The following is a 72,089-nucleotide window of genomic DNA, read 5'->3' as shown; positions in this document are numbered from 1 at the left end:
CTTGACGATCTACGTCAAGGCTCTATGATAAAACATAAACATGTCTAATAATTATGCATAGTCAAATTCATTAGGTTAGCGTTTAGCAAACAATTTATATCTGAGTTCATTTTACGGAAAGCCCCGGGCGGAGTAAACCCGAACGCAATCCCTATCTAACCGATGGAAACCTATCTAAGGTATAACCAACGACACTCCCTCAGTGGCATGCGGGATCCTTATGGCTAACCCCGTTTCCTCTAGTGGAAACCCTCTGAGCCAACCTAGTGTGAACCACAAGGGACACGACACCTACATCATTATTAAAGTCTTGGTCTATAAATGCATGAGTATTAAGTCTATACATTCTATCTCTTTTACCTCGGATCCTTAAACGATCCCACTAAAGGTAAACTATATGCCTGCTTAACTTTCTATGTGAATAGATATCTAATCGACTCACGTCTAGTCATGCTTGCATGACCGTTCTAATTCCTATGCGAAGAGAATACTCTATATCACTTCGCGTCTTATCAAGCATAATGCTCAAGCGTAGCATTCTATTTCTTTACAAGCTATTCTAGTTCTTGACAAGCTATGTCAAGGCTCTACTTTCATCCCTTTCTTAGTTCATTTCTACCCGAGTATTCGGCCAAAACTCTCTATGCCACTCTTGCCATATATGCTAAGATTACCATGATTTTCATTTCAAGAATCATTTGATGTTATGTGCATTGCTTAGATATAAAGTTGTAAAACGATGAAAGAAAAGCTTCGAAATGCACCACCGGCCCTAAAATGGGCCAACCATCCAAAAAGTAGGCCAAAACAGAGAATTTCGCTATTAGCTAACTTTTCTGGGCAGGTTCTGGAAATTTTGCTAATAGCGAAATTTGAGCTAATAGCGACTTTCTTCAGGGTAACTTCGCTGATAGCGAAATTATTTCGCTAATAGCGAATTTCTTCGGGTCTGTGGTACAGATTTTGCAATTTTGACCCAAAACTCGTCAATTTCGATCCTGCAATGCACCATAATCATCCAACAACTTATAGAGACATTAATAAACATATTTCATGGCAATCTAACACATAATCTACAAGATTTGGCAAAAAGGGGCATTAGAGTTCTAAACCCTCCATAACTTAAATTCATAAATTCTAACATGAATTAACACAACCCAAGGGTGGAAAACTATCTATAGAACTCACCATAACATGTTTATTGCAATTTTTCAAGCATCAAACCTTAGCTTGTGATTCATTCTTGATCCTTAGCTTTCAAACCAAACCATGCTTTAATCCTTTCTTTCATGTGTTTCTTGCTTGCTAAGCTACCATAATCCATGCTTGATCATGATTAGGAGGAAGTTTGGACGATTTGGAGAAGGGAGGAGGGCGCAAGCTAGAGAGAAGGATGAGAGAACTCTCTCTCAAAACCTAGAGAGAGAAAGTGAAATGGAAATGAGGGTAAAATGGCCTTTGTGGCCTTTTATAGCCCTTGCGGCTTTATCGCGTCTAACCCAGCACTGATACTCAAATCTGTATTCATCTGTCATTACATACCAATATAGATTTTGTCGTATTTAGCATTCCTCATTACTTAACCTCTGATATGTCCGACGGTAAAATTCTTATTGCTGAAAAGTGGGATATTACAGTACTCTAACCCTCTTCCTCTGGAATCGGAGGGTTAACAGGAAAAGAAATTAATACCTCCATCCGTAATGTTACGACCATTTTGAGAAACTTTTGCATCCATTTTTATAAGATCTCTTTGGTACTTCCAACTACAGTAATTAATTTTTACAAATATACCATATTTATTTTTACATCTTTTTCTTCAACCAACAATAAATACTAGAAAATTGTCTTTCACACTTCACACAATGCTAAGAAACATCGTGAAATGACAAATTTAACCCCAAATTTCATCGGCAGTTAGCTGTCGATGAGATTATATTCGTAATTTCGTGGTGTTTCCTAGCAACCTTTGATGTGTGAACAACAATTTTCTAAATATTATGTTGAAAGCATAAACTAACTAATAAACTAACTCTCTCTCTCAAAGGGTATATTTGAAAAAATAGTAGTAATTGCAAACAAATGTAATACTACTATCAACTTTCTTAATTATCTTAATTTAGTCAAAAGAGTCCTATATTTAAGAATGAAGCTAGTACTAAGTTTAGAGATTTCTAATATACTACGCAACAAAAAGTGTCCCATGAAAACAAGATTTTGAATTTTTTTTACGAGGGTATGCCTTGTATCATATGTATGTTGAGCTTATGGCAGGTATAAATGTAACATTGACGCCTCTTTCTCTTCTTCCATGAATATGGTGGGTATCGAAATTTGTCTTCGTGATGATAGGGGCGAAATTGTTAGTGCTAAAACAGATTGTTTCTCCCCTCTTTGTGATGTTGTTGTGGGTGAGGCTATAGGCTTTCATACGGCGTTGAAGTGGATGTCGGATCTTCATTATGATAATGTCGACTTTGCCTTAGACTCCAAGATAGTTGTTGATCATTTTCGGTCTTATGTTGAGGATGATAGTGAGTTTGGATGTATTATGCATGCTTGTAGACAGTTGTTTGAGAATAGTTTTCAGAACTCTCATGTCGAGTTCAATAGGAGGCAAGCCAATGGGGTCACTCATGAATTAGCAAGGGTAATCCCATACAATGCTAGCTCCCATGTTTATGATAATGTACCATCATGTATTTCTCTCTTGATTGATAATGAAAAGCATTGAGTTTCCCCTTTCAAAAAAAAAATTTGTATGTTGGGCTGTGATAGACGGTACATGTGTATTTTGTAAATTGGACTGCATCATAGTAATTAAACATGAGTTTTTTTTTTTGAGGGAAAACATGAGTTGTAAAATGTAATCAACATTAACGTTTTTTAGAGTTGTTCCAACATTAACGTTATTATTCATTGTAAGTACCAAAGCGCTGCAGCACCAGCAACAACAAATTCCATGTTACCTTAATGATTAATCAGAAGAAAAAAAAAACTTATATTGCATCTTATAGTTATGATCACCAACCATATGCAGTTGTTTCTGGGCGCCGTCTGCGGTACGCAAGGGCCATGGGTCTCGTACCGTGCGAGAGTAGCATTTTTTTTATTTTACCTGCATGTGTAGGTTTTCTACAGTATATAACCTGTTGCGGTAGGTTTATTTATGTCAGAAATAATTATTTGAAACTTATGATACCATCTAAAATATAAGGGCAATTTCAGTAATGTGATTTTGGACAATTCTGGTCTTGGGATTTTGGACAGCAACTACTCTCCATCTAGAACAAATCCCTCCCTTCTTCCCATTTCACAACTTGTGATCTTGCCATCAGTTTGCCGCACTGCCTCCACCATTCCAAAAACCCTCACAGTTTTAAGCATATAAATATATTAAAATCCTGAAGCAATCAACTTCAAAATTGATTCAGTTTTACCCATAACTCATTTTTTGTTTTACAATTTCTGGTGTGAATAAAATTGGTTTTCAAATTGATATGGGATTTTGTTATTGAATGTTGAATCGAAACTCATGAAATTACTGTGTAAAATGTTGATACTATATATTTAATTGCCTTTTTTTTTCCTTTCAAGAACCTTAAAAAAGTCATCTGCGATTGGCTTGTGGATATGCAAAAGAAGTATGTGATTTCTTCTTGCCTTTCAATTCCGATCAAAATAACGTAAAAATCGTTGAATTTTATTGCATGGCAAGGGAAATCCTGTCGGGTCAATTTGTGGGTCAATACAACCCGTTTTACAGTAAACGGGCGAAGAAGAGAAGAATAGTACAAAAAAATAAAGAATAAATAAAGAATAAAATAAAGAAAGAAAGGAAGGAAAGGTATGTCTCGAACCGACGACCCCTACACCCTGCAATAATAGAAATAGAATAATAGAAATAGAATAATAGAATACATTACCATCTCCACCAATGGATTTTTCCTTTATTTAATCCTAATTACCTCTTTAGAATTTAATCATTTAATTCATTTTATTTTGGCCTTACATACAAGTCTAAATAATTTTTTTACAAACACACTTACATCTATACTACTCCCTCCGTTCCTTTTTAAGTGTCTTTTTAAGGTGAATTTTTCGTTCCTATTTAACTGTCTTTTTGATATTTTAAGGGTACGATTTATCAATTACTTTGATCTTTTTCAATAAAACCAATTAATGTTATCTATTTGGAAAACTAAATTAATGTTTTTTTTTAAAACAAAGTTTGTTTGTTTTTTTTAATTAAAGATTGTTTTTTGTTATCTTCAAATTTAAACAAAATTTTGTTCCAAACAATGGCTTCGAGAAGGGTTAAAATTCTATAAATAAGATGAGGAACAATTGTTACAAATTTTAAGTGTGACTCTAACATTGGTTGAAGCCGTAGTTGAAGCCTTAACTTTAATTAAAGGAGTTGGAAGAAAGTTAATTTTTTCTTAACTTATGTTTAACTAGCAACAGACCCGTGCTAAGCACGGGGCCCGTGCGTATTCCTTAAATCGTGATTTATGAGTCACAACGCAGTTACAATATTATTTACATTGAGAAATAAGAAAAAATTATAATGAAAAAGATGAAATCCAACAATGACACTATAAAAAAATCACTATAAAAAAATGGATTTTTTTTTGTTACAAAATTATATCAACTTTAATAATTAGAGAAATATTAACTTTAATAATTAGAGAAAGATAATAGATTGTAAATTGTTTTTAACTCTTTAGATATTTAGAAGTTGAATTATAGAAAAATTTATTTTGATTGCGATTCTGCTGATGGTGAGGAGTGTTCTGACAGAGATGCAAACAACAATGACACGTTGGTGATGGTTTGGATGAAATTGTTAAACTTTTTGGTTAACAGTGTTTAGAGTATGTTGGGAAGATTCTTAGCCGTTGGGAAGATTCTCATAGAACAGAAGTTAGTCTTAGTTAAGTTGTCATATGTAAGAATCCAAGTTGTTAAGAATATTATCACAGAACGAAAGTTAGTCTTAGTAAAATTATCATAGATAAAAATCTTAGTTCTTAATAAAATCATTTTTACCATTGCATATGACCTAGTTGAACTAATAATGAACCAATAACACGGATTTTCACCGATCAGAATCTTAAAGATAAGTTGATCCAACAAATTATCCCTTCAGAAACTTAGTCAACATGGAATTACATTTGTTTGTCGACTGAAACTTACCTAAACGACAAACGATAACAAACAAAATCGCTCCAACCGTTGGATGTGATCTAATTGAACTTAGAATGAACAAGAAACTTGAATACAGTTAGATATATTTTTGTTAATATATAGTCCATACACTCATATATATTTTATCAATACTAGCGGAAAGACGGGCACTATCGTGCCTGTCTGTCCGCTCTTTCTACTGCGTTAACGCGTGTGATTATTTTATTATGTTTGTTTGTATAATTTTGATTAAAAAATTTAAATATTATGGAAATTATTGATATATTGATTTATAAACAAAATATTGACAAGCCATATAACAAAATTAAGGTAAAAGAATGATCCTTTATTGTTTATTCTTGTAGTAATTAGTAACATCAAAACATATATGTGTGTGTTGTGTAAAAGAAACATCATAAATAAATGTATAAATGACATGTTAAGTAAAAGAAACATTGCTATGATTGCGATAAAATAATATCTTTAAAAACTACATTTTTCGTAAAGTCTCCATCTTCTCCTTCTATTTTCCCTTCTTTAATGAGAACTTTTGTTGAATTTTGAGAAACTCCTCTTGGTAGAGCTACATATAATTGATCAAGGCTGAAAACATGTCGTGGATGATAGATTCCGACATTGTGAATGGTCTGCCCTTGTGAGTTATTTATGGTAATAGCAGAACTTAGTCTAACAGGAAACTGTTTTCTACTAAGCACAAAAGGAAGTCATGAACTCGCATTTGTTTTTAATTTAATTCTGGGCAAAAATGCTCTTTTTCCAGCATTGCTTCATGTTAGGATTTTCACATCTAACATATTCTTAAATAAACCACGACATAACAATCGTGTTCCATTACGTAGGCCATATCTAGAGTCTATGTTTCGCAACAACATCAAATGTGCATCTTTTTTTACCTTTAAAATATGTGGTCGGATACTTCCTTGAGTAGTTGAGTTTAGGAATTCCTGTTGATATAAGTTATGAGTATCCCCTTCAACCTCGTTAAATGACAACAAATTATGTTATTCTCCTGGAAACTAATTGATAATTATGTCATTCAATTTTTTAGCATCATCATTTGTAGGTGTAATTATGGCTCTTTTGACCATATATGAATTATGATATTACTCATCGCCTATGAGTCACATACACTCCTCATATTAGATGTGTCTGAACACGTGTTGCATCCGCATCCACAAATATAATTACCCTAAATTATGTGATTTTCTCAAATTATCAACGTTATTGGCGTGTCAGTATCCGTGTTGTATCTGGTGCCGGTGTTCATATCCATATTTCTTAGCGGTCCTATCTTTTTATGGCCTCTCAGATGGTAGTTTGAATGTAACCAAAAACAAAAGATGGTGGTTTGAAGCTTTCCAGTGTTTCTGTTTTTAGTTGTTGGTAACATGAGTGTGATTATCGTTTAACAATTTTGAATTGTTTAAATGGTTTTAACACTTTGATTTCACTGTAATTTGTTGGGTATTGGATGGGGGCCATGAGAGAAGTTTATCAGTTGTATACATGCAGAACGTTTGGAATCACAAAGAAAAAAGCAATGTTTTTTTCCTTTAAACGGCAGTGGAAGGAGCTTAACGGCAGGGGTGTTATTGCTTATTTTCCCTTTATTTAATAATTAAAAAAAACCACGGTTCAAAGTACGCTATCATAGTTTGTATAAGCAATTATAAACCAGCGAAGTCAAATAATTCTTAAAATTAATCGTAAACAATTTGAATCATAACCGCTTATAACCAGCAAAGTCAAATATATAATTCATAAAATTAATCGACTTTGATTAGTTGTAACCTGAAAGAAAAAGAAAAAAAAACTAAACAGGTTAATTCTGAATTTTGATGCAGAGGGTTGAGAGAGGTTGGGAAAAATTAAACAATGCGGGAACGAACTATTAACTGTGAGAACCCTACTTATTAATATTTAATATAGTGCTAACAAATCTTTTTCTAAAATATTTTGTGTCCAAATCTTTTTTTAGAGAATTTAAGGTTCAATCTTTAACCTTTTTTTTTTAATTTTGGTATAATCATTAAGATTATTTTTTGCTTACGTTTGTTACTAATATTTTTTTTAGAGGATTTAAAGTCTATTCTTTAACATTATTTTTTGCTCACGTTTGTTACTGATCTTTTTTTTTAAGGATTTAAATTTCAATCTTTACCATTATTTTTTACTCACGTTTGTTACAATTGATCAAAGGTTAAGGAAGAATAACTTATATTAATAAAATAATATGGAAATATTATTTTTTGTGGAAGGGATATGAAAATACTTGGCAACCTTTATCGGTTGTATTGAGGGGAACAACACAAATGTACAACATAAAATCGGCTGATAAAAAAGTAACATGAGTTTTTGTTTTGTGCTAGTTTTTGTGAGTTTGATCTGTGGTTAACGGAGGTAAAAGAGGGTTAACGGGGACGATTAGTGACATGAATTAGTAATTCACGTGTTATTTTATAATTGGCTAACAGTAAGAACAGTTCATAAGGAATTGTGCGTAAGTTTTCTCCTTAAATTAAATTTATTCTTATCTATTTGTTACATGTGTTATTTGTATTTAAAATTAAAATTAAAAATTAAGGGTATTTTTGGAAAAAAATTTCAACCCAAATGTGTGCTGAAAGGGGTAGTTCTCATTAGATTTCAGAAATAAGAATATAATAATATATTCCTCTAAAACAAACATATACTCATATATATTTTTTATTAATATATAGTCCATACACCCACATATACTTTATTAATATTAATAAAACTTAGGCAGTCAAGGTGTTTAAATAAAGATATTAAAAAATACTATTTTTTTTTGAAAGATTAAAAATTACTAATTAAAATTGATCACTCGTTATAGTTACTAAAATAGGTCTCGTGTTACAATTGTAGACTCCAACAAATTTTTATTGATACATTTAAAAAAAACGGAAAAAATTGAAGTGTGATTAATTATAGTATATTATAATTTTTTTGTTTGTTTTAGTATTGACGATATTAAAAAAAATGAAAATACATTTCACAAATAAACATATACTAACATATTCCCATATAAAAACATATAATTTCCATTAGACTTTAGAAATAAGAGTATAATAATATATTTCCGTAAACAAACATAGATACTCACATATATATTTTTATTAATATATAGTTCATACACAAACGTATAGTTTTTTGAATATAGGCTTATTAGATCGTTTGGTCCCTTATTTAATTTCATGTTTTCATTTTGGTCCCACAATTAATAAAAATGGAGTTTTAGTCCCTCATCTTGTCCTTCGTTTGCCAAATAAATCCTTGACTGTTAAGTTTAACTTCAAATGTCTATGGTGGACCAACCTTAAAATCGGTCCATTGTAGACCTTATTAGTTTTGTTTATTTTAACCATTCGATCTATTTATCATAAAAGGGACCGTTAGATTTTCACAAGTGAATGGACTGTTTTGCCCTTAATGAGACCAAACACATGTGTAATTACCGAAATTACCGATTTACCCCTTTCTTCTTCATATCCAAAACTGAACTTCCATTTCTCTCTTCTTATTGTTCTTCTTCTTCTTCGCAAGACAGAAATTTTAGAACAACACACAACAACAACATTCAACATCCGGAAAAAAAAAAAAAAAACCAATTTCCCAAACCGGTCCACATCCCAGACTCAAATCTTAAAAACCAAAGGTCGTGGTTTCCTCAATTTCAAAATTCCTAATTTCCCCTTGGATGATTTTCAACCAAAAATCTAATCTTTCGTGATTTTTCAATCAATTGCTTTGATGGATTGCTCAAATCTTTGCTTCTTTTCCTTCTTTTTTCCTCGAATCTTTAAAAAGGCTGCTTTTCTTGGATGTTGAATGTTGTTGTTTAAAAAACTGGAACTTGAAAAGAAGAAAGGAATGGGTCACCACTCACCAACATACTGATTTCGAATATAAAAGCAATTTTCGAAACTTAATCTTACCCAAACTAATTTTTTATTTCTAATTTTGAAATGGATACAGAAGATTGAGTTTCAATTTGGGATAGTATGGTTTCAATTTGGCTTATGTTTGTGTTTTAATATGGGGAAACTATGAAACCAGGGAAGAAAAGAAGAAGTAGAAAAACGTGTTTTGAAATCTAATCTAAGAGAAATGGATTTCGAAAAGAAAAAAAAACCCATTTTCTGTAGGGAAAAAAATCCGAATTCATGTGTGATGAACTTGAGGTTTCCATCGATTTAAAAAAAGAAGGAATGGGTCAGATTTAGTTTTTTTATGGTGCTGGATTTGGGGATTCTTGTTCTTGAATGAATTTGTAGTGAAGAAGAAAGAGGTTTCATGGAACAGACTTGTTCTTTCCTGAATGATTTTTTTTTTTTTACCATTATTTTTCTGGGTTTGTTTGTATGAATGTATGATAATGGTTGATGAAGATGAAAATGTAGAAGATGAAGAAAATGAAAACAATTAGGTGTTGGTGATAGTACATCGTAAGATATAATACACATGTCTAATCAATAGTTCTCTTTTTAAAAGAAAAATCAAACGGTTGAAATTAAAATAATTAATAAGATCTATGGTGGACCACTCTTAAAGTTGGTCCACCATAGACATCATTTGAGGTTAAAATTAACGGTCGGATTTATTTGGCAAATGGAGACAAACATGAGGGATCAAAACGCCATTTTTATTAATTGTGGAATCAAAATGAAAACATGAAATTAAATAAGGGATCAAACGATCTAATAAGCCTTGAATATATTAATAAAACTTAGACAGTCGCAGTATTTAAGGGATTTTTTTTTATATTAATAAATCCCATCACAACAAATCCCATGACAACGAATTACAAGGTCCCTTAGATAAAAAAATTTGTTTGATCTGTGTTGACGAAAACACCCTTTAATAAAAGGCCATTAAAAAATAATTGCTTTTTAAAAGATTAAAATTAATGTTTAAAAATTACAAGACTAGTGGGTCATGCTGGCAACAAATCATTGCCATTCAAATCCTTCTTTATAAATCCAATGGCTGACATTTGATTTCAAAAAAAAAAAAATGTGGTCTCCTACGGTAAGAGACCCATTGAGGTCACCTACCGTAGCCAGCGCCGTTGTTTCTGCACTATCCCTTCTTTACAAAGAACAATACTTGATTCCTTCTTTGTCCTTTCTATAGAATCCCGCTACGTTATAATACATCAAAGAACTAAAAAGACAAGGACCATTTAGACATGGTACCACAACAAATGCACACTTTTCAAAACCCCTTGTATTTGAATTGGGCCAGTTAGGCTTTGTTTCAACTTCATGCTTGACCTCCATAACAAACATCATGAGAAGTTGTGGAGGGTGTGACATTCTGATTCTCATGGCCACAAAGGAAAGAAGATAAGGCAATAACTACAAAATTATATTGGACACTATTTACATCTTTGGGCAAACATCATTTATACATATGAGAATTGATTTGTTTTATTTAATTTTTAGCTTTGACATATTAATAGTCATGACGTGCTTACAATTGCACCTTACATACATAGATCACATACCGAATAATATTGCAAACTACATTGCATTATTTAAAGGATGCTTTTGAGGATGTGCTTTTTACCTACTAAAGAATTTGGTTCGAGAGGGCTAACATACATATTGCAAACAAAAGGATTTAATTAAGAGAAAAGCTAACTATAGTGTCAATGTGACCCTGATTAAGAAAACTAATATAGAAATTTTATTTTAAAAAATGGTAAAAAGTGAAATGTTCAATATTTTGAATGTAAAAAAATTGTTGATTTTAATGAAAAAATTATATTTTTTACTTTCTTAACTAGTGTTACGAGAGCATCAGCTAGCCCAACCGTTTAGTCAATGACATAAGCATCATGACATCACTTGAAACCATGGTGCTAGTGTGCTTGGTCATGTCAACGCCACGTAATTAGTTGTTGTGCTTGCAGCTTTCTTTAGGAATATATAAGCTTTGAGTTGATGATTAAGGTAGGTGTTAGTTGATTTAATGACATGAAACCAATTAAACTTAAATATTGTGAATTCGGACTCAAAATCACACCAATACAAACTATGATGTGTGGAGCAAAGGAAAGTAGTAACAAATATCAAAGTGAACACAAGCAATAATCAACAATAACAACACCTAGATCTAATCTAGTAATTAAAGTGAAAAGCTCAAAACCACAAGCAAAAGATAAAAGGGAGAAGAGAGAAACAAACACACCAAGAAATGTTCACCCAGTTTGGTCCAACTTGACCTACTCTGGGGGAGAGATTGATCTCTCCAATCCACTATCAACGAGTTCTTACAAAGGGATACAAATGGGTTACAAGAAATTAGCTTAAACAAGCTCACAAAGAACAACCCTAATTTCTACCCATTTTCCCAATCTCACAAATGAACAAGACACTCAATGATTTTCACTCACCCAAGGTGTTTACAATGTTTTCCCAACCCAAGAGAACTCTAATCAAAGACCCTCAACCCTAAAGTTACCTCCTTTGATTTCCCAAGTTTTCCTCTCTTGAAGTTCTCTCTCCTCTACCTTCAAAATCTGCAAAGAAACACTTAAATAGTACCCTGCAACTATCAAAACCGTGTCACGTTTTGCCAAATCCTGACACGGTTGGTGCGTACGACCCAAGGTACGACCAACCTTATCCTCAAAACGTGCCCAGCAAGCCAAAAATCGTGTCACGTTTTCCAAGAATCGTGTCACGATTGGACACCCTGCAAAACATGCTCACGGCATTACGAAATCGTGACACGCTTCACAAATCGTGTCACGATTCTGTGTTTTCCCAACTTCACAATTTGAAGGCATAAACAACATTCTCCACCTTGACTTCAAATTGATGATGATGTCACTTTAACCATCAACCACCAATCCCCTTTTTCTTTACCTTGCATCCAACTACACCAAGTAGCTCCACAAATCTACACCAAAACCTCTTCAACCACGGAACGTTTCCCGCTTCCTTGAAGATCACCTTGCATCCAATCACCCTTGGTCTTTTAGGCAATCACATAAGCCACACCATACATTCTTCAAACCCCGGAATGCCTTCCGTCCTCATAAAGAATTCACATGCTCACAACTAGAGCATAGCACCCAAGGCCTCCATAGTTGTACCATTCCCGGTGTCACCAACTCCACCTCAAGTTGAGCTTTCTCTACCTCAACTTCCGAATGCGTACTCAAACCATGCCTTCACCTTGCAACTTCACCTCAAAGGTTGATCAAGAGTATTTTTACCACCGCCTCTCCAGGCCGACCATGAGTATTCTTCCCACCGCCTCTCCAGGCTGATGTTGAGTGTTTAACGTCTCTCCAGACGACCACTGCTCTACAAGGCATCAATACCAAGGTGAGAAACCTCACCTTCATCCTCCCAACAACTCACCACCAAAGCACCCGCATCCTCATACTCCTCGGACACAACTTGCACGGAGTTCTCATTGTCCTCCGGACAATCCCTCTTGAAGTGACCAAACTTGTGACATTTAAAGCACTTATACTTTGCCTTGTTACCGCTCTTTGAGCTTCCTCGGTTGCCTCTACCTCCACCATTTCCTCTTGAAACACTAAGGCCTTCACTGTTTTCATCCGCTCTCAAGTCCTTGGACTTGGTCAACTCCTTGGTTCTCAAAGCCGCTTGAACTTCTTCCAAGGTGACAGTGCCTTCTTTGCCATAGAGCATGGTATCCTTGAAGGATTCAAATGATCTCGGTAGAGCACACAACAAGAGTATAGCTTTGTCTTCGTCTTCAAGATTCACCTCAATGTTCTCCAAGTCATCAAGGATTTTGTTGAACTCTGTCAATTGCTCCATCACGGTCTTTGACTCCACCATCTTGAATGAGTAGAGTTGTTGCTTAAGGAATTTCCTATGAGCCAAAGACTTGGTCATATACAATGAGTCCAACTTTGACCACATCGACGCCGCGGTTGGTTCCTTCGCGACATCCCTCAAAACTTTGTCCCCGAGGCACAAGACAATGGCACTTCTAGCCTTGTCCACCATCTCGGTCTTCTCCGCTTGTATCATGGTGACCGGCAACGCACCTTCACCCTTCAAAGCTTTCTCACACTTTTGTTGTATCAACACCGCTTGCATCTTCACCTTCCATAACCCAAAATCATTACTTCCGGTGAACTTCTCGATATCCCACTTCGAACCCATGGTACTCACTAAACCAATTCACTCCTATGCCCCACGGTGGGCGCCAATTGTTGTGAATTCGAACTCAAAATCACACCAATACAAACTATGATGTGTGGAGCAAAGGAAAGTAGTAACCAATATCAAAGTGAACACAAGCAATAATCAACAATAACAACACCTAGATCTAATCTAGTAATCAAAGTGAAAAGCTCAAAACCACAAGCAAAAGATAAAAGGGAGAAGAGAGAAACAAACACACCAAGAAATGTTCACCCAGTTCGGTCCAACTTGACCTACTATGGGGGAGAGATTGATCTCTCCAATCCACTATCAATGAGTTCCTACAAAGGGATACAAATGGGTTACAAGAAATTAGCTTAAACAATCTCACAAAGAACAACCCTAATTTCTACCCATTTTCCCAATCTCACAAATGAACAAGACACTCAATGATTTTCACTCACCCAAGGTGTTTACAATGTTTTCCCAACCCAAGAGAACTCTAATCAAAGACCCTCAACCCTAAAGTTACCTCCTTTGATTTCCCAAGTTTTCCTCTCTTGAAGTTCTCTCTCCTCTACCTTCAAAATCTGCAAAGAAACACTTAAATAGTACCCTGCAACTGTCAAAATCGTGTCACGTTTTGCCAAATTGTGACACGGTTGGTGCGTACAACCCAAGGTACGACCAACCTTCTCCTCAAAACGTGCCCAACAAGCCGAAAATCGTGTCACGTTTTCCCAAGATCGTGTCACGATTGGACACCCTGCAAAACATGCTCACGGCATTACGAAATCGTGATACGCTTCACAAATCGTGTCACGATTCTGTGTTTTCCCAACTTCACAATTTGAAGGCATAAACAACAGTAAAGAAGCGGTAGATTCACAAAACACAACAAACAAAAATCCAACCAGAAATTGAACAAAACCAGAAAACAATTTATCAATGGTAATGCAATTAAAACACAGATAACAAAGAAATAAAGGTTGTGTGTTGGTTGTGATTTAGAAGTCTTAAATTAGATGAAAAATTGAATGTTGAGCAAAATAAAAGTGAGATGACACGTGTATTTAATGCATTAAAGGTTTGGGTTAAGATGTAGTATCGAAACTCCTTTGTATAATTGTTCTTGACCCAACATGATTATCCTCTGGGCTTCCTTCATGACTCAATAGTAGTATCAGAGTCGTTGGTTGCTAAATTGTTTGGCCTTTTGTGGAAAGTCTTCCTGACAATTATGGTCGGACGACGTGTCTCGTTGATGTGGTGGGTGCCAACTGCGGTGCAATTGTATGTGAATGAAAAATTAGAGGAGGAGAATAGATTGTGTCAAGTGTCCGTTAGAAATCCTACATTGGATAAAAATTGAATGGTGAACAACATAAAAGTGAGAGGACTTATATAAGTCCACTACAATACACTTAAGTTCATGGTTAAGCTGTGATATCTCAACTGACTCGTATGGTTGCACTTGGTCCAATGTGATAATCCATCAAGCTACCCTCATGACCCAACAATAAGAACATCAATAGTTTATGTGGTTGATGTATCAGATATGAGTTAAAAATCTCGTGTTTGCATGTGAAAGTGAATGTTGCACAATATATAAGTTTGACTAATATACTCAATTTCTTAAAATTGTGAGTAAAAATGTAGTGGTTGTTTTTGGCAAATGAAATGATCCCTTCGACTTCCCTCGAAACTAATGGTTACAATAGGTATGGTCAGAAACTGCGGAACAAAACTATCCGCTATTTTTACCAAACACATCCTATAATATTTCTGCTTGAATCAGATTTTGAAACATTTCAACTATAGAACTAATGACTTGTCAAGAAAAAAAAATAGAACAAAGGAGTGAATTAATAAAGAGAGGGGTATTTTGATAATTTTCGTATTTCTAAGCACTGCAGTTTAAATTTTCAAACGTTTAAGCACATAAAGGTGGTGATTTATGTATACAAAATAGAGAAAATCCTACAAATAAAAAGGGAAGGGCAAGAAGAAAGAGGAGTGTCCAAATATTGAAACAGAACAATATGGGACCAGATTGGTTTTTTGTTTTAAGCATATTCATGGTAAGTTTCTACTCCCTGGCACTTGTTTGGAAACTTAACTTCTCAATAGCCATTTAACTTCTCATACAATGGTTATGGTTGAAGGTATGATGTGACTAACTGGCTATGCATGTGACATGCCTCCTTTATCAAATAAGTCACGTCAAAAAATAGAAAGAGCAACAAATGGACAAATCCTCCTCTTCCAATATGTAATCCATGATTAGTTAAGTATACACAACAAAGAGGCTGGAGTTATCTGATATCACTATCACTAAGAATTTAGACTTATACTTAACTTAATTTGCTTTTCCAAAAAAAAAAAAAAAACTTAATTTGCTTATAGATCAATTGAAGACAAAATCATTATCCATGCACAACTTCAATACCAATCTGTCTATCTATATTGGATGCTAATATGATACCATACTTCTATGATAAACTTAGATATGTGTCTTAGAAATACCATAATTTTTTATATATTTTTTTATTTATAAATATTTTACCGGATACATACAATACATGGCACGCATAAATTGCTCTACGATAAGATTAAGTTCAAATACATCAACTTTCTTTGACTCATTTTTGCTTATAATTTTTAAAAAATTGTTATCATTATAGTTATATATAAATGGAGAACAAGTATAGTTCAAATTTTAAATTTTGGATTGGTTTTACCATTCAAAAAAGATTAACGGCACAATTTATTGCTCACTTGTCTTCTATTTCTTATAAATTAATATCAAATTAACTGGTAAAAAAATAGATTGAACAAAAATACTTATTGCATTCGCGTATCCATATTTATCACATCGTACTTCGTACTTCTTTCTTTATTTTTTGTTTTCTATAAACTCCCATGTTACTCTTACTCCTTGCAACATTTTCTCCTTCATGGTCATTGTCACCACTAACATAGCCTCATAGTACACAATGGAAGCAAGGAATACAATAGAGGGGAAGCAAACATCAGTTGAGAAGGTTTGGAAAGACATCTTATTTGAAGAAATAGAAGTTGAAGAAGAGGAGGAAGGTGGTGTTGAAGATGATGAGAAGAAGAAAGGTGTTTGTGTGAGTGGGAGAAAAGAGCCAAGTAGAGGTGGAAGATTTTCTCCACCTTTTTGTCAAGTAGAAAGTTGTGGAGCTGATTTAACTTTTGCAAAGAGATATCATCGTCGCCATAAGGTTTGTGAGGTTCATTCCAAAGCATCTGTTGTGGTGGTTGCAGGGATAAGGCAGAGGTTTTGCCAACAATGTAGCAGGTGTGATCAATCTCTCCTCCACTGTCATCTAAACTTATGAAGCACGGACACTTATCGAATTAGGCGTGTCCTGATGTCAGACATGTGTCGTTCTGACATCGACACGACACCGACAAATATAATTATATTGAATTATTGATTTTCTCAAATTACTAACAGTGTCGTCGTATCAGTGTCTGTGTCGTGTCCGGTGTCCGTATCCGCATTTCGTAGAATCTAAACTCTTTCTTTTATTTGAATAGGTTTTTCCCTAAGCACTTTCCACTAGTAGAATACCATAGATGGTAAACTTGATTTTTCAATTATTCCCATTGTTTTAAAACTTAAATTTGAATCTTGTTGCCACTAACGGATCCAAGAATTTTGAATAGGGGGCACCATCTATATAAATTAGTAGCATGTGTGCTTCGTGCTTTGTAGTCTCTCCTTGCTTGTGTGTTTTTTTTTTTTTTTAAGAAATGTTTTGTTTTGTTTTGTTTTTATTTTAATCAATTTAGTTCATAAACCATAAAATATATATATATATATATATATATATATATATATATATATATATATATCAGTTTTGTCCATAAACTATTTGATTATAATAGGTAGTTCTTAAGTTCTATGAAACTCATCAATTTAATCACTTTAGTCTTTAACATTTAATAGTATGGATTGAATTGACAAATATTATATACTTTAGAAACTACTTATTATTTTTATAGTTTAGGGACTAAATTGAAAAAAGAGTGATAGTTTAGAGATTAAATTGATGATTTATTCTTATTTGAATATGCTCTTTTTATATTGGGAAGCAACTTGTAGAATTTAGCTTGTGTGATTAGTTGAGCCAACAAAGAAAGGTTTTCCAAAGAGTGTGAGAGCAGGTCCTTCATCTTCATGGTATTAAAACATGTATATTACACTAAAAAAATCATGAAAACTTTATGTGCCTTCACACCAATGAAAAGTCGAGTCAAGTTAGTTTTAGGATAGTCAAAAATCTGTTTTATTAGTTGGGGAAGTCACTCATGTCACTATGGGTTCTTTCGTAGAGTCTTAGTTTAACTTAAGTCAACAATTACAAGCCAAGAGTTGAGATGATATGTCTATCCCGAAAATATACTTATAATGGTGGTAATTTTCACCTTGCAAGTTGATTTTGTAACGATAAACCAACCAAAACTCTAAGTTTTAGAGATCTCTACAATGCTATGGAATCAGATATTCTAAATTGAGTCAAGGGTTTGTCTTTTTTATAGATTTGTTAACACGTCTTTAATTAAACAAATTAAAATAGATTTTTTAAAACAATTTTTACATTTTGAGAGAAAAAAATTCTCTCTCATCCATAGGTAAGGATTATTCAGCACAATACTATTTTAAAGTAGACTTAAATATGATAATCGTCCCTGTAATTTGGTCCAGTTTTGATTTTCGTCCCTGTAAAAAAAATATTTGAAATACATCCCTGTAAAAAAAATTGTTTTAAAATGGTCCCTAGCCACTTTTGTGATGATTTGGCATGTTTCTTGCCACGTGGCAGTTGCTGACTGTGCAACTTTGGCCATGTGGCGATGACGTGGCATGCCACATAATAAAAAACGTTTTTTAAATTTTGAAAATAGTTTTTAAAAATTACAAAACTGAAAATAAATTAAAAAAATAAAAAAATCACAACAAAAATTCCAAATAATTTTTTCGATCATATAATTTTTAAATATATATTTTTTTAAATATAAAAAAATTGAAAATTAGTTTTTTTTAAAAATCTGGAAATAAAAATATGATTAGAAAATTTTTAAAAATTATATAATCTCAAAATTCATAACTTTTGAAAATATAATTGTCAGTATTTTCGAAAAAAATTTAATATATAATTTTCAAATAAAAAAATTTATTTTTTCGAAAATTTAATTTTAACAGTTTTTTTGTCAAAAAAATAAGTTTTCGAAGTTTTTTTTCGGAATTTTTTTTTTATGATTTTAAAATTTATTTTCAGATTTTTTTTAATTACGTGGACTGCCATGTCAGCGCCACGTGGCAAGAACCATGCCAAATCAGATCAGAAGTGGGGCCAAGGACCTTTTTCAAACAAATTTTTTTTACAGGGACGTATTTCAAATTTTTATTTTTACAGGGACGAAAATCAAAACTAACCCAAATTACAAAGGACGAAAATCATATTTAAGCCTTTAAAGTAAAACTAAAGACGTCAAATGTTGAATGCATATACAAAAATCACAAATTAAGAAATTGATCACATTATTGCTTTGACCTTTTTCACTATATTAGGCCCCCAAAACAAAGAAATGTTCCATGCATTCACCTTATTTGAAACCTTTGATGAGTGTGCGCAGGTTTCATGAGCTTGCAGAGTTTGATGAATCGAAAAGAAGCTGTCGAAGACGCTTAGCGCGACACAATGAACGGCGTCGTAAAAGCACTGCTGGAACTTGCACTGAAGGAAGCGGTACTGGCCAGCAAAATCATGATGGTGATTGGAGACAAATTCATATGAACATAACAAGTAGTTCTGGTCACGATTTTCTGAATTTCAGATGAAAATTTATATATTTTTCCGTATGCTTTCTCTCTTCTGTCATTGGTTCCTTACATGCCAAGGAAAATAATAAAGACCCTTTCTATGTTACGAGAATATAAGGATGAGGAAAAATTAAATAATAAACCAGATGAGGAAAGAAAAATTCCCAATATATCTAAGGTGGTATGTATCATATTATAGCATCCTCAAATGTCGTATATAATGTGTATATATCATAGCGCAAATGTCGTATTTGGTGACCATAATAAATTGCATTGTTTCTTTTACATATATGTAGACATGGGAATAGGATTCTCCACATTTAATTTTGGGGTTAATTTTGTCATTACCACCTACAATATTGATCCCTCCAATCTCTTTTTTAGCATGTTTGCACTAAATACATGATCTTCTATCACATGAGATTGCAGAGAATCATGTAGGGGTATTAGTTCGGAATGAAAATAGAACCGAACTGAATTATTTGGTAAATTTAAAATAACTTAATTGAAGTGAACTGCTTGCATTTCAAACTGAATAAAACTGTTTCAAACTGAACCAAATTGTTATTATTGGTACCGTTGAATATATATATATATATATATATATATATATATATATATATATATATATAATGAAATCGAATTTTAGTTACTGAACTGAACCGAACTACTTCGAATTGAACTGAACTGTTTTAAACTGAACCGAACTGTTTCAGTTCAGTTTCATAACTGTTAGTAATGGTTTAATTTTTTGGGTTTGGTTTGGTTCGGTTTTTTGGTTTTTTTGCCCACCCCTAAAATCCTGGTCCGTAGACATGACAGGGCTCTTATTGTTTGGATATATCATGTTGTTCTTTAGATTTTTTTATAATATTAAAAATATATTTTAAAATATAGACTCAACCTCCAAAGTCATCCCTTATAAATCCCACCAAATAGACCCTTAAAATTTTGTATTGGATTCGATGATCATACTCAGATTCTCAAATTTAACCACAAAATTGAAGAGAGGAATTTTGATTTGTTTTAAGAAAGACAAATTAAGAAATCAATAGCAGAAATTTTTTAGATGTTTATTTGTAATTTTGATATTCATATTTTATCTAATTTGTGGTCTTGATCCCTTGATTTTATAAAATTTTTTAAATGTCCTCGTGAGCTTAGCTCAGTTGGTTGGGACAATGCATAAAATATGCAAGGTCCGGGGTTCAAATCCCAGCCACTACCAAAAAAAATAAAATCTTTTAAATAAAAATAAGTCCAAACAAACTAAAATTATGTGATTTAGATTGTTTTGATTCCTAGTGGGGCTAGATTGAGACATTGGAGTGTGCTCCTCTCAATGTTTTAAATTCGATTCTTTTGGTGTCAATTTCAATGAACTAGTCTATACAAAACTTTGCTCTGAATTTAAATAAGACTCTACAAGTAAACGGTGAGATTGGACTTCTTTAGTCGATTTTTGGACTAAATACTCTGAGATTTGATAAATAAAATAGAAGAAACAAAAACACAAAGATAATTCACATCAAAAAAAAAAAATGATTACTTGATAACAATCAAAGATGAGTTTCAATTAGACAAATGACTAGAACTTTTTCTTGTTATCGAGTTTCTTATTCTTAATCAAATCTCTAATTTCTTAGGTGACCTATCTTTAGGTCAATTGAAAATTTTTTGTTGAGTTTTAAATGACAAATATTACTAGTTAGTTTGTTAATATTTACTTCTTCGTTTGAGTTTGAACTCAGGACCTTAAACTTCTTTTCACTTAACTCAAATTAGTTTAGCTACTCAATCTCCTTTTCAAACATCAATTACTGTTGTCACTCTAAAGAAGTAAGAACTTATAAACTCTAAAGATTCAAATATTGAATTAACATAATTTTGGGGGACAAAGGTATAATAACATTCTATTATTTTATCAATGCCAAGTTCTATGGCCTGTTAAGGTATATAACATGTGTTATATCTTCACAATTTTGTTTTTAAGATAAAAATCGGTGAATTTCGATTTGTATCTTCAAATGTAACAACTCTTTGACATAATGTCTAGATATTTGGGCAATGTGCTAGGGTGGATATAGTCATTGGCAGCTTAAGAAATAAATAATTGGTAGAAAAGAAGTGAGAAGAATCATTGTAAGAGCAGAACCACTATTGTGGAATCTGAATCATATTGGAAAAACAAAGAAAACCATTTGCATATAATATTCAAGTGATTTGTTCTGCAATATATTTTATACTCTCGGTCAGAAAAATATATATTAGTGGCAAATATGGGGGTGCAAATATATTTTGTTGACTTGTTGGGCTTGACTCTTTTAAGGCCCCACCATTACGCCCAAAACACTAGTAAAATCCCAAATTGCAAATTTAAATTTTTTTTTGCAAATTTTTTTTTTTGTGGTGGCCGGGGTTCGAACCCCATACCTTGCATATTTTATGCATTGTTCATACCAACTGAGCTAAACTCACAAAATTAAAATAATACACAACCAGTCCTTTTAAAAACAATAAAATATAAATTATACAAGTGGTATGTTGCATCATACATGACGCAACTATTTTTTTTTTTTTTTTTGTCAAGTAGAGCCTAGTGGCTAGAGCTCACACAATTAATTGTGGAGAAGTGGGATGTCCGGAGTTCGAACCCCGGCCCCTGCATATAATATGCAATATCCTTACCAACTGAGCTAAGCTCACGGGGATGACGCAACTACTTTTTAATTTACATAAACAAATAAAACATAAATTATAAAATATTTTAATTTGTAAATGATTATTATTATTATTGTTTATTTTTTTAAAGAATTTTTAAATATAAATTAATAGAAATTATTTTATACACTAAAATATGTTTTTTTTATTGTTTGTTAAAATATAAATTAAAATATGAAATTTTAAAATCACACATTTTAGTTTTTAAAACTCAGAAACTTAGTCCATTGATTTTTTTAAAAAAATAAATATTAGTTAAAAAGTTTAAGGAAAATAAATTTTCTTTCATTGAACAACTAATTAAATAAAGGTTTTTTTGAAGGAATTAGATAAAGGTTTAAATGTACTTTTATCCCTCTATTTAAAAAATAAATAAACTTTGGTCTCTCTATTTAAAAAACCATATTTTCAGTCTACCGATTTAACTTTTTTCGGAATTTTGCTCCCTCCTCTTATTTTTGAGTCATTTTTTTATGATGTGTCATATTCATTTACATTACTAATTAAACATTTTTTGCTGACAAGGATATTCAATATGACTTATTAAGCCATATCACATCATAAATAAATAAATAGACAATATCATCATAAATGACCTAAAAATAAGATGAGGACCAAAATTCGTATAAAGTTAAATTGGGGGACAAAAATCCAGTTTTTAGAATAGGAGACCAAAACTTTTTATTTTAAAATATAGGGATAAAAAATACATTTAAGCTTTAAAAAAATTAAATACTGAAGTTCAAGAAATATAAGAAATTTACTTCCCCTTGAAGAACTTCTCATGTGTTAGATAACTCTGCATCTGTGTTGGGTACAATAATTTGGATCTATTGCACAAGAGTAGATAAAACTTACCCTTCTATGTGTAAGAAACTTTGGTATAGTTCTCCACATAGATCACTTATATTGACCAAACTTAATGGCAAAGTATCTGCAAATGGTCTTCCAGAGATTATATATTTTTTGACCAAAGTTCCTAATATACACACAAAGTTAAAATGTAGTTTACATCTTTTCTCACATTGTGTTCAAATAAAGCATTTCTTCATTTGGTTTGTATGAAGGACGCAGCAAAATAATACCATCTAATGGATATTAAGCTTAATAAATTATTACATAAGGTATATGTTACACTTGGATGTTTATTGATCAAAGTAATGAGTCTTGTGAATTGTGATCACTGAAGTTTCACAACGATGACCGAGATATCGTCGCTGCTTTTCCTGTTAACTGCTTCTTCAGTGAGGCGCTTTGCTGCCGCCCGAGCATCCTTTATATCTTTGATACAATCAACGGCTTCTTGATTTGACATTACCTGGAATCATATATGAATAAACAGATTTAAACCCTAGTTAAATATGCATGCATACATGGTCCAACACTAATCCTTACTTCCTTAGTATTAAAAATATATATCCATAAGGTATTTGCATTATGCTTCATTTATCAAAAACTGACCTTCCACAATCCATCACTGGCTAATATAACAAACTCTGCATCTTCACTTATCTTCTCTACTGTCACATGTGGCTCTGAACTCAAGTGTTTCTTCAAGCTTTTGTCACCAAATGCCCTCGACACTGCCAACCGTCCATCAACTCGTGGAACGTCCCCTGATTAGATGACAAAAAAGATGTATCCTCAGTACTGGATTAAAGTCTATAACGTCCGATCGAACTTTTTACTAAGCAATTCATCTATATCAGAAATGCATTGAAAATCATAAGCTCGCTGAGCGAAAAATGTGTCAAATTCTAATAAGATCAAGCAAAATTATAACCATTATAAAGTGTATCATACCTGGAAATCTTGATACAAAACCACCTCTATTTTTTATATCCTCATGTTCTGTGTTTGGTTCATGATCCACTGACAGTTGTTTGGCCACACCTTTCTTTGATAAGACAGCCCGAGAATCCCCGATATTGGCTACTACTAACTTCTGACCATCAATCAATATCGCGGTAACTGCTGTTGAACCCCCTCTTCCCAATTCACCTGACTTCTCTAAAATACTAGAATCGGTTATACTATACGCTTCCTTGACAGCATTTACAGGTTCTGTCCAGAAGTCAGGCTACATGGGAAAAAATGGATGGTTGGACATCATATTCATGCGACTTGAATTAACATTATGAATTGTTCAAGTTGATTCTTTTAGGATCTGCAAGCAGATCTGTCTGAAAACTCGAGTACAGTTCATGAATCATAGAAAGCAGAAAACAAGTTAAGAAGTAACCAGAAAAGGGAAGTTACCTCTTTTAAGATATTATCAAACAAATGAGACTGCAAGTAGTTAGGTACATTGTGGCCAGCATGGCCATCAAATATTGCAAACAAGCCTAATTCATGGTTATCAATTTGCTTAAATCTAGCAACAAGATAATCCTCCATTTCATGATATGATCTTCCCTTTACCAAGTGAAAGCCGTGAGTTATGTGTTTCGACATCTTGCTCTTTCCTTTCCCTGAATCAGGGTCTGATAAACCAAATCCAACTTTCTCCTGCAACCAACATGCTAATGTCAAATGACCGTCACAAAAATATATAGAATACTAAGCGAGGGAAAATTGACAGAAAGTATAGAGAAATGTCTTGACAGAAAGATTTGCAAACTTTAATTAGCTAATGGAGGTCACAATCACAACCATCTTCTCAATCTTTGCATGACTGGTAACTTCTAATACTTGGTGAATTCTTCAAGAAAGTTGAACTAAAGAAAAACATTCCATCAAATTGGTATTTCTTATATCACTAATTGTTTCCAGCATCCACAATAGGAAATCTTATGCATCCAAACAACATATGGAGGTATAACCTATCATTATCATATCATTATAAATTTGACATTGTCGTTACTCTTTCACAATGGTTCACATAGTCAAGAAAGTGCGTTTCAAACCAGTGATTGTCTATGAAGAAAGAGGTGCATTCAATCAATTAATTCTGATATCGTTGGTCCGTGGCCACAAACAAACTAAAATGTTCTGGTCAAATGACCAGCAACTTTCTCACCCTCTTCACCAAATTAACAATAACTTTAGCAAAATTAGCAAATAGCTTTTCCATAGTCCATCTTTCCTAGAAGAGAGTAGGTAAGCACTATTTTCTTTTACAATTTAGCAAAATTCTTGATGGTGTATAGTTTAACTATACACACCCTAGGTCATGAAAGAATGAGCTCTAATATCATTGTTTTGTAATTTTGTCATACCACAGAAGTCTACCATCCAAATTGGTGATGATACAAGTTAACAAGAGACGGTAAACCACAAAAGGATAATAATAAGTTCGTGTTTGGTATCATGGTGAGTTTGACAGAATCACAGCAAAATCACTATGTCTCACAGTGATTTCGATAAACTCACCATGATTTCGATAAACTCACCGTGATACCAAACATGTACTAAAGTACTCCCTTTGGTTACATTTATAAGTAAAAACCATTTTTTTTAGGTTCATTGAATAACGAATGTATTTGGCCTATATATAGACCGGATACATTAGTTATGCAATGAACCTAAAAACTTATTTTTTTGCTTACAAATGTGACCGGACGGAGTAAACAGCATGCCGTGATAAAGAAAGTGACAGCTGGTTAGTTCTAGGATAAACCTTCACTTTGAACAATTCACACAGATAGTTGTTAAAAACAATTTAACATAATTTGGCATAGTATAGTTTCCTGACCCAGAAACAAAGATACACACAATTCAATTGATATATTTCCCTACAGATCAGGGCTATTTGAAAGGTTCTACCTTTAGTCAAATACAAGTCAAACTGAATTAAGCAAGCCAAATGAAAAACACACAAAAAACTAAAGGGGTTCATTAATTAAGCATATTAAAAAAGCTCATTGAATCAAATTAATGAAAATTGGCAGCAAAAAAAAAAAAAAAGTATGTATGATCTAATATTGGAACATTTATTCAACTTAACAATAAAGTATAATGAAATAAAGGATCTATATGGAAATATACCTTCATCTTATGAAGAATATCTCTAGCAGCCATGAGGGAATGAGTGGTTTGGTTTGGTTTGGTTTGAGGAAGAAATTAAGAAAGGTAGTTGACTTGACTTGAGAGTGATGAAGATGATGGTGGACAATAATTATTTATGGTACGTAGATTATCTTTGCCAGCTTGAAAAGACATATCTACCGTGTTTCTTTCTTTTTTATGGCAACTTACTATAACTGTTTTCTTGTTTACTTTTACACCACTTTCACGCGTTACCTACTACTTTAAGACATGTTTGGTTTTGCGGTTCTTTGGTCAAAATCACTGTTAATTTTATTAAAATAGTCTCCAAAATTATAACTTTGAAAAATTGTCTGGATACACTCATCTACGCTGTGAGAAATAAAGGACCATTTAGACATGAAAAAATGTCTTGACCCACTCATGTAACAAGATATCAAGCGAAAGATCGAGGATATGAAGAATAAAGATCAATGGTTATTAGAAAGTATTTGAAGACAATACAAGTTGAAGAAAATTCATTTCAAGTTCAAGGCATTGTAAGACAGAAGAACACTCTAAAAAGGGACGAAAACTGTAAAATTCGCACAGGAGGGGTTGTCTCGTGCCCCCATGCGCTTCACTTCATGCACTCTACGCATATGTCACGGCCTGGGAGTGCTTGTTGCTTGTTTTTCAAGTTGTTTTAGTTGGAAAACCCTATTTTTTCTTCTCTTAACCCCTATGGAATAATGTACTGTAAATAGAGACTCTTGCACACTCTTTTATTCATATTAGAGGTGCAAGGCAAGGGTCAAGCATCAGAGCTTCAAGGCAGAGGATGGGGTTCCACGATGTAATGATGTCGGTTGTCATGAGCAACTAAACCTCTTTAATTAGGGTTCCACGATGAATCACTTCTTATTTGTTGGATTCAATTAATAAAGTTTTTTTTTATATATATATATATATAAACTAGTCGCGGTGTCCTTCAGCATGATGATATTAGTTGTGTTGGAGGGTGTGGTAGCGAGGAGAATGCATGTCACTTGTTTCTTGGTTGCACAACTTTTGGAAGCATCTGGTATCGGCTTCTTCATTGGTTAGGCATTAATTTCGTAGCTTCTGAAGTGCTTGGCGAACATTTTCATCAGTTTAGTCATTTTTCCGGGTTATCGCAATCTACTTATCATTTTCTCAAGTTGATATGGCTTGCGTGTGTCTGGGTCATTTGGAAGGAAAGGAATAACAGAGTTTTTAATAACAAGGCATTGGCTCTAGCGCAATTAATAGATAAGGTAATAATGATATCTTTCCAGTGGTTGAAGGCGAATCTCATTAATTTCGTGTTCAGCTATCATGACTGGTGGAGGTCTCCTTTATCTTGTATGGGTCTAATGCTGTAATTTTTGTTTGTTTTCCTTGTAATTTTGAGCAGCTCAACATGAGATTTTAGTGACTGTATGTTGGAACAAAATGTGTTTAACAATGAACCTTAAAGAGTTTTGATGATAACAAGGTATTAAAAAATTGTAAATTGGACTAGCTAATATTTGTTCAAGTGTACAGGATCATAATTATAAAGTTACATCATCATTGGTTCTGAATGAGCAAATAAAGAGCAAAGGAAACAACAAAAATTTGAAGCTTGGACGCTCCTGAAGGCAACTTGTTACTGAAGAGAAAAAGCGCTCCTGAAGTTAAGTCGCTTCTGAAGTAAGGATAGTGCTCCTGAAGTTAAGTCGCTTCTGAAGTAAGAATAGTGCTCCTGAAGACAATAAGTCCAGAAGTCATATCATCAGAAGCTGCATCATCAGAAGCTGCATCACCAGAAGCTGCATCATCAGAAGCTGCCTCATCAGAAGCTATTTCACCAGAAGCTGAATCTCAATTGGATTTGCAAAAGATTCAAGAATTGAAGAATTATCAATGCAAAAGCTGTCTATTGGATTCGAAAACACAAACAAAGGATTAGTGGAGTTTTGCAACGGTCATTTCAAAGGTGTTTGAACGCTTGTGCTTGCAATTTGGACGAAAGCGTTGACATTGTACTTTGTACGAATTGTACAACCACGTTCTCCACTACTCTGTTTTGTGTCCACGCTTCAAGACAAGAAAACAGCTCCAGAATACGGTCTCGCCTGCATATATGTTCCTTTGAATAAGGAATGGATTTCAAATTGGTTCTTCATAGGACAACAACCAAATCAGGCAAAAGATCATTGGTGAAAGATCAAGCTTCAACAACGACTCTTTGGTGTGCTGGCAATTTCACAACGTCTCTTTCACACCTCTATATAAAGGAGTGAAGACCTAGAGATTTGGTAATGCAAGAACGCTGAACGAAAGACTCACAAGATTTTCACAAGTACCAAACCTCTGCTGAAATTGTTCTGCATTCACTTAGAATTTCTGTGTCTCAAAGTCATATCTTAGAAATTCTTAAGTCCATTGAGTCTGTATCTGTTTTGTATTGTGACCACCTCTGATTGTATATCAAGTGTTCAACCTTAAACAATTTTCTGTGTAATTTTGTTTAGTTAGGAAGTCTCTTGCAGTTGTGCTTGAGCAGGAAGTCTCTTGATTGTGTTCTTGAGCAAAGGAAGTCTCTAGCTTGTGTGCTTGAGCAAAGGAAGTCTCTTGCTTGTGTGCTTGAGCATTTGTAATCAGATATTACTCATAGTGAAATCTCCTTGGAAGTGCAAGGGGGACTGGACTACTTCCGGATTGTGGAAGGAACCAGTATAATTGCTTTGTGTCGTTCTTCTTCTCTCTCTCTGTTTTATTCCGCTGCATTTAGATTCTGATTATCACTTCAGAAGCTGTCTCACTTAGCTTCTGATCAGTGTGTTCAGTTTTTAGGAGAAACGAAGAATTTTTCAAAACACAATTCAACCCCCCCTTCTTGTGTTTTTTCTCACCTTCAATTGGTATCTAGAGCCTTGGTCTGTTGTGTAACACTTAACCGTGCAACAGTCAAAGATCTGAGAAAAACATGTCTACTCCTCCTCCTACTGGTCCTAGTGATACTAGCTATAAAAATGTCTCACATGATTATAGTGATAGTAAGAAAACCAGCGTTGGAAAAGTTCCAAAGTTCAATGGAGATGCTGAAGAGTTCTCTTGGTGGAAGACCAACTTTTACAGTTACATCATGAGCCTAGATGAAGAATTATGGGATATTCTGGAAGATGGTGTTGGTGATTTAGTCCTTGATGAAGAAGGAGCTGTTGTGGATAGAAAGAAACATACTCCAGAAATGAGGAAACTTTACAAGAAGCATCATATTATCAGAGGAGCTCTTGTCACTGCCATACCCAAAGCAGAGTATATGAAGATGAGTGACAAATCAACTGCTAAAGCTATGTTTGCTTCTCTCTGTTCAAATTATGAAGGGAGCAAGAAGGTCAAAGAAGCAAAGGCTCTCCTGCTTGTACATCAGTATGAGTTATTCAAGATGAAGGATGATGAAACTATTGAGGAGATGTACTCAAGGTTTCAAACCTTAGTTTCTGGGCTACAGATTCTAAAGAAGAGCTATGTTGCTTCTGATCATGTAAGCAAGATACTCAGAAGCTTACCTGCCAGATGGAGACCAAAGGTGACTGCCATTGAGGAAGCTAAAGATTTAAACACTTTAAGTGTCGAAGATCTTGTTAGTTCTCTCAAAGTTCATGAGTTAAGTCTTAATGAACATGAGTCTACTAAAAAGAGTAAATCAATAGCTCTTCCATCCAAAGGCAAGTCATCAAAAGCTCTCAAAGTAGTTGAATCTGAAGAGGAAGAACAGTCAAGTTCAGATTCTGACCTAGATGCTGCTCAAACAGACTTCAATATCTGGCCAAGAAGAACAGAAAGTTTCTCTCCAGAAGGGGTAACTCCAGAAGCTCAAAGAAAGAAGATCAGAAGGGATGCTTCAACTGTAAGAAGCCTGGACACTTCATTGCTGAATGCCCTGATCTTCAAAGAGAAAAGTCAAAGGACAAGTCAAAGAGGTCTACATTCAAACCAAGCAAACTCAAGAAGCAGATTAAGCAGAGTTTAATGGCAACCTGGGATAATTTGGGTAGTGAATCTGGATCTGATAAAGAGGAAGCTGATGAAGATGTAAAGGTAGCTGTTGGGTTGGTAGCAACAGCAACTTCAGAAGCTGGATCAGATTCAGACTCAGAAGATGAAAACGAGGTATATTCCAAAATTCCCAGAGATGAACTTGTTGAGTCTCTTAAAGAACTTCTTACACATTTTGAAGTAAGAACCAATGAGTTGAAGGATTTAAAAGAAAAATATGCTGATTTGGTACAACAGCAAAAATCAACTCTATTGGATCTGAAAGCTTCTGAACAAGGACTTAGGGGCTTTGACTTCATGTGTAAAACATATGAAGATCAGCTCAGGTTCTTATGTCAGAAGCTACAAGAAAAGTGTAATGAAAAACCTTTAAGTAACCATGAAATTGCTCTTGAAGATTTTATTATATCTGGCATTAACAGAAGCAGAGTAGCTTCTATGATTTATAGCATTTACAAGAACAATGGCAGAGGAATTGGTTTTCCAGAAGTGAAACTTGAGAAAACCAATCTAAAATCTTGTTGTGAATGCATCAAGGAAGGTCTGAAAACATTCTTTGTACCAGAAGGGGCTGAGTTGGAAACTGTTGTTCAATCAGAACCTGAAGCTTCTAGTCCTAAGGCTAAGATTACTTCAAAGCCAAAGAACTCTAAGTCAAAGGCTATGATCAAATCTGATTCCAAGACTTCAAAGGTCAGGATCCTGAAAAGATCAGAACCTATTCCTCAGAGTCTGGTGAAACCAAAATCTGGGATTCTGAAGTCTAAGTTTCAGAAGAAGACAGTTACTGCTTCTGAAGTACCAAAACCTAAGGTGATGGTTAATCAGAAGCAACCCAACTCATAGCACAAGGTACAAGAAGTGAAGAGTAAAGCCTTAAGTACTAACCTTCCAGGACCCATAGAACAATGGGTACCTAAATCTAAAAATGTCAATGATGCAGGTATGTCTAAGAGCAGTGCCAAAGCAAAGATCATGGTACCTAGACAGTGGTTGCTCAAGACACATGACAGGAGACAAGTCCATGTTCCTCAGCCTAACAATGAAAGAGGGAGGAAATGTGAAATTTGGAGGCAACCAGTCAGGCAAGATCATAGGTACAGGAACTATTGGTAATTCCTCTACCTCAATTAATAATGTATGGTTGGTAGATGGTCTTGAACATAACCTTTTGAGCATTAGTCAATTTTGTGATAATGGTTATGATGTGCTTTTTGAAAAACCCAACTGTACAGTAATCAACAAGGAAGACAAATCCATTGTGTTCAAAGGAAAGAGAGTTGACAATGTCTATAAAATCAATTTTTCTGAACTGGCTGATCAGAAGGTGATGTGCCTACTATCAGTGAATGATAATAAATGGATGTGGCACAGAAGGTTGGGACATGCTAACTGGAGGTTAATCTCTAAGCTTAGTAAGTTACAACTTGTGAAAGGGCTACCAGACATTGACTATCATTCAGATGCACTCTGTGGTGCATGTCAGAGAGGGAAAATTGTGAAATCATCTTTTAAAACCAAAGACATTGTTTTAACCTCAAGACCTTTAGAATTACTCCATATTGATTTATTTGGACCAGTGAGTACTGCATCCTTATATGGAAGTAAATATGGATTAGTCATTGTTGATGATTACAGCAGATGGACTTGGGTGAAATTCATAAAGAGTAAAGATGTTGCGTGTGATGTATTCAGTAGCTTCTGCACTCAAATTCAATCTGAAAAAGAATCAAAAATTTTGAAAGTCAGAAGTGATCATGGTGGAGAATTTGAAAATGAGCCATTTGAAGCTTTTTGTGAAAAACATGGAATTTTCCATGAATTCTCTTCTCCTAGAACACCACAACAAAATGGGGTTGTAGAGAGAAAGAATAGAACTTTACAAGAAATGGCCAGAACCATGATTCATGAAAACAATTTACCAAAACATTTTTGGGCAGAAGCAGTGAATACAGCATGCTATGGTCAAAACAGGATCTATATCAGACCTATTTTGGAGAAAACAGCATATGAACTCTTTAAAGGAAGAAAACCCAATATCTCTTACTTTCATCAATTTGGATGTACATGTTACATTCTGAACAACAAGCTCTACCTAAAGAAATTTGATGCCAAGGCCCAAAGAGGAATCTTTTTAGGTTACTCTGAAAGGTCAAAGGCATACAGAGTGTATAATTCAGAAACACTCTGTGTTGAAGAATCTATGCACGTTAAATTTGATGACAAGGAGCTTGAAGATAAAACTTCAAAGCAAGGTGAAAGTTTTGCAGAGATACAGGTTCCTGAAGCTACTCCAGAACCTGATCAGATAGCTGAGTCTGAAGATAGTCCAGAAGCTGAACCCACATCAGAAGCGCAAGATGAAACTGCTTCTGATGAAGCACAAGATGGCTCACATCAAGAAGATCCTCCCAGAAACACATTCAAACACAAGTCTTCACATCCTGAGGAGCTAATCATTGGAAACAAAAATAGTCCAAGAAGAACAAGATCACATTTCAGACAAGAAGAGTCAATGATTGGACTAATCTCAATGATTGAACCTACAACAGTTGATGAAGCACTTTCAGATGATGGATGGATCCTAGCTATGCAAGAAGAGTTGAATCAATTTCAAAGAAATGATGTGTGGGATCTGGTACCCAAACCTCAGCACAAGAACATTATTGGAACAAAATGGGTATTCAGAAACAAGCTGAATGAGCAAGGTGAAGTAACAAGAAACAAAGCCAGGCTTGTTGCACAAGGGTATAGTCAACAAGAAGGCATTGATTACACTGAAACATTTGCTCCAGTTGCAAGATTGGAAGCAATCAGGTTACTTCTTTCCTATGCAGTTAATCATGGCATAATATTATATCAAATGGATGTCAAGAGTGCATTTCTAAATGGTGTCATAGAAGAAGAAGTGTATGTCAAGCAACCTCATGGATTTGAGGATATTAAATATCCTGACCATGTTTTTAAACTGAAGAAATCACTATATGGCTTGAAACAAGCGCCCAGAGCTTGGTATGATAGACTAAGTAATTTCTTAATCAAGAATGATTTTAAAAGAGGACAGGTTGATACTACACTCTTCAGAAGGACCCTTGGGAAGGATATTCTTGTTGTGCAAATATATGTTGATGATATAATATTTGGTTCTACTAATGCATCTCTTTGCAAGGAATTTTCTGAGTTAATGCAGGATGAATTTGAAATGAGCATGATGGGAGAGCTGAAGTTCTTCCTTAGCATTCAAGTCAATCAATGCAAAGATGGAGTCTATGTTCATCAATCAAAGTACACAAAGGAGCTTCTGAAGAAGTTCAAACTTGAAGATTGTAAAGTGATGAACACTCCAATGCACCCTACGTGCAACTTAAGCAAAGAAGATGAAGGAGCTAAAGTAGATCAGAAGCTGTATAGAGGTATGATTGGTTCTTTGTTATACCTCACTGCATCTAGGCCAGATATTTTATTCAGTGTATGCTTGTGTGCAAGATTCCAATCAGATCCTAGAGAATCTCATATGACTGCTGTCAAGAGAATCTTCAGGTATTTGAAAGGAACAACTAATCTTGGACTCCTTTATAGGAAATCCTTAGATTATAGGCTAATTGGATTCTGTGATGCTGATTATGCTGGTGATAGGATTGAAAGAAAGTTAACCAGTGGCAATTGTCAATTTCTGGGTGACAATCTTATATCCTGGGCTAGCAAAAGACAAACAACTATTGCTATGTCTACAGCAGAAGCAGAATACATTTCAGCTGCAAGTTGTTGTACACAACTACTCTGGATGAAACATCAGTTGGAAGATTATCAGATAACTGCTAACAGTATTCCCATTTATTGTGATAATACTGCTGCTATTTGTTTGTCTAAAAATCCAATTTTGCATTCAAGAGCTAAGCACATTGAAATCAAACAGCATTTTATCAGAGATTATGTTCAAAAAGGAATTTTAGATATACAATTCATTGATACTGAAAATCAATGGGCTGATATATTTACTAAGCCTTTAACTGTTGAAAGATTTGATTTTATAAAGAAAAATTTGAACATGCACTTTGTATCTGATTAAATGCTTGCTTGCTCCTGAATAGGATTTTAGGTTCTGAAGTTAGTTCAGAAGCGGTAGTCCATCAGAAGCTCTTTATTGAGGTTCTGAGGAAAACTCGCTTCTGATGATGACGTCAGCATCTGAAGTCCAGAAGCTGGATTTGTTGCTTCTGAATAGTTGAATTAGTGGAAACGTTGGGAGTTACTTTTTAAAAGTAACTTCTGGCCCACTAACTTGGTAGTTACTCTGTGAACTTCTTACGTGGCCTGTATGTGTTGGTGTATAACTAAAAAGGGCAATGATGATTTTAGCTTTGAAAGTACTTTTCACGCGCCCCCAATTTTGTCATTAATGTTATGTTTGTTTGTCTCTTTTGAATTGCAATCGTTTTACTTTTAACACTTTGTCAATTCACACACTACTCACTCACAACAAACACATTTGCTCTCAAACTTCTTGCGAAGTAAGCGCATTCTCTCAACCTTAGAACCCTAAAATCTTCATCTTCTTCAAATCTTTGTCAATCATCAAAATGGCATCATCAAGCTCAAAAGTTTCAGAATCTACATCAAACATGCAAAGCGTACCAGAATCTGGGTCCATCTACAAAGAGAAGACTATGGATATTCCATGGAAATCCTTAATCGTCCAAGTAGAATCGCCAGTGGACTTCACTTCACTCAAGAAGTACGAAGTGGACATGGAAGGCTATGTAGAAACTCAGAAACTGTCCGGATACTTCAAGATGCTAAATGGGCCAACATATGTGAACTTGGTCAAAAATTTCTGGTTAAGGGCTGAAATCGTCAATGGAAAGCCTGTGAAGGTAGCAGATAAACAAGCTGGGTCGAAGAAAGGAAAGAAGGAGATTGAGTTGAATCCCACTTCCTTCAGTAGCCTTGAGATAAGGTCTGAAGTGATGGGTATTCCCGTAATCATCACAGAGGAGATAATTGCTAAAGCTTGTAGAATGGATGCAGAAGGAAGGTTTCAAGAAATAGTTAAAAAGGATGATGTCCTGCTGCAAAACTACTACAACACTCTTCTGGGTGGTAACAAAGATGCTAAGCCTTCTGAAATGGAGATTCACAACAGAATGTTGGTGAAATTCAATAACGATTGCTTCTTTCAAAGAGCAGGTGGGTCTGATCAACCCAACAACCAACAGAAGCTAGCAATTTATTTCATGACCAATCTGGAAAAGATAAACTTCCCAAGATATGTATTGGATCATCTCTGCTGGGCTATTAATGAAGGCACAGTCAAAGGAAGGAAACAAGTGCCCTATGGAAGATTGCTCTCTGAGATCTTTTATCAAGGGAGAGTGCTGGATTTATTGAGAAGAACAAGGGATGCTTCTGATAAATGCTTCGAAGTTTCTACTGCAGAGAAGACTATCAGTAGCAAGACATTGCATTCTATGCACTTATTCAAGACAGCTCCTAAAGATGAGAAGTGGTTGGAGATGACCACAGAAGAATCTGAGATTATCAGGGACTTTCCTTCCATAGTTAAGGAAAGTAATCCTGAACACTTGGCTAGATTAGTAGCTGAGTACGTCTTGGAGGAAGATGCGAGTTCTCAGGAGGAAGCTGCTCTTGCTAAAGGGAAAGGCAAGAAGGCCAAGGCAGTTGCTGTGTCAGAAGCTGCTGTTTCTGATGCACCTAAAGGGAAGAGGGCCAGAACTAGTTCAGAATCTGATGCTGCTCCTACTAAAGGAAAGAGGGCCAGAACTAGTACTGAGTCAGAAGCTGCAGTTGCTAAATCTGAAGCTAAACCTGTTTCCATCAAGGATAAAGGAAAGATGCAGAAGGTTGGTGCTGCTTCTATTCCTCAGAAAAGAAGAAAAGGTAAGGCAGATTTGGTAATCACCGAAGAGCAGCTGCAGGAAGCTCTTGAAGAAATAGAGAAAGAAGAGGTTGATCCCAAGCTAAAGAAGAAGAAGGCTCCCCTTCAACTTGTGAGTCCTATGGTTGAGATGACTCCAATAAGGAAAAGGATGGCAGATGAACGTGCTTCTGATCTTATATCAGACAAAAAGGAACTAAAAGCACAATACATTCATCAAAGAGATGAAAAGCTCAAGGCTTTGGGTTTGGAAGACTGTGATAGGTTCTTCAAAGAGAAATTGGCTGAAGTAAGAGCCATTGCTGGTAAGACTACTGAAGACAGCGAGGGAGAAGAAATGGTGATTATTATGGAGGATGCTCCAGGAGATAGAACTTCAGAAGTAGTTCCTCAAGCTGCTGGTCCACAGAAGATCTCTTCTGAAGCTGGCCCTGCAGTTCAGGTAATCCAGATTCCAGTCACCTCTACCCCCATTTCACCCCTTTCACCACAAGCAACTGAGCAAGAAGAAGACACTTCTGTCTTAGACAATCTTGCTCTCCACTACTCAGGTGAGTTACCTATAGACAAATCTACCTCAGAAAAGGCCTCTGAAACAACTCCAGAAGCAGCTGCTTTTGCAAATGTTGTTTCAGAAAACCCCCATCAACAAACACCTGAACCACATAAACCCACAACACCCCCACAATCACCAATAGCTACCATTGACCCCCAACTCAACACTCAAACATCAACTTCACCACAACAACCACCAACTGAAATTGAACACTCCCCACAACCAACTCCCATGGATATTGACAACTCTCAAGTCAATGTCCAAGACCTAACCGCACACATTGCTTCTGACCAGCCCTCATCTTCAAACACACAAACACACCTTACCATTCCAGTTCCTAACCCTGTTCAAGATCTGGAAATCAGTGATTCTGATCTTGAAACCCTTGAACAACCACCCACAAACATCCTGGAATCTGGATATATTAATGCTGAGCTTCTCACAATCCTTAGTCAAATGCATAATCTGCTGGATCAAAGGATGACAATTGATCTTACCAACGCATATGAAGACTCCTGGGCATCACTTCAGAACCGGGCAACTGAGCTAATTGAAAGCATAAGGGCTAAGTGCATCAGAAGCAAGGAAGCTTCTGTCAGAAAGTTAATGGAGCATCTGAAGCAGAATCTCAGAGTAAGAAGTTCTACACTGCTTCTGGCAAACCAGCCTTTCTTCTCAGAAAAGGACTACTTGACCAGAGAAGCAAGGTTGTGTAAGCTTCTGAAGAAACAGATGGCACAGCAGCAGCAAGAGGCTAAGGAAAGGGAACAGGCTCTTCTCCAGAGGCAACAATACCTTGAAGAATTGTTGAAGGCAAAAACTGAAGAAATGGAGAAGATGAAGAAACAACAACAAACCAACCCTTAGTTGCACACCTTAGTGTTATCTTTTGTTTGTTGTTTGTTTTAATTTCTTAGTCCTTGTTTCTGAAACCATCTTGTATTATTTTTCTATGCTTCTGAATGCTTACTGCTTCTGACTACTTAGCTGCTTCTGATATTTGGATATTCATGTTCATATACTTTGGTCTGATTTATTTAGTTAATTTCTTAAGTATACTCTCTCATATTTGAGTTTTTCTCAAATCTTTTTATCTTTTATGCTTATTTTTATCTCATTTTTTTTGATAATGACAAAAGGGGGAGTATATGTGACAAGTATTTAAAGGCTCTGAGCCCCATTAACATTAATGGCATTTGAAATTTTTGAAAAACTTCTATCATTTTTTTTACCTTATTGGTATAAGTTATGAACGAAAGAAGGAGTATCAAAATTCAAGTAAAATTAATTGAACCATTCTTCTTATCTATAAGTTAATTCTTTCAATGATTCAATTTTTTAAAGCTCTGATATTTTTATTGTGCGAAAAATGAATTTAATTAACCTGGATAGAACTTAGGGGGAGCTTACAAACCTCACCTTAAAGACTATCAGACTCAGGGGGGGTTTGAGCTTACAAACCTCAGACTCTGAGCTTACAAACCTCAGAACCCCAAAGTCAACTTGTTAATTAGATTAACAACAATTGATCAATTTTAAATACTTTTGTTTGTCATCATCAAAAAGGGGGAGATTGTTGGAACAAAATGTGTTTAACAATGAACCTTAAAGAGTTTTGATGATAACAAGGTATTAAAAAATTGTAAATTGGACTAGCTAATATTTGTTCAAGTTTACAGGATCATAATTATAAAGTTACATCATCATTGGTTCTGAATGAGCAAATAAAGAGCAAAGGAAACAACAAAAATTTGAAGCTTGGACGCTCCTGAAGGCAACTTGTTACTGAAGAGAAAAAGCGCTCCTGAAGTTAAGTCGCTTCTGAAGTAAGGATAGTGCTCCTGAAGTTAAGTCGCTTCTGAAGTAAGAATAGTGCTCCTGAAGACAAGAAGTCCAGAAGTCATATCATCAGAAGCTGCAGAAGTCATATCATCAGAAGCTGCATCACCAGAAGCTGCATCATCAGAAGCTGCCTCATCAGAAGCTATTTCACCAGAAGCTGAATCTCAACTGGATTTGCAAAAGATTCAAGAATTGAAGAATTATCAATGCAAAAGCTGTCTATTGGATTCGAAAACACAAACAAAGGATTAGTGGAGTTTTGCAACGGTCATTTCAAAGGTGTTTGAAGGCTTGTGCTTGCAATTTGGACGAAAGCGTTGACATTGTACTTTGTACGAATTGTACAACCACGTTCTCCACTACTCTGTTTTGTGTCCACGCTTCAAGACAAGAAAACAGCTCCAGAATACGGTATCGCCTGCATATATGTTCCTTTGAATAAGGAATGGATTTCAAATTGGTTCTTCATAGGACAACAACCAAATCAGGCAAAAGATCATTGGTGAAAGATCAAGCTTCAACAACGACTCTTTGGTGTGCTGGCAATTTCACAACGTCTCTTTCACACCTCTATATAAAGGAGTGAAGACCTAGAGATTTGGTAATGCAAGAACGCTGAACGAAAGACTCACAAGATTTTCACAAGTACCAAACCTCTACTGAAATTGTTCTGCATTCACTTAGAATTTCTGTGTCTCAAAGTCATATCTTAGAAATTCTTAAGTCCATTGAGTCTGTATCTGTTTTGTATTGTGACCACCTCTGATTGTATATCAAGTGTTCAACCTTAAACAATTTTCTGTGTAATTTTGTTTAGTTAGGAAGTCTCTTGCAGTTGTGCTTGAGCAGGAAGTCTCTTGATTGTGTTCTTGAGCAAAGGAAGTCTCTAGCTTGTGTGCTTGAGCAAAGGAAGTCTCTTGCTTGTGTGCTTGAGCATTTGTAATCAGATATTACTCATAGTGAAATCTCCTTGGAAGTGCAAGGGGGACTGGACTACTTCCGGATTGTGGAAGGAACCAGTATAATTGCTTTGTGTCGTTCTTCTTCTCTCTCTCTGTTTTATTCCGCTGCATTTAGATTCTGATTATCACTTCAGAAGCTGTCTCACTTAGCTTCTGATCAGTGTGTTCAGTTTTTAGGAGAAACGAAGAATTTTTCAAAACACAATTCAACCCCCCCTTCTTGTGTTTTTTCTCACCTTCACTTGTTATACCCTAATTTTGGACCTAAAAATACTAGTCAATTTTTCTTTTCTTGCATTATAAGTCATTTGAACTGTCTCTGATCAATTGCATCTTTCTCTGCATTTTATTTCAATGTTATTTGCAAAATTTACATGCAAGGGTATTTTAGTCATTTCCTATGACAAATTTCTCTCAGTCTTTCAAAACTTTGTTTGAGTCCTTTCAAATAGGTTGAATAAGTCTTTGTTTCATTCTATGTCAAAATCCATTCCAAAACTTGCATTTGAAGTCATTTTGAGTCAGTTTTGCCCCTAGGGGCATTTTGGTCATTTCAAGTGTCAAGTCACTGTTTAAATCCTAAAAATTGTCTCTGAGTCTTTTAATTTTGCTTGTATGAGTCTTTGATTCAATTTCTGTTAAAAATCCATTTTTCAACTGCATCTGAGTCTTTTTTTAAGTCGTTTTCAGCCCCAGGGGCATTTTGGTCATTTCACACGAAATTTCGGCAGAGAGGTACTTTAAAGTACCTCATTTAGGCCATTGGTTCGTTTTAGTCCGTTTTGTCAATTTTAATCGTTTCACTTTACGTTTATTTCCAAATTACGTTTTTTACCAGTTTTATTATTAATTACTTTTAAGTCCTTTTTTGTCATTCTTTTTTTGCATTTCAGTCCTTTATTTTCAGTTAATTGCAGATCAGTCCTTTTTGTCCAAGTCACAGGTCCAGGCCACGTGTTAGTCTTTTATTTGTCCAGAAAGTTTGTTATAAGTCCAAGTCCACATGTCCTTTTTTCATTAGTCCAGATGCCACGTGGCATCATCCTATTAGTCCAGGCATTACTGCATCAGCCTATAAATCCCAGTCATCAGTCAAAGGGTCAACAGAACCATTCACTCTTTTACACATCATCAACAACACAATCATTTTTCTCTCTCTATTCCAACTTTCTCCGCCGTAACAAACTGTTACGACCACCACAGTCACCACCGTAACAACCATTGCTCCACCGTAACAAATTCCAAAACCACCACATTGCCACTGCAATCATCACCTTCATCCATAACCAAACAGAATCCACAGCCAGAAAATCAACAACAACAATCACGAATTCTAGATTCTCCAGAATCAAAATCAAAGAAGAATTGAGTGCATTTTTTTGCAATTCTCAGAGATTCAATCGAATCTTCATCATTGAATTGCTTCTCTGCAATTCCAGTACGGAATTTCCATACGATCACAGAGAAGGAACATCGAGAAGAAAAGAAAGAGGGAAATCGAAGGAGAATCTAATCGAAGAGCAACGAAGAAGCAATTACCAGAATCATTCAAGAACGTTCGCAAAAGTGAGAAGAGGAAGAAAAAGGAGAAGGACCGATTTATTTTCGGTGTTCAAGCTAGAAAATTCTCACCAAAAGCACGAAGAAAAGGATCATCGTCCTCTCCTTTCGTCTTTTCCTCCATTTTCACCGAAGTAAGTTCCTCGCCTTTTTCTTTTCCATCGTTCTCTTTGCTGTTTCATGATTTCGAACATCTAGGGTTCGTTCTTGGTCATCATTCACAGATCAGCATAGATCGAAGGCTTGCAAGTGTTCTTTTCACCAAAAATTCGTTTAAAAAACCAAAAGATTCAAAAGCCGCAGCGATTTCCCTTTGATCTATGCCGATCTATTCGTTTCTGGTGCTTGTAAGGTTTGGATTGATGTTTAATTTCGAAATCCGAGTGTTTTGATGCCTGTTTGTCTCAGAGTCATAGCCTTAGGGTGTTTGATCATCGGAAACGATGAAGTTTCCAGCGGAACTCTCCAGTTTCCGGCCGAGTTTCATCACTTCCGGTGTACCATTGTCTAGAGGTGGCCGTTTGAGGGAGTGAGGAAGGCAAACAAGGAACAGCCGTTTAGAAATTAGGGTTAGAATGAGTAATTGTGTGTTAACAAGCTTATATACCACTGTGTGTTCTGGTGTGCGCGCGTGCTTCGTCCTCCTTGCGCCTCTTTCGTTTGAGCCATTAGATCTTTGATCTAACGGCTGTTGTGCCCCCCCCATGACCTGTTATGTTGACTTGTGTGTTGGCGCGTGTTTGAGCGTTGGATCTTGGATCCAACCCAATTGGATCGATCCAACGCCCCCTGTGCCTTCAGCTGACCCGTGTTTCCACTTTGGGGTTGGGCCTGGGCTTTGTTTGTATGCAGATTTCATTTTTGCTCTTTTCTTTTACTATATTGACGCTGCTTTTTGATAACTGGACCCCTGTTACACCAAAAATTTTGTGGGAAAATTCTAAATAATTTCTTACATGTTTCTTGATATATTTGTGATGGTTTTACATGTCTAAAATTGATAGAAATGTGTGTAATATTTTATTGCTTAGGTGATGTGTTTCGTGTTAGATTTTGTGAAATTTTGCATGTTCTTGATCTATAAATCTTGATACATGATGTTGAACCTTGTTATGTGAATTTTGTGATGAATATGCCTTTGAAATTGTAGTTTTGTTACTGTTCGTGATGTGATTTGTTGATATCTTTCTTTACAAGTTATGCGAGTTTTGTTTGTGAATAACAAGTGTAAGATAAGTCCAAAATATATCATGATCGCTTAGTTTGATACTTTTCTATAATCCTCATTGTTAAAACTGAAATGAGATCCTTGAAAATTAATTGGAATATGAGGATTATGAGTCATGTATTGGCTTTGCTCTTGTGGTCAAATTTTAGGCATATTTTACCTTTGTTTTTGGTGTATTTTGAAGTCTTTGTGATGTTTACTTGCTTACATTTTTTCACCATATTACACCATGTGTTACTAACCTTTTTGTTTCATGTTTCATACATCATAAGCATCCCATATCTCATCTCTTTCTCCACTTTATTTCTTGCACTTTGAGTTTCAATTTCATGCAAAAATTAGAATGTAAAGCTTTAGGAGTTCTTGTAATATTTTACTTTCATGCTTTTAATTTCTTGGCAAAGAGGCCATAGAATGTATCTAGGGTGTGATGTAAAGGACAATGGACTCTAATGATGTACACCGACACAAGCACCGACACATGCACACACATCACTATATAGCTAGAATATGCATGTTTAGATGTATGTTTAGGGTTGTATGTTTAGATGTGTGTTTAGGCTTTATACTTAGAAAAATCATTTTCCAAAAAACTTGAATAAACTTCACTCAAACATTTTTCATAATAAACCTTGGGGTCAAAACCCCATTGAATTTCCCCTTTTATTTTCTTAATCAAATCTTAATGAAAAATAATCATACTTTGACCATATTTTGCAAATGACTAATTCAACCTCACAATTTCCCAACCTCATGCCCTGGAGGCCTCTTTCTTTTCTTCAAAACCCATTTTCAAACTTAAAATCAACCAACAAAAAACAAAAACATTTTTTTTGGAAGAGAACTACGGTGGATTTGATCCCTTAAACGGGTACGTAGGCAAGGAACAAAATTCCTTCAATTCAACTAAAATAAAAATCCAAAAACATTCTTCTCCCTCCAATTCTTCACTTAGAAACTCTTTAGGTGTAAATAACATTTCAAAATAGCATTTAAAAATAGAGCGCGCGCGTAGAAATTAAAGACGGTTCCTATAGGATACTATAGTCGTTATGGGTGCCTAACACCTTCCCGTAGCGAAAACAACTCCCGGACCTCGATTCTCAAGGGTTTTGCTTACTTTTTCCCTTCCCAAGAAAAAATAAGATATCACCGGTTTAAAAGGTTCAAACGTAATCAATGTTTGACACCCGAAAACCAAGATAAAACAGCTGGCGACTTCACTGGGGAAATTCGAGAGTTACGCCTAGTCTTTATTTCCGCGCTTGCGCTTGTATTTTTACTCGCTTCTTTTACTTGCTTTCCTATTTGAATAAATGTTTAATTTCTTGCAAACGTGTGGGGTGAGAATATCAAAAGTCCTGCACCCGGGCTGAGTGAACTTAGGATTTAGGAGGGATATAATCGACAATTCATTCCGGGGGTTGCCTCGTGTTTTGGATTATGCGATCAATCCCACATAGCTGAGGCATTTTGGGGGTGATGTTGTCGGCGCGTGTTGTCGCGTTTAGGCACTTTACTTCTAATTGTTCTATGACGCTATGGACCGTAGATAACCAAACCCATCCATGGCCATTTTCTAGGATGTAGTGCGGAGGCTAAACCGAGTGTTGTCTCGAATTTTAGTCGTCACGCGATGCTACACTCAAGTTAGACCTTCCACGGATAATCATGGAGCGAGTGTTGTCTCGTGACACCGTGATATACGTCGGAGAGGTTGCAACTTGGGAACCTTTTTAGAACCCGGTTACTATTATCCTAAAGCCCTAGATTCACCGGACGTCGTGTCCACCCGTGACTCCTCGACTTTGAACTTCAAACCCACCATGTTTTCTCCGAACTTGAACATAATCATGCATTCATGCATACATGCATACATGCATAAACTTTTGTCATGCATTGTTATCGAAGGGCTTAGACAAGTTGAATTTGTAAACATTTTAGGAATGAAGAGGACTAATTCCTACAAGTTCAAGGAAGTGGATTTGGCTAGTTTGAGAGATTTGGCACTCAAGATTGAGGATCCGACTGGTTTCCGACGTCGTTACGGGGCTTTACTTCCTATTCTTCATACTAATGTGGATGAGAAACTTGTGCACACTCTAGTGCAATTCTATGATCAGAGGTATCGGTGCTTTACTTTTCCGGATTTTCAGTTGATGCCTACTCTAGAGGCTTATTCTCATTTGATGGGTCTATCTATTGCTAAGGGGGTACCTTTCTCAGGACTTGAGCCTCCTCTTACTCCATTGGTTATTGCTAAGGACCTCTATCTCAAGACCACCGATGTCTCCAAGAATCTTGTCACTAAGGCACGCATCCGAGGGTTCACTTCAGAGTATCTTCTTGGGAAAGCCAACCTCAATACTACTTGTCAGGACACTCTCGAGGCTATTCTTGCACTTCTTATCTATGGGCTTATTCTCTTTCCGAATCTTGATGGCTTCGTGGACATGAATGCTATTATGATCTTCCACTCCAAGAATCCGGTTCCTACCTTGCTAGCTGACACATACCATGCTATTCACGATCGTTCCGACAAAGGTCGTGGATACATTCTTTGTTGTGTGCCTCTCCTCTATAGGTGGTTTATTTCGCACCTTCCGGAGTCTTTCCACGCCAATCCGGAGAATTGGTCTATTTCACAAAGGATTATGGCTCTCACTCCTAATGAAGTGGATTGGCTCACTCCCGCTTCTAGGGTTAAGGAAATCATTTTTGGTGGTGGGAAATTTCTTAATGTACCTCTTCTTGGTACCCGGGGTGGAATCAACTATAACCCGGAGCTTGCTTTGCGACAATTTGGTTTCCCGATGAAAGATAAGCCCATCAATCTTGCTACGGCTCCTTACTTCTTCCACTACTCCAATGCTCCCACAGGCATAAGAGAGGATTTCATGGAAGCTTGGACTAAGCTTCGGAGGAAAGAGGTGAAGCATACGGGTGTAAGGTCCGGTATTGCTCATGAGGCCTATACACAGTGGGTGATAAACCAAGCTGAGGAAATTGGTATGCCTTACCCCTCTATGAGATATGTGTCTGCATCTGTTCCTACCATGCCTTTGCCTCTACTCCCACCTACCCAGGAGATGTATCAGGAGCATCTAGCTATGGAGAGTCGGGAGAAGCATCAGTGGAGGGCTAGATACTATGAGGCTGAGAACTTGATCATGACTTTGGATGGAAAGGATGAGCAGAAGACTCATGAGGTCTTGACACTGAAGAAAGAGTTAGCTAAGGCTAAGAGGGAGATTGAAGAGAAAGATAGGTTGCTTATGAGGGACTCCAAGAGAGCTAAGGGTGCCCGTGACTTCTATGCACGATACTGCAGCTATGAGTCTGAGTCTGAGGATGATGCTTCCACTTCCTATGCTTAAGGATTCCCATTTCCTGTTGTTATTTCCATTTGTTTATGTTGAAATTGCCTTGTAAAACTATGTGTTGGTTGTTTGTTTCCCGTTTATGTTAATTGTTGTTTAGAAATGTTTACGAGTTTATAATTTGTCTAAAACCCTTCGATAACACAAAAAGAGTCTTTTTTTTGCATATGCATTAACACATTTCATGCATCATATGCATCCATTGGTCGCAAAAAACTTCTCTCGTGCTCATTGCCTCCTGGTTTTGTCCGCCGCAGTCTGAAAAGTGGCTCGTGTTCGCAAAGTCTACCAACCAGATAGAATTCATCAGACAAGATTTCACAAGAGAAGGATGATGGCTAACTTTGAATAAGAAAATGCTCAGCTCCGTGCCGAATTGGCTGCTATGAAAGAAGACTTGGCCAAGGCTCATGATGCTATGTCCGCTATGATGGCTTCACAAGAACAACCGGCCACTTCTGTTCCAGTTACTGCTGAGGTGATTCCCTCTATCCCACTGTCTACTGTGGCTACTGATGCTCGGTTTGTTATGCCCAACGGCCGTCCTTATGGCCTCTCAGCTTACTACTCTCCTAATACTGCTGCTGGTGTTTCCGGTTTTGCTGGTCAAGGACAGGTTCCTGTGTCTACTGCTATGCCTCAGGTGACTACTGTTGTTACCGACCCTATTGTCCACACTGTACAACAGGTGATTGATGTTGATACTCCGCGTGGACAAGATCCCGCCATATAAGCTATGAAGAGACAGTTAAGGGAGTTGGCTGCAGAACTCCGTGAGGTCAAGGCTAGCCGAGGAAACAATGGTGCTCCTGCTAAAGCTCGTGATCTATGCTTGGTATCCCGATTTGAGGTTCCGAAGAAATTCAAAGAGCCAGAATTCGACAAGTACAATGGGACTTCTTGCCCACACAACCATGTCATCCGGTATGTCCGAAAGATGGCTAACTATGCCGACAATGATGCACTGATGATCCACTGCTTTCAGAGTAGCTTGACAGATGATGCAGCAGATTGGTACACTAGTCTGAGCAAAGATAACATCCATACCTTTGAGGAACTCGCTGCTGCTTTCGAAGGTCAATATGAGTTCAACACCCGTCTGAGGCCAAACAGGGACTCTCTCAAAGCCCTATCTTAGAAATCAGATGAGACCTTCCGTGAATACGCTCAAAGATGGAGAGGGGCAGCTGCCCGTGTTTCTCCTCGACTTGATGAGGAAGAGTTAACGCAGACATTCCTGAAGACTCAGAAGAAGGAATATAAGGAGAGAATGATAGTCTCTGCTCCGAACAACTTCTCTGATATGGTTACAATGGGAACTCGTCTAGAAGAGGCTGTCCGAGATGGTATTATTGTCCTTGAGAAGGGTGAATCTTCAAACAGTGCACCGAAGAAGTACGGTAATGGTCATCATAAGAGGAAAGAATCTGACGTAGGAATGGTGTCTGGTAACCCATCTGCAGCTGCTACACAACTACCTCTGCCCTATCACTACATGCAGTACTCTCAACATCCTTTCTTCCCACCATTCTACCAGCAATATCCTCTACCGCCGGGTCAACCACCAATGCCCGTCAATGCCATTCCTCAACAAGTACAACAACAGCCTCCTGCTCAACAGCAACGACAGCAACAACAGGGTCCCCGACCCAAACCTTCTTTTCCAACAATACCAATGCGGTATGGTGAGCTGCTCCCAACTCTACTAGCTAAGGGACACTGTGTCACTAGGCAGGCAAGCCTCCGCCTAATCCATTGCCTCCCAGGTTCCGTCAGGACCTAACATGTGAGTTCCATCAGGGTGCTCAAGGCCATGATGTCGAAGGTTGCTTTGCTCTGAAATATATTGTGAAAGACCTGATAGAAAAGGGACGGTTGACTTTTGAGAACAGTGTTCCTCATGTCCTTGACAATCTGCTTCCAAACCATGCTGCTGTTAATATGATTGAGGCCTTTGAAAGGGTCCCTGTTCCTCGAAAGGATCCCGTGCTGAATGTCCGCAATGTTGTTACTCCCTTGGTACCGTTACATGTCAAACTTTGCCAGGCTTCTCTGTTCCAACATGATCATGATTCTTGTTCAGAATGTCTGCAGAATCCCATGGGCTGTTGTGTTGTGCAAAATGATATCCAAAGTCTGATGGACGACAAGCACTTGATTACCAGTGATGTATGTGTGATTGTACCAGTGTTCCATGACTCTCCGATGGGAAGTGTATCTCAGATGAAGAATGTTGAGCCTTTGGTGATCAGGCTACCTGGTCCGGTATCTTATACCTCTACCAAAGCAATTCCCTACAAATACAATGCAACCATGGTTGAAAATGGGGTGGAGGTGCCTCTGGTATCCCCAGCTACAGTTGATAATGTTGCCAGTGAAATTACAACTCTGAGAAGCGGAAAAGTCCGTCCACCCTTGTTTCAAAAGAAAGTGGTGACACCTATTGCCACAATAACTCCACCAGTTGTTCCTCCTGTTGACAAGAACACTGGTCCAGCAGGCCAACCTATTGAAGAGTCCAATCTGGACGAAATCCTAAGACTTATCAAGAAAAGTGACTATAAGATTGTTGACCAGCTGCTACAAACCCCATCAAAGATATCCATCTTGTCTCTGCTCATGAGCTCAGAAGCTCACAGGAAGGTGTTAATGAAGATACTGGAGCAAGCTTATGTTGACCACGAAGTCTCTGTGGATCAATTTGATGGGATAGTGAGTAATATTACTGCCTGCAACAACTTGGGGTTCGGTGACGATGAGCTCCCCGAAGCAGGGAAACGCCACAACTTGGCTCTACATATCTCGGTGCACTGTGGGTCTGATATGATATCCAACGTATTGGTAGACACTGGATCGTCTCTGAATGTAATGCCTGAATCCACACTAAGGCAATTGAGCCATCATGGAATTTCTCTGAGGGGTAGCAGCTATCTGGTTAAAGCTTTTGATGGATCCCGCAAGGATGTTCTCGGGGAAGTGGACCTGCCAATTACCGTTGGTCCCGAGACATTTCAGATTACTTTCCAAGTCATGGATATCAATGCCTCTTACAGCTGTCTCCTCGGAAGACCGTGGATCCACGACGCTGGAGCGGTAACTTCCACTTTGCATCAGAAGCTCAAATTCATGAGGAACGGTAAGATTGTCACTGTGCATGGTGAGGAAGCATATCTAGTTAGCCAGGTATCATCGTTCTCTTGTGTTGAAGCAGGGTCCGCCGAAGGGACGTCATTTCAAGGCTTAACTGTTGAGGGTGCAGAACCCCGGAGGGCTGGTACCAGCATGGCTTCACTAAAGGATGCCCAGAAGGCTGTTCGGGAAGGACAAGCTGCTGGCTGGGGCAAAGTAATTCAGATTCTGGAAAACAAGCGTAAAGAGGGCCTTGGGTTCTCCCCAACCTCTGCTGTTTCAAAGGGAACCTTCTACAGTGCTGGGTTCATCAATGCTATTACTGAAGATGCTGCTGAAAGAAGTTATGTGCCAACATTCGTTATACCAGGAGGCACTGTGAGAAATTGGGAGGCCATTGATGTTCCCTTAGTCATGCATGCTTCCATGTAATGTGTTTTGTTGCTCATGTTTTTTGTTTTCAAAATAACAATCCTTTCGCTCTGCCCAAGGCGAAAGTGATATCATTGTAAGGGCGTGTTTGTTTCGGCATTGCCGTTATCAATAAAAGTTGTCGTTTTTCTCACGACTCTTTGTTTTTTACTTTTTAGTGCCTTTTTCTTGGAAATAATGGTAATGCCAGAAAAAACCAAAACATTTGTTATTTTCTTATTAATTTCAAAAATCTGCATGAAAAACTTTTTCTAAAATCATCCCAATCATATTATGCAGATTGAACCATAATAAACCCGTTGAACACAATGACCCTATGGTTCATCCAAATTTTGAATTTCCTGTATATGAAGCTGAAGATGAGGATGATGATGAAGAGGTACCGTATGAGATCACTCGACTGCTTGAGCAAGAAAGAAGAGCCATTCAGCCTCACCAGGAAGAGATTGAACTCGTCAACTTGGGTACTGAAGAAAATAAGCGAGAGATCAAGATCGGTGCTGCACTTGAGCCAGAGGTGAAAAAGAAGATTATTCAGCTCCTCCATGATTATCCAGATGTCTTTGCATGGTCCTATGAAGATATGCCGGGTCTAGATCCCAAGATCGTGGAACATCGGATACCGACAAGACCTGAATGTCCTCCTGTCAAACAGAAATTGAGAAGATCTCGTCCAGACATGGCTCTCAAAATCAAGGCTGAGGTACAGAAGCAAATTGATGCGGGTTTCCTCATGACAGCTGAATATCCTGAGTGGATTGCCAACATCGTACCAGTACCAAAGAAAGATGGGAAAGTTCGAATGTGTGTTGATTACAGAGATCTGAACAAAGCCAGTCCAAAAGATAACTTCCCATTGCCTCATATTGATGTGCTTGTTGACAGTACTGCTCAATCCAAAGTGTTCTCCTTCATGGATGGTTTCTCTGGTTATAATCAGATACGAATGTCTCCGGAAGATAGAGAAAAGACGTCCTTCATCACTCCGTGGGGAACGTTCTGTTATAAAGTGATGCCGTTTGGCTTGATAAATGCTGGTGCTACCTATCAAAGGGGTATGACTACCCTGTTCCATGATATGATTCACAAAGAGATTGAAGTATATGTTGATGATATGATTGTGAAGTCAAGTGATGAAGAGCAGCATGTTGTGTATTTGAAAAAGATGTTTGAAAGATTGAGAAAGTACAAGCTGCGATTGAATCCTAATAAATGCACATTTGGTATAAGATCTGGAAAGTTGCTAGGCTTCATTGTCAGCCAGAGAGGCATTGAAGTTGATCCTGACAAAGTCCGAGCCATCAGAGAGATGCCGGCCCCTCAAACTGAAAAGCAAGTTAGAGGTTTCCTCGGACGTCTGAATTATATTTCAAGATTCATATCTCACATGACTACCACCTGTGGACCAATTTTCAAATTGCTCAGAAAGAATCAGCCTGTTGTATGGAATGATGAATGTCAGGAAGCTTTTGATAGCATTAAAGAATACCTGTTAGAGCCACCTATCCTTGTCCCACCAGTGGAAGGAAGGCCTTTGATTATGTATCTGTCAGTGTTGGATGATTCAGTGGGCTGTGTTCTCGGTCAACAAGATGAGACTGGTAAGAAAGAGCATGCTATCTACTATCTGAGCAAGAAATTCACCGACTGTGAGACTCGGTATACAATGCTTGAAAAGACTTGTTGTGCTTTAGCTTGGGCCGCCAAACGCCTGCGTCATTATATGGTGAATCATACAACTTGGTTGATATCCCGAATGGATCCAATCAAGTACATCTTTGAAAAGCCTGCTGTTACTGGAAAGATCGCACGTTGGCAAATGTTATTGTCCGAATATGATATTGTGTACAAAGCTCAGAAAGCAATCAAAGGAAGTGTCCTTGCTGAGCACCTTGCTTGTCAGCCTCTTGATGATTACCAGCCGATTAAGTTTGATTTCCCTGATGAAGAAGTTATGTATCTGAAAGCAAAAGACTGTGAAGAGCCACTGATCAATGAAGGGCCAGATCCCAATAGCAAATGGGGATTGGTGTTTGATGGTGCTGTTAATGTTTATGGTAAAGGAATTGGGGTCATCATTGTAACTCCGCAGGGGCACCACATTCCTTTCACCGCTCGAATAACCTTTGACTGCACAAACAACATAGCTGAATATGAAGCATGCATCTTGGGCATTGAAGAAGCCCTCGATCTGAGAATTAAGCACCTTGACATCTATGGAGATTCTGCACTTGTTATCAATCAGATAAAGGGTGAATGGGAGACTCATCATGAGAAGCTGATCCCATACCGTGACTATGCAAGACGTCTGTTGACATACTTTACAAAGGTTGAACTGCACCACATCCCTCGGGATGAAAACCAGATGGCTGATGCTCTCGCTACTTTGTCTTCCATGTTTCGTGTGAATCACTGGAATGATGTGCCCGTAATCAAAGTGCAGCGTCTTGATAGACCCGCTCATGTGTTTACCATTGAAAATATGCCAGATCAAGCTGATGGAGATGTGAATGGTAAAAAGCCTTGGTACTACAACATCAAGCAATTCTTGCAGAATCGTGAATATCCACCTGGTGCTTCCAACAGAGATAAAAAGACCATGAGACGATGGGCTAGCAGGTTCCTTCTGGACGGAGAAATCCTATACAAGAGGAACTATGACATGGTCTTGTTGAGATGTGTAGACAAACAAGAAGCTGAGAAATTGATGCATGATGTACACGACGGTACCTTTGGGACCCATGCTTCGGGCCACACTATGTCAAGAAAATTGTTAAGAGCCGGCTATTACTGGATAACTATGGAGCGTGACTGCCACAAACATGCTAAAAGATGCCACAAATGCCAAATTTATGCTGACAAGATTCATGTGCCTCCACATGCCCTCAATGTTATCTCTTCCCCATGGCCTTTCTCTATATGGGGCATTGACATGATCGGAAGAATTGAACCAAAAGCTTCCAATGGACATCGTTTCATTCTAGTGGCTATTGATTACTTCACCAAGTGGGTTGAAGCTGCCTCCTATGCCAATGTGACCAAGCAAGTGGTTGTAAAGTTTATCAAGAATAACATCATCTGTCGATATGGTGTTCCTAACAAAATCATCACTGACAATGGTTCCAATCTGAACAATAGCATGATGCAAGCTTTATGTGAAGAATTCAAAATTGAACATCACAATTCTTCTCCTTATAGACCTCAGATGAATGGTGCAGTTGAGGCCGCTAACAAGAACATCAAGAAGATTGTTCAGAAGATGGTCACTACTTACAAAGACTGGCATGAAATGTTACCTTTCGCCCTGCATGGTTACCGTACTACAGTGCGCAGTTCAACCGGGGCAACTCCTTTCTCTCTGGTATATGGCATGGAAGTAGTTCTCCCTCTGGAAGTGGAAATTCCATCTCTTCGAGTGATCATGGAAGCAAAGTTAACTGAGGCTGAATGGTGTCAAAGTCGGTATGATCAATTGAATCTGATTGAAGAGAAACGTATGGATACTATGACTCGTGGACAGTTGTATCAAGTGCGAATGAAGAATGCTTTTGACAAGAAAGTCCGACCTCGAGAATTCAAGGAAGGCGAACTTGTATTGAAAAGAAGGATAAGTCAGCAACCCGACCCAAGGGGCAAGTGGACACCTAACTACGAAGGTCCTTATGTTGTCAAGAAGGCTTTCTCTGGTGGTGCTTTGATTCTTACACACATGGATGGTGTTGAACTCCCAAATCCTGTTAATGCCGATATAGTCAAGAAATACTTTGTCTAAAAAGAAAAGAACAGCGTGGTAGGTCGAAAACCCGAAAGGGTGGCCTAGGCAAAAATGCGCTTCCCGGTGGATCGAAAACCCGAAAGGGCGATCCAGGCAAAAGTTAGGGACAAAAAAAAAATGAATATGAAAAAGCTCGCTGAGATTGTACGCAACTCAGGCAAGAATGAGCGCCTCGATGAGCCGAAAACCCGAAAGGGCGGTTCATGCAAAAATGAGGTTGACAATAAAAGACAAGTAACTATATCTGGCAAATCACCATCACCCCTTGGGGCATCTGCAACTGTCAATGGTCGTCTTCATCAGAGGCTTCTGTACTTGTGAATTCAAAATTTCTATGAAATGTAGCGGTCATCGTGTTCAATGTATCACCAACCAATAAAATTACCATTTTCCAAGCTTTGTAAATCCGTGAAGTCATGCCTTCGGCTGACTTTCACTCTTCTACATCAATTTGAGCCTTTCTATTGTTTGAAACTCTATTTTTCTTCCTACTTTCAATGCTATATATACAAAACATTTTATTCCTATTTGATGATGTCAATGGCTGAAACAAACATTTTTGAAAATTGAAGAATCTTTTTCTGTCTATTTTGAAAGCAAACCTGAGCAATAGGGTACATTTCAATGAAACATGCATGAATGAATGAGTGTCAATGTCTATTTCAATACATGTTACAAGCAGGTTACTCCCCAGGATGATCTGTGGTCAATGGCAAGAGTGAAAAAAAAAACAGAATGAAAATGAAAATGAAAAAAAATGAAAAAATGAAAATAAAAAGCTCGCTAAGTTGAAAACCCGAAAGGGCGGCTTAGGCAAAAATGAGCACCCCGCTGATTGACAACCTGTGAAGGCAATTCAGGCAAAAATGGGGAAATGAAAAGAATCTTATTCCCCGGTGAATCGAAAACCCGAAAGGGCGGTTCAGGCAAAAGTGGGATTGAAAAATGAAAAGAATGAACAGAACTTAGAAGCATTGACCACAGATGCGAACATCCAATGTTTACCCAGCACTGACACGCCTAGCAACGGCGACCTGTATCCAAGAACCTTCCAAGGGTCTCCCCTTTACAAGTTTTACTGCCCTCAGCCATGGTTTCGATACGTCTCTCAACGACGGTCTCTCCAAAGAGGTTTTTCCCCTGTGAATATGTTGCAGCACGAGCCACTACGTGCCCAATCTTCCAATGTTTCGTCTGCCTTTGTGAACTTTCTCTGCCAAATTACAAGCCAATCATGCATTTCAAGCATTCATACATGCATAATCACGCATTTTATGTGCTCATACATCCAATAATCTTGCTACACCATACATACATGTTGCATATCCAACTCTCAACTATCAAATCCAATTCCAGTGTCAAATTCAATTCAATTTCAACTGTCAAATTCGATGCAATCTCAACTTTCCAATCTCAATTCCAAACCATGTCAACTGTCAAATTCGAGGCAATCTCAATTTCAATTTCAATTCAATGTCAATTCGAAGCAATTTCCAATCTCCAATTTCAATTCCAATTTCAATGACAATCTCCAATGTCAATGTCAAACTCCAATGTCAATGTCAAAATTCCAATTTCAATCCAATGCCAATGTCAATGTCCAAATGTCAATGTCAAATGTCAATATCAAATGTCAATGTCCAATTTCAATTCCAATTTCAATGACAATCTCCAATGTCAATGTCAAATGTCAATGTCAATTTCAATTTCCAGGCCAATGTCAATGTCAATGTCAATGTCAATGTCAATGTCAATTTCAATTTCCAGGCCAATGTCAATGTCCATGTCAATTTCAACTTTCAACGTCAATTTTCAATTCAAATCAATGTCAATTCACTCTCAATTTACTCTTGGGCCAACAAAAACGGTCATGTCTATTCTCAAATCGAGTCAATGACAATTTACCCTCAATTGGTATCTTGTTAAACCAGACTCTCAATTTGTATCTTGTTTTTGGTCAAGTGCCAGGTTCGATCCAAAAAAGAACCACTTGTACCTGCTTATATACCTATGCTTCTGGACAAACGGCAAGTTCGGTTTGAAGAACAGTTTGTACCCAGCTTATGCTTCCGGACAAACGTCAAGTTCAATCTAAAAAGAACAGTTTGTACCCAGCTCATGCTTTGTTATCAGTCAGACGGCAAGTTCAATCTGAAGAACAGTTTGTACCCAGCTTATACTTTGTTATCGGTCAAACGACAAGTTCGATCTAAGAGAACAGTCTGCACTCCTCCACATGATGTGGTGATAATCCAACAAGCAAGTTCGATCCAAAGAAACAGCTTGTATCAACCCTTTTGTCTATGTCTCCAGCCAAACGGCCAGTTCAATCCAAAGAACAGTTTGTGTCTGCCTATCTGTTTGTATTTTCAACCAAGTGTCAAGTTCGATCCAAAGAACAGCTCGTATCTGCCTATATGTCTATGTTTCCGGTCAAGTGCCAAGTTCAATCCCAAGAACAGCTTGCACCTATCTCTTGTTTCGTATTCCTTGGTCAAGTGGCTAGTTCGACCCAGAGAACAGCTTGTACCTTATTTTCTATCCCTGGTTTGTCTACCCTGTCAAGTGTCTGTCTGAATCCCCAGTGACATGACAGGTTCCATAGACTCCAGTTGTTTGTCTTACATTCATAATCAAAGTGTTGCATGACATTCATGTTTTGACAATCTGAAAACGTATTTTTATGTCCAAAAGCAGTGCAAATGTTAATATTTAAGTATCTTCGTCCTGTCAACTCTAAGACTTTGTCTCTTGACTCTCCGGACAAAGAAACTTAAATAGGGGCAGCTGTTATACCCTAATTTTGGACCTAAAAATACTAGTCAATTTTTCTTTTCTTGCATTATAAGTCATTTGAACTGTCTCTGATCAATTGCATCTTTCTCTGCATTTTATTTCAATGTTATTTGCAAAATTTACATGCAAGGGTATTTTAGTCATTTCCTATGACAAATTTCTCTCAGTCTTTCAAAACTTTGTTTGAGTCCTTTCAAATAGGTTGAATAAGTCTTTGTTTCATTCTATGTCAAAATCCATTCCAAAACTTGCATTTGAAGTCATTTTGAGTCAGTTTTGCCCCTAGGGGCATTTTGGTCATTTCAAGTGTCAAGTCACTGTTTAAATCCTAAAAATTGTCTCTGAGTCTTTTAATTTTGCTTGTATGAGTCTTTGATTCAATTTCTGTTAAAAATCCATTTTTCAACTGCATCTGAGTCTTTTTTTAAGTCGTTTTCAGCCCCAGGGGCATTTTGGTCATTTCACACGAAATTTCGGCAGAGAGGTACTTTAAAGTACCTCATTTAGGCCATTGGTTCGTTTTAGTCCGTTTTGTCAATTTTAATCGTTTCACTTTACGTTTATTTCCAAATTACGTTTTTTACCAGTTTTATTATTAATTACTTTTAAGTCCTTTTTTGTCATTCTTTTTTTGCATTTCAGTCCTTTATTTTCAGTTAATTGCAGATCAGTCCTTTTTGTCCAAGTCACAGGTCCAGGCCACGTGTTAGTCTTTTATTTGTCCAGAAAGTTTGTTATAAGTCCAAGTCCACATGTCCTTTTTTCATTAGTCCAGATGCCACGTGGCATCATCCTATTAGTCCAGGCATTACTGCATCAGCCTATAAATCCCAGTCATCAGTCAAAGGGTCAACAGAACCATTCACTCTTTTACACATCATCAACAACACAATCATTTTTCTCTCTCTATTCCAACTCTCTCCGCCGTAACAAACTGTTACGACCACCACAGTCACCACCGTAACAACCATTGCTCCACCGTAACAAATTCCAAAACCACCACATTGCCACTGCAATCATCACCTTCATCCATAACCAAACAGAATCCACAGCCAGAAAATCAACAACAACAATCACGAATTCTAGATTCTCCAGAATCAAAATCAAAGAAGAATTGAGTGCATTTTTTGCAATTCTCAGAGATTCAATCGAATCTTCATCATTGAATTGCTTCTCTGCAATTCCAGTACGGAATTTCCATACGATCACAGAGAAGGAACATCGAGAAGAAAAGAAAGAGGGAAATCGAAGGAGAATCTAATCGAAGAGCAACGAAGAAGCAATTACCAGAATCATTCAAGAACGTTCGCAAAAGTGAGAAGAGGAAGAAAAAGGAGAAGGACCGATTTATTTTCGGTGTTCAAGCTAGAAAATTCTCACCAAAAGCACGAAGAAAAGGATCATCGTCCTCTCCTTTCGTCTTTTCCTCCATTTTCACCGAAGTAAGTTCCTCGCCTTTTTCTTTTCCATCGTTCTCTTTGCTGTTTCATGATTTCGAACATCTAGGGTTCGTTCTTGGTCATCATTCACAGATCAGCATAGATCGAAGGCTTGCAAGTGTTCTTTTCACCAAAAATTCGTTTAAAAAACCAAAAGATTCAAAAGCCGCAGCGATTTCCCTTTGATATATGCCGATCTATTCGTTTCTGGTGCTTGTAAGGTTTGGATTGATGTTTAATTTCGAAATCCGAGTGTTTTGATGCCTGTTTGTCTCAGAGTCATAGCCTTAGGGTGTTTGATCATCGGAAACGATGAAGTTTCCAGCGGAACTCTCCAGTTTCCGGCCGAGTTTCATCACTTCCGGTGTACCATTGTCTAGAGGTGGCCGTTTGAGGGAGTGAGGAAGGCAAACAAGGAACAGCCGTTTAGAAATTAGGGTTAGAATGAGTAATTGTGTGTTAACAAGCTTATATACCACTGTGTGTTCTGGTGTGCGCGCGCGCGTGCTTCGTCCTCCTTGCGCCTCTTTCGTTTGAGCCATTAGATCTTTGATCTAACGGCTGTTGTGCCCCCCCCCCCATGACCTGTTATGTTGACTTGTGTGTTGGCGCGTGTTTGAGCGTTGGATCTTGGATCCAACCCAATTGGATCGATCCAACGCCCCCTGTGCCTTCAGCTGACCCGTGTTTCCACTTTGGGGTTGGGCCTGGGCTTTGTTTGTATGCAGATTTCATTTTTGCTCTTTTCTTTTACTATATTGACGCTGCTTTTTGATAACTGGACCCCTGTTACACCAAAAATTTTGTGGGAAAATTCTAAATAATTTCTTACATGTTTCTTGATATATTTGTGATGGTTTTACATGTCTAAAATTGATAGAAATGTGTGTAATATTTTCTTGCTTAGGTGATGTGTTTCGTGTTAGATTTTGTGAAATTTTGCATGTTCTTGATCTATAAATCTTGATACATGATGTTGAACCTTGTTATGTGAATTTTGTGATGAATATGCCTTTGAAATTGTAGTTTTGTTACTGTTCGTGATGTGATTTGTTGATATCTTTCTTTACAAGTTATGCGAGTTTTGTTTGTGAATAACAAGTGTAAGATAAGTCCAAAATATATCATGATCGCTTAGTTTGATACTTTTCTATAATCCTCATTGTTAAAACTGAAATGAGATCCTTGAAAATTAATTGGAATATGAGGATTATGAGTCATGTATTGGCTTTGCTCTTGTGGTCAAATTTTAGGCATATTTTACCTTTGTTTTTGGTGTATTTTGAAGTCTTTGTGATGTTTACTTGCTTACATTTTTTCACCATATTACACCATGTGTTACTAACCTTTTTGTTTCATGTTTCATACATCATAAGCATCCCATATCTCATCTCTTTCTCCACTTTATTTCTTGCACTTTGAGTTTCAATTTCATGCAAAAATTAGAATGTAAAGCTTTAGGAGTTCTTGTAATATTTTACTTTCATGCTTTTAATTTCTTGGCAAAGAGGCCATAGAATGTATCTAGGGTGTGATGTAAAGGACAATGGACTCTAATGATGTACACCGACACAAGCACCGACACATGCACACACATCACTATATAGCTAGAATATGCATGTTTAGATGTATGTTTAGGGTTGTATGTTTAGATGTGTGTTTAGGCTTTATACTTAGAAAAATCATTTTCCAAAAAACTTGAATAAACTTCACTCAAACATTTTTCATAATAAACCTTGGGGTCAAAACCCCATTGAATTTCCCCTTTTATTTTCTTAATCAAATCTTAATGAAAAATAATCATACTTTGACCATATTTTGCAAATGACTAATTCAACCTCACAATTTCCCAACCTCATGCCCTGGAGGCCTCTTTCTATTCTTCAAAACCCATTTTCAAACTTAAAATCAACCAACAAAAAACAAAAACATTTTTTTTGGAAGAGAACTACGGTGGATTTGATCCCTTAAACGGGTACGTAGGCAAGGAACAAAATTCCTTCAATTCAACTAAAATAAAAATCCAAAAACATTCTTCTCCCTCCAATTCTTCACTTAGAAACTCTTTAGGTGTAAATAACATTTCAAAATAGCATTTAAAAATAGAGCGCGCGCGTAGAAATTAAAGACGGTTCCTATAGGATACTATAGTCGTTATGGGTGCCTAACACCTTCCCGTAGCGAAAACAACTCCCGGACCTCGATTCTCAAGGGTTTTGCTTACTTTTTCCCTTCCCAAGAAAAAATAAGATATCACCGGTTTAAAAGGTTCAAACGTAATCAATGTTTGACACCCGAAAACCAAGATAAAACATCACTGTATTGTACATTTTTGGGGTGTTTCTTTTTTGCACGCCTTGTGCGAGATGAAACACTCTTGGTGATATAATATATTGCATTTTGGCTTGTTCAAAAATATATATATATATATATATATATATAGACACACACACACACTTACTTCTACACCGTATATCTAGATGGAGCTTAGTAGGATTGACAACCCGAATACCATCCAAACAAGACAGTAGTGAATTGCTTGGTTTCTAAATTAAATTATTTTAATCGAATCTAAGTATGAATTTAGGGTTATAACTCATCTTAAGCAAACACCGCAATTGTAACATGTTGAATTGTGGCGATATTAAAATATACTTTCTTTGATTCAGCATAGGGTTATATTCTACTTTCTTAGATCCAAAGAGACAAATCATAAACTAATAATTAATCGAGTTAATTCCAACAAAGATAGAAAGGGGATTAAAGGATTCCCTAATCGTCGTTACACTTCTAAATCAACAAACATAATCTTGCATTGGGCAGGACAATTAAAATCCTGCAACCACCTTTCAATCCTTTCTTTTATTTGCTTTTCAACAAAATTCCGCTAATTACATAGTTGAACGACATACCATGTGAAAACGATAACTTACTACTTTATTACTCGATACGATTTGGTACATTTGTCTAAATTTTACCATCATTTACCTTATCCAGACAAATAGGGAACTTATTTACACAAGCAATTGGCAGCCGATAAGTTGTCCTGAGTCCTGACTACGCAACCATATTTTTTCCTATCCACCTCGAGTACAAAACCTTGTATCTATGTTCTTGAATAGTAAAACTCTTCCCGAAAGGGGCTAGTATCACAATGAGCTACAATTTCATCACTTTCCAACCCTTCACTAAATCATCCTTACTATACAACAAATATTTAATATTTGTTCAACCTACACGAGGATATTCGACTATATTTGTGGTTGTGTATTCAAAATGCAACAAATTGTTTGTTCATTCCCTTTCGATTTTTTCGTTTAACAAATTCAATATGACACTTTCGACATGTTTGAGGGACATTGGAAAATTTTCACAAACCTTTATGAACTGTACAACAACATCTACTTATAATTCCTTAGGAGAGTCCACTACAACACCTCAAGCATCCATGATGGTGTTTCATAATTCTTCCGGCTTCACATGTTTTGCGTTGGCATCCTTAGATTTGATAGATATGACTTTGACATCCAACTTGCATCTAGCTCTCACATTTTTTTTAAATATAATATTGACACACTAAAGTTGTAGATGTTGAAAAAATATCGGCAACAATATTCGTTAGTGTGGTATCCATTGCATTGACAATTATCTTTGGCATATTGCCTTTGCACTTCAAAAGATTAAGACACATCTCTAGAACCTAAGTGAATTTATCCTCTTTTTCATACATGATAAAATAAGATCTTAAAGAATATGTCACCTTTATTGAGGTTACATCAACTATCTCAAGCGACAATATTTTGTACCAGTTAGTTTTATAGGTGGAATCCATCGACAAAATTGTATGAAAAGTGAGTTTGATGAATTTTGGATGTGTCCAAAAAATATTTTCAATAGTTTCATACTCACCAACCGTTCTATATTTATATACATATTTGTGATCATCCAAACATTTCTACTAATGTTTTTATTTATGATATTGAAGCCCTTGTGGACTTTTTTGTATCTTTGACGGTCATTATAAACTTGCATTATTTTCGTAACACTTTCTTTTTTTTTATCTTGGTCGGACCATATTCATTATCTAAACAAGACACAACAATAAGATTTGATTCTTTGGATACCAAAAAATAACTACGTTGCCTAAATAGTCATCCATATTTCCTTGATTTCGTGTTTTCACGTTTCACTCTCTTCTTGTTTCCTTCGTAGACACCACTTTTACAACCCAATTTAGAATATTGTTTTCTTTGATCATTACCATGATCAAATTTCTCTATAACCAAATTTCTCTATAACTACCGTAAATTCTATTTTTGCTACTTCACAATGAACCCAATTAATCAAATCATTAGAAGAACTATATTTCTTATCCGTGAAAAAGTTTTTCCCACAGTCAACTACATCCACCTCAGGTTCAACAATACCCGGTTTCGAATCAACGAGAGATTCAACCAACACTACAAATATATCACAAAATAAAATCAAAAACAATAAACTCAAACTCAAACAGCTAAACATAGCAGGAAAAAAGCATAACAGTTTTGTTTTGTATGTTATTGGAAGGAGCAATGATATTCTAACAACCAAAAATCAACAACTTTTGTGACAACCACCAATTTTCAAAGGAAAAGTAGATAGTGACACGGAAACCAAAGCAATAGAGAGAGAAAGTAAAAAGATAATGTGAGTATGAGAGATAAAGTTGTCACATAGGTTGTCACAAAATGGTTGTTAGAATATCATTTCTCTATTGGAAGATAGCTTTTGATCGAGTTAAAGAATCAAACACATCAAAATATACATTCTGATACCTTACAGTGCATTTATTTATAAAAATAAAATAAAAACGCATAATGAAAATGATGATGACTCAAGAGATGCATTACCTTTTTTTATACCAAATCATGTAGATAGAGATTATGAATGAAAGGATAGTGATATGAGACACACATTTCTTGAAAAAAAAAATTGAACTTTTGCAAGGTTTTGAAGGTGGAGGGTGGAAGAAGAAAAATATAAAAAAAACGATGTTTTCCGACATTTATATGAAACCTACCAAAAATTACATTCCCAAAGTTAAGGAGCGGAAGATATGTTTCCAGAGGATCAACAAATTACAAATATCATCGAATAGATGTAAAAAAGGGAAATTTTATTAGTATTTTAGGGGAGCCTATAAGCAAGATGGGGGCCTAAACAGCAATTTTGACACAATTAGCTGAATTGGGCCCATTGGTCCTGCCACAACATCTCAAACCACATAATAGGGATGCTTTATTCTCAGAATTCTGCTCTTCTCCCAGCACAACACTCGCGCCCAACTGAAATTACCAATTTACCCATGTGCTACTTAAGTAACGCAGCGTGAGTTAACTCACACAAGTGTTAATTTCCAATGTGAGTTAAGTTGCACAACGCATGTTAAGATGCGCAGATTTTAACACTTGCGTTACTTAACTAACACAATGATATTTTCGGCATTTCAGTTGGGCGCGAGCGTTTTGTGCTGGGAGAAGAGCAGAATTCTTTTTCTCAAGAATTTTGGTGGGTATACTTGACAATTAAAAATGTAGCCTCACATTTTTATTTTTGTCTTTCATACTTCTAGCTTTTCCATTTTTTACTTACTTCCTCATTTTAACTTTGAGATTCTTTACCGTTAATAGGTCCATTCATGCACCTTAAATAGTTGTTAATACGATGCAATATGTTTTAAACTTGAATAGTAAATAACTGGTAATCATGAATGAGATGATAAATAATCTCTTTCAACTTAACCAAAAGTCATGAATTTGAATCAAGCACAGAAAATGCAGGAATAATAAATCTCTTTAGGAAGAACTTTAACCATTACGTGATTACGGTTCTATCCGGCTCGAGATATTAGTCTCGTAGTTGCGTGTTTTAGCATGCATACTTTTGCTTTGGCAATTTTCATCACATGTATTTATTTATGTTGATCGCAATTTTCCATTTTAGTGATCTTGGATGAGATAATAAAGAATCTCTTCCAGCTTAACCAGAAGTCATGAATTGGAATCAAGCACTGAAAATACAGCAATAACAAATCTCTTTAGGAAGAACTTTAACTATTGTGGTTCTATCCGGCTTGAGATATTAGTCTCGTAGTTGCGTTTTCAACTTATTGGAGATTGAAGAGGTGATCAAATCTAGTGATGGTAGTAAAAGCCCGGGCCCCGATGGATTCAATTTCGCATTCTTCAAAGAGTTTTGATACCTTTTGAAATTTGAAGTCCGGATTTTGTTTGATCAATTTTATGCAAATGAGGTAATTCCTAAGAGCTTTCTTTCCTTTTTCGTCACCCTTATCTCTAAGGTGAATGCTCCGATGTCTCTAAACCAATACCGCCCCATTTCGCTTTTGGGAAGTTTGTATAAGCTTCTCTCTAAGGTATTAGCAAAGAGACTTTCTAAGGTGATGAATTCTATTATCTCGGCCTCCCAATCGGCGTTTTTAAAGGGGAGACACTTGGTGGACGGTGTTTTAATTATTAACGAGGTAGTGGATTTAGCAAAAAGGGCGAATCGGGAATGTTTGATTCTAAAGGTTGATTTTGAAAAGGCTTACGATTCAGTAAATTGGGGATTCCTTGAGTATATGATGAGAAGGGTAGGCATGGAGGATAAATGGGTGAGGTGGATGAAGGCTTGTGTGTTTGGTGGTAATATGTCAATTCTAGTTAATGGAAGTCCGACCGAAGAGATAAGCATGCAAAGAGGGCTTAAGCAAGGTGATCCGTTAGCTCCGTTTTTGTTCCTTTTGGTGGCAGAAGGATTTAGTGGTGTTATGAGGAATGCGGTTTATCGTAATTTGTTTAAAGGCTTTGATGTGAAAAGGAATGGTTTGGTGTTTTCGCATTTGCAATATGCCGATGACACTTTATGCATTGGAGAACCAACGGTTGACAATCTTTGGTTGTTGAAAGTCGTGCTTAGAGGTTTTGAAATGGCATCAGGATTGAAGGTTAATTTTCACAAAAGCTCCCTAATTGGAATTAACGTTCAAAGAGATTTCATGGAGGCGGCTTGTAATTTCCTTCATTGTAGAGAGGGTTCGATTCCATTCATATATTTGGGATTGCCGGTTGGGGCGAATTCAAGGAAGATGTCTACGTGGGAGCCTATGTTGGATCAATTGAAGAAAAGACTTCATTCGTGGGGAAACAAGTATGTGCGCCTTGGAGGTAGAATAATTCTTTTAAACGCCGTTCTAAATGCTATTCCTATTTTCTACTTATCCTTCTTGAAGATTCTGGTAAAGGTGCTTAAGATGGTTACCCGTATCCAAAGAGAGTTCCTTTGGGGAGGGGTTGGTGGAGGTCGGCGAGTTTGTTGGGTAAAATGGACGAAGGTGTGCCAACCGAGAAACAAAGGTGGTCTAGGGGTTAGGGATGTAAAGTTGGTAAACTTGAGCCTCTTGGCAAAATGGAAATGCCGATTACTACAAGAGGATCAACCGCTTTGGAAGTTGGTGTTGGTGGAAAAATATGGTGAACATGTTAGAGGCTTGACGCCGGATGAGGGGGTTAGGTGGCCTAGATTCACATCCCTTTGGTGGAGAAATCTAATTACTTTGGAGGGAGGCGTGGGTGGTAATTGGTTTACTAATAGTGTGAGAAGGAAGTTAGGTGATGGTTTGAAGACTCGATTTTGGAAAGATAAGTGGTTAGGGGAAATCCCTTTATCTATTATGTTCCCTAGGCTTTATTCCCTCTCAAGTTGTAAGGATGCTATGGTAAGGGATGTGGTGGTGCTTAATGAAGGTGTGCGGTCGTGGAATACAACTTGGAGGAGGCTACCTTTTTTGTGGGAGACCAATCTTATTGGAAATCTTATGGTTCTTTTGGAGGAAGTGGTCTTCCATGGAGGAGAGGATACTTGGGTGTGGACCCCGGATGAGGTTGGGGTTTTTTCGGTTCGATCCTTCTATGCCATGTTGGAACATGTCTTTCTTGTGGAGGAGGTGGAGGGGGACTCAAGGGAGGGGGCTTTTTCTTTAATTTGGAAGAGTCCGGCACCGTCCAAAGTTGTGGCGTTCTCGTGGTCCTTGCTTCTCGATCGTATTCCGACGAGAGATAATCTTGCAATTCGTCACATTTTACAACCGGATGCGTCTCTCCTTTGTGTGTTGTGTGGGAGGCGGGAGGAGACATCTAAGCACCTCTTCTTACATTGTGATTTTGCCGCGCTTATTTGGCGTCGAATTATGGATTGGCTTGAAATCAACTTTATCACTCCCCATAATTTATTTGCTCATTTTGATTGTTGGAATGGTGATTTGGAAGGAAAGAAATGCGCGGATTTTCACGGACCAAAGGAAGGAGGTAGAGGAGGTAGTGGAGGACATCAAAGCGGTTACGTGGGTCTGGACCTTGAGCAGGCTAAAGATAGCGTCATTCCTCTTTTATGAGTGGACCTGGAATCCTAGAGAATGCTTAGATAGAAGATGAACGGCGCTGTCTTTTTTGGTTCGGCTTTGGGTGTTGGTTTGTTTGGTTTCTTCGGCTGTCAGTGCAGTTTTTGGTTTATTGATACAGTAATTGGGAGGGTATTGTATATCTTATTTTTTGGATGCTTTGGCTTTGTTTTGCCTATTCCCTGTTGCTGTTATTTTTTTCTGCACTTTGCCTAGCTGCTGTTCGTTGTTGGTTCAGTTAGCAGGGGCTTCTTTTCGTATCAGCCTGTCGGTTTTGCACCTCTGGTGCCTGGCTTTGGAATATATATATGCCGTTTCAAAAAAAAAAAAAATGCATACTCTTACTTTGGCAACTTTCATCACAAATGTCTTTATTTATTTATGTTGAACGCAATTTTCGATTTTGTACACAGTAAATGCATATTGTAGTGAACAAAATTTTCAATTTGTCCTTTCAAAAAAAAAAAATCAATTTGTACGCCATGATTGTGAGAGGGTATGCTTATCAAAATTATTTTTCCAAATTCCAAGTTCTTCTTGTACTATGTTTGGACCCCAAAAAAAGTTCTAGTTGTACCTTTGGTTTTATTTCCTGATACAAGAGAAAGGTACACGATATTTTTGATCCCACAATTGCTTGGTCTTACTGAGGGAAGGCTGCAGTACTATTATTCTTACTGGTGCTACTGCATGCTTGGTCTTCTCTCTTCCTACTCTATTATTTTGTCCCTCTTTCTACCTTTTTTTACTTTGTTTTTATATACTCATGGTGGGTATATTTGGGAGTCTGTCCTTTACTATAATAACAAAAGGCAAGTTGATTAAGATTATTGTTTGATTCGATGTACTTGGAATAAAAAAAAAATGATTAATTAAACCAACAGTTAATTAACAACTTGCATGAAGATTTTTAAATATGTCTTGCATTTATGTAAAATGATCATTCAATATACTTTTACTAAATTGACGCATTCATCCAAATTATACATCTACCTCCTAAACATGGAAAAATACCCAAGTTTATAGTAGTTAATTAATGTGTAGAAGACCATTCATTTCTCATGACCAATTCTCAAAAGCCTTGAGAATTTTAAACCCACGAATTGGTGAATACATGTTACTTTTAGAATGATTAGGTGAGAAAGATACACCACCTCTTATGATGTTACTCACTTGTTGCATGGAAATAACCGTGTCTTCAAATCTAATAAAGAATGTTGGTGGTAAAAGAAAGGAAAAGATTGCTCTAATTCTAGTTACAAATAGTGAGAATCTATTAATGAAGCTCAAATTTGGCTGCAACTATAGAACATTTGTATACAAAATCACGCCGAAGGAAAATAAGGTTAGAAGACTTAGGTTGCTTGTCACACAAGCAATAACATGAGACCATAATCAATTCTCTCTTTAAATTATCAACAATAGCCATTACATTATGAATTTTTTTTCCATAAAATCAATAACTTGAAATCTTATTGAAAAACAAAAGACTTTCAAATTAAGCAAAATGTACATGTCACACAATTTAGAGGATTGAATTGGGCAGTTTGCTTAGTTTTATTAGTGTATCAAAATCAGATAAATTAATTTATTTCTTTTCAAAAAATGATTATTATTTTTTAACTTGAAAAATGCCATATTACCCTACTGAGTTATATTGCAGTTTTGATGACTAAAAATTCATTGAAAATAGTGACTTTACTTATTAAAGCGTCATAGCATGAGAGAGCTTAATTACCAAACATAGAGTTTTGATTAGAGATATGCATGGGTTTTGTTTCTTATGCATTAAGACATTGAATGAGATTCAGAGTTCCATCTACTGCAAATAAAGTCTAACTCCCTTACCAATTAACCACTAATGTTAGTCTATGAACCGTCAATTTGATCTCTAAACTATCATGAATGTTAATGACGACTCCAGGATTATCTTGATGATTTATAAAATTAATACATGCAAAATATATCTTGTTAAAACTTGCATTGGAGGCTGAACCATAGAAGAACAAACACACACAATGATGACCCAATAAAAATGCTATAGAAAGTAAAACATAAAACATCATGTAAACTTTATGTCTAATTGAAGTAAAAGAAAGAAACAAATGATCATTAATAAAGTCTCATTAAGAGGAATACAGAAGAAAACACAAAGATACAATAGTGAAAAAAACAAACACATGAAAAAGGAACATAGCTAGCTTTTCTTCCTAGATACAAATTCTAATTTTTCTTCCAAACATTCACTCCATAAAGGTCTCCATAACATCTGAGTACATACCTCCTCCTTCTGAATTCCTATACTCCACACCTTGTTGTTGATGATGATCCATTGAAGTAGATGAAGATGATGAAGCCACTCTCGTAGGTAAAGTGAAGCTTCTCTTAAACTTGTCCATTTTCCTTCCACCTTCATGGTGACTATCCAAGCTCAAAAACTCATTTGGATTTGAACCATCTGAATTAGGATTTTGATTAAGAGTGTGATGATGTTGATTATGATCATGATCACCTTGTTTTCCTCCTAAGCTCTCCGGATTAAACAAAAGTTTAGCATCATCAGCTCTTCCAGTTAAAGCATTAAAGAAAGACAAACCATTTGGCCATTTAATGTCACTTTCATGATGTTCTCCCATCATGTCTTCAATTCTTGGAGTTTCATGTGATGATGCATGAGGCATGAGAAACATGTGTGTTTCATCTTTGGTTTGTGGAAAACCAAGCCTAGCTGCATGTTGTTGAAAATTGGGTGAGGATAGCATTGAGGAAGGAGAAGATAGTGGTCTCTGACCCCAGTTGAAGAGTGGTGGAGGTGGCCTAATTGGAATGGTGGAAGATGGTTTTGAAGGAAGTGAAGTTGATGAGGATGTGTTCCTTGTTGAAGAGAAGAGTTGTGAGAGGTAGAAACCAGATTGGTAGCCTAATGATTCAAATGTGTGTCTCATTCTTAGGACAAAATGAAGATCTTCAGGAATCTGAAAAATAGAATCAAAAAATATCAAACATTTGTTTCATTTTTTATGAGATTCTTTGACCTAATGAATAGTGAAACCAATACAAATTGCATCAAGATTCCTTGCAGCGCAGTCAACACATCAGTGAGTGTCAGATCAAGATTAAACGGTTTGGATTTTAAGTTCAGATTTTGAATATTCGTTAAAATTTGTATAGTTTGTGAAGTGTCTAATCTGAATCCAACCGTCACGGGTACTTTGACTGCGTGAAGGCCGGGACATCCCAACTTTAGCAAATCCATTTTCATACAAAGTAGAAATGGTGAAAGTAAGTTTAAAAATTACATATAAGGAGATTAAAAGGGCGGACTAGTAAACGAGACTCGTGCGAGATAGGGTTGAGAGTAGATGCACACAGGAGCCGGATTTCGAAATATGAGAAAACTACAAATGAGTGAAAAGAAGGAGAAAAAATATGATAGAAATGCACTTACAATCTTGCATGAACCAAGTTGAAGAAGACCATGTCCAGCTTGAATTACAGCTATGGTCTGCTCATGGAAACAAATAAAATGAGTTGAAAAATCTTAAGAAATCAATTAATCCTTGTGAGACCAATAATAATAGCAAAAAAACAAAGCTTGTAATAATGATTCTGTTTTCTGACCTGAATGCCTGATTCAAACTGGTCAGTCCATTCAGGAGGAAGCTGCAATTAATACCAAAAGAGGATGAAATCAATCATCATCAAAATAACTTTTCATCATAATAATCAATAGAAAAACAAAACAAAATTTAATACTTGTTTGCAATGCAATAATAATGTAAAGTCTCAATCTATATATATTTTGTCTAAAACAAATAAAAGATACTAATAAGTTGATATTTAGATAGACGTTGAGTCGGTAAGAATCAGACTCATCGTAATTTAGATAAAAATTAAACTTTCAAACTTCAATAAATGAACGGTAACACCATGATTTTGCAAAACTCGCCGTGATTCTTATCAAGCAGTTAGACATAGACAAGTGAAAGATGAGATAGAAGTAGAAGTGTGATTGGATGTAGAAGAGAGTTGAAAAATACATACAGCATCAAATGAACTCTGCCAGTAGTTAGAGATGTTGGGTTCACATTCTGTTGGTTCTTTAAAGACCCACTTGTGACACTTATCAGATGCAACTTTCCCCATCAACCTGTTCCAAAACAAAATACACCCAATCATAACATAGTACAAAGAACAAGAGTATGTGTTTGAGGTTGTGCTTGTGCTTGTGCTTGTTGTTGTGTATACAGTTAAGACTTAAACAGTAACTCCCTTCACATGTTATTGGAGACAGCAAGAATCAGATAGATAGAAAGAGAAGGAGAGAGAATAAAAGCACAACATAGTAACAAAACCAACAAACAAACAAACACCTACCCAGTACCCACCCTTCTCCATAATTATAAAGCTGAATGGACATTTTGCTGAAAGCTTTTCTCACAGGATCTTCTCCATCAATTTCTTCAACACCACTTCTTCCTCGGCAAAATCCATCTTCCCACATCAACATCCTTAACAAAAACAAAAAATGCATGTTAAATGTTAAATCATCAAAAATATATATATATCAAATTAACATCATTTATGCACTTAAATACACAAACATAGATACTACTCCAATCTTAAATAAATATAAGAAAAAAAAAAGTCGAACAAAGTTGATGTATCCAGTCATTTTTAACCGGATACATCAACTTTGTTTGACTTTTTTTTTGCTTATATTCGAGACTGGAGGAGTAATACACAAACACTTACAAGCTGCCGTTGTCATCACCAACCTTGCAGCCATTACCACCTCTAACTCTTCTGCAAGAAATGGAAACACAAAAATAAGAAAATATATAGAAACATGTAGAGAGAGAGAGTTGTGGAGAGAGAGAGTTATACGGGCGAGGACGAATAGTCCAGAAGACAGAGTAAGTCCAGTCTGAGTTAAGACAGACGGTTCTGAGGGCCTCATGAAGGGCCATCATCCCAACAGCTTCTTTGCTCCTATCTGATGTTGCTCCTGAGCCCACCATCTCTTTATTTCTGCTATTTCTCTGTCTCTAATTTCTCTCTCACTATATACCTTTTTTTTTCCACTCTTCTTTCTTCTCCTACAGTGTCTATGTGCATCTATCTATCTATCTATATTTTGTCTCAACTCTTTTTATTTACACTCTTTTTTATATTTGTCTTTTTTTTTTTTTCTTTCAAAATTTTCTCTTTTTCTATCTTAGCTACTCTACAATGCTTAACCACCACATGGTAGACCAGTTCTTCATCCTTCTCAAAGTTGCTAATTTATTTATTTATTTATTTAGTAGAGGTGACAATACTCACTCTAAGAGCAACCATATTTAAACGAAGGAAAATAATAACCAGTATCTTGAGACATAAAGTAAAAATAATAAAGCTTTTTTAAAAGATGTGTAGTCAAATTTTTAAAGTATAAAAAATGTTCATTTTAATGCAAAAATTTTCTTTTATGTTTCTTTAACTAATGTTCCGAGATACTTAACATGAATCATAAATGAATCATATGTATTTGGATTATTTATTTATAATTTTTTAATAATAGTATTTAGTAATCACTAAGGCTTTGTTTGGGAGTTTGGAGGGGAGGGGATGGAAGGGTTTTGGAAAAAAGGAAGGAGCAAGCGGAAGAAATAGAAGACATTGGGAGGAGAGGGCTTTGGAGGTTAATTTTTTACTCATAATAAAAATCCCCCTCATTTGGGGGAACTCAAAAATTGTATTGGGGGAGGGTTTTGGGGGGTTATGGAGTGTTTATATGAATTTTTTAAATCCAATCTATGTTGTTATTATATTCTTAAAATTAAAAGTATATTAATCATAAGTATTAGTTTATCATTCTTTAAAAAATTGTTCTTTCAAAAAATGTGAATTTTTTGTCCATTTTTCTATATATTTTCAACCCCCCAAAACCCTCCCCTCCCTTCCCCTCCAAACTCCCAAACAAAGCCTAAGTTTTTTCAACTCAACATCTCTAAAAATTTGTTAAATGACTCTCACTTGTAATTTCATACCACTTATCAGTAATTTTATATCATTATATTTTTGCGATCATTATTATAAGAAATAATTTATTTTTTGAATTTGTTGAAAAATTGATGTATCTGACCTATATTATAGACTAAATATATTAATAATTCAATGAATTTTAAAAATAAATTGTTTGTTATAATAAGGACATACTGAAGTACTCCCTCCGATCATATTTATAAGAGAAATTTGGGTCAACAAAAATTGATGTATGTGGTTAAAAATTCAGTCCAGATACATCAACTTTTGTTAACCAGACTTTCTCTTATAAATAGGACCGGAGGAGTACTATTTTAACATTAAAAAGAACTAATCCTGCAAGATAGAAAGTGCTTAAAGTAGCACTTATCACAAACTCAACTTTAATTTTTTCTTCAATTGATAACTTAATAGGTATCTAGTCTTATGAGACTATATGTTTTTCATTGGGGAGGTGTAACAATCTCTTAAACATATGTAGGTCTCGCTATTTTAAATGATGAGTTATATCCAACCTTTTCATTTATGAATTTTTTTGTTTATATCTTGAAATTTTGTTGGATATTAATATTACGTAGGCAAAGTAAATTCAAAATTTAAATTAAATTCAAAATGATTAGATATTAAAATATAACATAACAATTG

General features: G+C 36.3%; 4 protein-coding genes across 7 annotated transcripts; 2 read left to right on the top strand and 2 right to left on the bottom strand.

Annotated features, from left to right (window-relative positions):
• Positions 1-2,317: 2,317 nt before the first annotated feature.
• LOC146949685 (uncharacterized) lies at positions 2,318-2,734 on the top strand. The gene has a single exon (XM_085748553.1). The coding sequence runs from the start codon at positions 2,318-2,320 to the stop codon at positions 2,732-2,734; it is 417 nt and encodes a 138-aa protein (XP_085604679.1).
• Positions 2,735-16,228: 13,494 nt separating this feature from the next.
• LOC146949684 (squamosa promoter-binding-like protein 4) lies at positions 16,229-19,509 on the top strand. Of its 2 annotated transcripts, none has more exons than XM_085745628.1 (2): positions 16,229-16,692; positions 19,029-19,509. In XM_085745628.1, the coding sequence occupies exons 1-2, from the start codon at positions 16,364-16,366 to the stop codon at positions 19,240-19,242; spliced, it is 543 nt and encodes a 180-aa protein (XP_085601754.1). In that variant the 5' UTR covers positions 16,229-16,363; the 3' UTR covers positions 19,243-19,509. The 2 variants fall into 2 exon arrangements, with proteins under 2 accessions (XP_085601754.1, XP_085601755.1); XM_085745629.1 differs by having other exon boundaries at positions 16,257-16,692; positions 19,038-19,393.
• Positions 19,510-22,880: 3,371 nt separating this feature from the next.
• Positions 22,881-26,038, bottom strand: LOC146949683 (putative protein phosphatase 2C 39). The gene is made up of 5 exons (XM_085745627.1): positions 25,933-26,038; positions 24,205-24,453; positions 23,749-24,025; positions 23,407-23,561; positions 22,881-23,263 (listed from the first exon to the last, which is right to left on the bottom strand). Exons 1-5 carry the CDS (start codon positions 25,963-25,965, stop codon positions 23,126-23,128), a joined length of 852 nt encoding a protein of 283 aa, XP_085601753.1. The 5' UTR covers positions 25,966-26,038; the 3' UTR covers positions 22,881-23,125.
• Positions 26,039-67,500: 41,462 nt separating this feature from the next.
• Positions 67,501-70,545, bottom strand: LOC146949682 (protein RICE SALT SENSITIVE 3-like). 3 transcript variants are annotated; one of them, XM_085745626.1, is made up of 7 exons: positions 70,305-70,545; positions 70,173-70,223; positions 69,795-69,928; positions 69,462-69,567; positions 69,039-69,080; positions 68,866-68,922; positions 67,501-68,392 (listed from the first exon to the last, which is right to left on the bottom strand). In XM_085745626.1, exons 4-7 carry the CDS (start codon positions 69,561-69,563, stop codon positions 67,661-67,663), a joined length of 933 nt encoding a protein of 310 aa, XP_085601752.1. In that variant the 5' UTR covers positions 69,564-69,567; positions 69,795-69,928; positions 70,173-70,223; positions 70,305-70,545; the 3' UTR covers positions 67,501-67,660. The 3 variants fall into 3 exon arrangements, with proteins under 3 accessions (XP_085601752.1, XP_085601751.1, XP_085601750.1); XM_085745625.1 differs by having other exon boundaries at positions 69,806-69,928; XM_085745624.1 differs by having other exon boundaries at positions 69,806-69,928; positions 70,173-70,545.
• Between the last annotated feature and the right edge of the window lie 1,544 nt (positions 70,546-72,089).

This window comes from Medicago sativa, chromosome 2, assembly GCF_051527215.1.
Source record: "Medicago sativa cultivar Bolivia chromosome 2, Bolivia_mono, whole genome shotgun sequence".
Classification (NCBI taxonomy): domain Eukaryota; kingdom Viridiplantae; phylum Streptophyta; class Magnoliopsida; order Fabales; family Fabaceae; genus Medicago; species Medicago sativa.
This window is presented reverse-complemented; position numbering and strand designations above follow the sequence as displayed.

Bases quoted from the DNA above. Each gene is read 5' to 3' on its own strand.
- LOC146949685 (XM_085748553.1), top strand. From the start codon at position 2,318: ATGGTGGGTATCGAAATTTGTCTTCGTGATGATAGGGGCGAAATTGTT.
- LOC146949684 (XM_085745628.1), top strand. From the start codon at position 16,364: ATGGAAGCAAGGAATACAATAGAGGGGAAGCAAACATCAGTTGAGAAG. The intron at 16,693-19,028 runs GTGTGATCAATC...ACCTTTGATGAG, and splicing joins TTTTGCCAACAATGTAGCAG to TGTGCGCAGGTTTCATGAGC.
- LOC146949683 (XM_085745627.1), bottom strand. From the start codon at position 25,965: ATGGCTGCTAGAGATATTCTTCATAAGATGAAG. The intron at 24,026-24,204 runs GTAACTTCCCTT...TTTCCCATGTAG, and splicing joins TTGATAATATCTTAAAAGAG to CCTGACTTCTGGACAGAACC. The intron at 23,264-23,406 runs GTCAGTTTTTGA...ATATGATTCCAG, and splicing joins CCAGTGATGGATTGTGGAAG to GTAATGTCAAATCAAGAAGC.
- LOC146949682 (XM_085745624.1), bottom strand. From the start codon at position 70,438: ATGGTGGGCTCAGGAGCAACATCAGATAGGAGCAAAGAAGCTGTTGGG. The intron at 69,929-70,172 runs GTAAGTGTTTGT...GTTTTTGTTAAG, and splicing joins GGTGATGACAACGGCAGCTT to GATGTTGATGTGGGAAGATG. The intron at 69,568-69,805 runs GTGGGTACTGGG...GTTTTGGAACAG, and splicing joins CTTTATAATTATGGAGAAGG to GTTGATGGGGAAAGTTGCAT.